The sequence below is a fragment of the Plutella xylostella genome, chromosome 17, assembly GCF_932276165.1.
Source record: "Plutella xylostella chromosome 17, ilPluXylo3.1, whole genome shotgun sequence".
Classification (NCBI taxonomy): Eukaryota; Metazoa; Arthropoda; class Insecta; order Lepidoptera; family Plutellidae; genus Plutella; species Plutella xylostella.
In genome coordinates, this window is record NC_063997.1 from 4,552,234 (window position 1) to 4,613,421 (window position 61,188).

At 39.7% G+C, this 61,188-nt stretch overlaps 7 protein-coding genes across 7 annotated transcripts in view; 6 read left to right on the forward strand and 1 right to left on the reverse strand.

The window, feature by feature from the left end:
* Window positions 1-2,412, forward strand: part of LOC119690369 — a 6,129-nt gene extending 3,717 nt beyond the window's left edge. The window contains exons 3-4 of the mRNA XM_048626876.1: window positions 1-732; window positions 2,290-2,412. The exon at window positions 1-732 is cut by the window's left edge and continues 1,953 nt beyond it. Of these exons, the coding sequence (XP_048482833.1) occupies window positions 1-732; window positions 2,290-2,412 (855 nt within the window). The remainder of the gene's footprint in view (window positions 733-2,289) is intronic.
* A 3,333-nt stretch (window positions 2,413-5,745) lies between these two features.
* Window positions 5,746-8,022, forward strand: LOC125489761. Its single transcript, XM_048626705.1, has one exon. The coding sequence runs from the start codon at window positions 6,423-6,425 to the stop codon at window positions 7,731-7,733; it is 1,311 nt and encodes a 436-aa protein (XP_048482662.1). The 5' UTR covers window positions 5,746-6,422; the 3' UTR covers window positions 7,734-8,022.
* A 15,499-nt stretch (window positions 8,023-23,521) lies between these two features.
* On the forward strand, window positions 23,522-34,609 carry LOC105394336 (ribosomal L1 domain-containing protein CG13096). The gene is made up of 5 exons (XM_011566223.3): window positions 23,522-24,130; window positions 25,637-25,775; window positions 26,049-26,475; window positions 26,655-26,811; window positions 34,480-34,609. The coding sequence occupies exons 1-5, from the start codon at window positions 23,652-23,654 to the stop codon at window positions 34,556-34,558; spliced, it is 1,281 nt and encodes a 426-aa protein (XP_011564525.3). The 5' UTR covers window positions 23,522-23,651; the 3' UTR covers window positions 34,559-34,609.
* On the forward strand, window positions 27,693-34,222 carry LOC125489760. The gene is made up of 2 exons (XM_048626700.1): window positions 27,693-29,270; window positions 33,948-34,222. The coding sequence occupies exons 1-2, from the start codon at window positions 28,922-28,924 to the stop codon at window positions 34,208-34,210; spliced, it is 612 nt and encodes a 203-aa protein (XP_048482657.1). The 5' UTR covers window positions 27,693-28,921; the 3' UTR covers window positions 34,211-34,222.
* LOC105394335 (nibrin) lies at window positions 34,556-36,882 on the reverse strand. Its single transcript, XM_011566222.3, has one exon. The coding sequence runs from the start codon at window positions 36,753-36,755 to the stop codon at window positions 34,671-34,673; it is 2,085 nt and encodes a 694-aa protein (XP_011564524.3). The 5' UTR covers window positions 36,756-36,882; the 3' UTR covers window positions 34,556-34,670.
* A 1,961-nt stretch (window positions 36,883-38,843) lies between these two features.
* Window positions 38,844-46,856, forward strand: LOC105394333 (intraflagellar transport protein 140 homolog). The gene is made up of 11 exons (XM_048626957.1): window positions 38,844-39,092; window positions 39,252-40,472; window positions 40,559-42,106; window positions 42,393-42,567; window positions 43,901-44,076; window positions 44,533-44,718; window positions 45,037-45,279; window positions 45,486-45,558; window positions 45,648-45,740; window positions 46,382-46,498; window positions 46,742-46,856. Exons 1-11 carry the CDS (start codon window positions 38,946-38,948, stop codon window positions 46,834-46,836), a joined length of 4,074 nt encoding a protein of 1,357 aa, XP_048482914.1. The 5' UTR covers window positions 38,844-38,945; the 3' UTR covers window positions 46,837-46,856.
* An 8,122-nt stretch (window positions 46,857-54,978) lies between these two features.
* LOC105394332 (translation factor GUF1 homolog, mitochondrial) lies at window positions 54,979-60,356 on the forward strand. The gene is made up of 12 exons (XM_048627045.1): window positions 54,979-55,100; window positions 55,237-55,423; window positions 55,770-55,892; window positions 56,026-56,369; window positions 56,651-56,820; window positions 57,207-57,417; window positions 57,691-57,822; window positions 58,096-58,211; window positions 58,429-58,661; window positions 58,904-59,032; window positions 59,895-59,978; window positions 60,170-60,356. The coding sequence occupies exons 1-12, from the start codon at window positions 55,024-55,026 to the stop codon at window positions 60,293-60,295; spliced, it is 1,932 nt and encodes a 643-aa protein (XP_048483002.1). The 5' UTR covers window positions 54,979-55,023; the 3' UTR covers window positions 60,296-60,356.
* The last annotated feature ends 832 nt before the right edge of the window (window positions 60,357-61,188 follow it).

A 61,188-nucleotide genomic window follows, 5' to 3' on the forward strand; every position in this document is an offset into this window, starting at 1 on the left:
TTTCCTATTACTGAAACGAACACTTCATCTGATTTACCAGAAGTGAAGCACTGCTTAGTGCTCTCCAGCGACCACGGGTCTCACACAGGCCCGCTCGAGTATGTGTTGGAGCGCTTAGTCAGCAATTGTTCTGATCTTAGAAAGATGGTTAGACTCTTAGCATACATATTGCGATTTCTAAACAATATGAATAAAAATAAAACTAAAATAAATCACGACTATTTGTCTAGTGCTGAATTAAATTCCGCTTTAATGCTTATAATAAAGTACGAACAACATAAATATTTCGAAACAGAGATAGATTCTTTGTGCAAAAATTACAATCTAAAAGGAAACTTGTCAAATTTACATCCTTTTGTAGATAACGAAGGCCTCCTGCGCGTAGGTGGTAGACTTGACCATGCTGATATAACTTACAACCAAAAACATCCAGTTATATTACCAAGAGAATCTCACATTACTACACTGCTTATTAGAAGTGAGCATGAAAGACTACTGCACGCAGGTCCTAAGCTATTATTATCTAGTTTAAATCAAAGATTTTGGATTTGTAATGGATTATCAGAAGTTAAAAAAATAACTCACAAATGTATTACATGTTTCAGACAAAAGGCTACAGTAGCCAAACAACTCATGGGTTCATTACCGGCTAGTAGAGTAACATCTACCAATAGAGCTTTCGTGCGAGTAGGTGTAGACTTCGCTGGACCTATCGATGTTAAATTGTCACGCGTAAGACGCTCAGTAATTGGAAAAGGTTACATCTGCGTTTTTGTATGTTTTACAACAAAAGCTATTCACCTCGAGCTAGCTTCAGATTTAACCACCGACACGTTTCTCGCTTGCCTGCGAAGACAAATTTCGAGGAGAGGTCTTATGACTGAAATACATTGTGACAATGCTAGCACATTCAAAGGTGCCAATAATCAATTAAACGAACTCTATAAGTTGCAAAACTCACAAAATCACCGTCAGCAAGTTTATAACTTCGCTTCTCAACAGGGTATTCAATTCCATTACATACCATGTTACTCAGCGACGTACGGAGGCATATGGGAATCGTCCGTGAAAAGTACAAAGTACCACCTGAAAAGGGTGATAGGTAAAAATGTGTTAACCTACGAACAGTTAAGTACTGTGCTGTGTGAAATCGAAGCAGTCCTCAACTCTAGACCGTTGCTACCCTTGACCGCTGACCCAACTGACTACTCTTACCTTACACCAGGTCATTTTTTAATTGGTAACGCCTTAATGATGTACCCTGAAAGCGATATCACTAATATCCCACAAAATAGATTAAAGTTTTGGCAAATTTGTACTCAAATCAAACAATCATTTTGGAAAGTCTGGCACAAAAACTATTTAAATGTATTACAAAATAGACCTAAGTGGAAATTTGATGTATGTAATGTTAAACTAGGTAGTCTAGTTATTTTAAAAGAGGACAACGCACCTCCAATGATGTGGCCCATGGCCAGGATTGTAAAACTCTTCCCCGGGCATGACAGCAAGGTTAGAGCTGTAGAAGTGAGAACTCCTAATAATAAGTCTCACATTAGGGCTATAAATAAAATTTGCATATTACCTATTGAGGATAATATTTAGTAAGTAATTAATTTTAAGTACTTGTTAATGTAGTTATAATTCAACCTAACTTTGATGTTATTGTTTAACTGTTTTGTTAATACCATTGTTATTATTGTGTTTTATTAGATAACTACATGTGTCATTTCCCTTTGTTGTTAATATAGTATAACATCAGTTGTTAATATACTTAATGTTGTACTTTGAATGTTATTTCCAAATACGTATAGGTATATTATTAGAAAACTATTATTATAAAGTAAATAGATACCTAAAAGTGTTAAGTACATAGGCACATAGTTATATTTCATACATTTATTAAGAAAAATGTTATTTGTTTTCTCATCTTGTGAGGCCGCAGCATGTTGGCTAGCAACATTAATTATCTATGATTATTATCTATGTTTTCTATATTTCATATCATTGTCTATGTTCAACTCTCTCTTCCGTTTCTGCTCTTCACACGAAAATACACGGATCAATCACAATTCCCGTTTATTATTACTCCCACGAGCTTCAAGCACCCCCAGGGCCTACAAACCAACCACATACAGTCCACTCCGCTCCAGTTACGTATTTTTCATGAATGATAAATATACCGTAATATAGTGGTACATTAGTGCTTACGCCACAGTCGCATTGCCCTTTCTAAGCTATTTTGCTTACTATCTTCGATACACACACGCTTGCAACCATCTATTCCAGCGTCGCAGTAGTCGGGCGAGTGCCAGGCTAACCAGGCTTCGTGCTGCGGGCGGCCGGCTGCGCCGCGCGCCACCGCCGACCCCGGCCTCACGAGCTCCCTGCACCCGCGTCATCGTCAGCTGACTGCGCGCACAGTGGGCCGCGTCGTCGTGCCAACAAAGCAAGGGGCGTCTGCTATATTTTCTTATCGATACTTGTTGAGTAACTAATTGTTTTTAAAAATGCCTGATACTGATGCCTCGAAATCTGAAATGTGTATCAAGGATTTAAATGCTAAGCGGAGTTCGATTAAAGGCCGTGTCACGAAGTTTAAAAAAATGGTTGAAACAACGAAATCATTAGAATCAATTTCTCCGTATGAAGTTATTAAACTTAGAAGTCAACTAATCAGATTCGAAGCATTATTTGGCGAATTTAATGAAGTACAGGGTCAAATTGAAGTCATTAATGTGTCCACGCAGGAACTTGAGTTGTCCGTTAGGGAAATTTTGGAGCAGGATTTCCATCACTGTATAGCTTTAGCTCAACAGATAATCGATGACAACACTCCTTCAAAACCGGATGAGGCTAGCCATTCCTCCCGTCGTTCCTCCTCTCATTGTCATCATCAAGATGATAATGACTATCTAGGATTCAAATTACCTACTATAAAAATCCCCAATTTTGACGGGACCTACTTCAAGTGGCTTGAGTTCCGACAGACGTTCAGTTCCTTAGTACATGAAAATACAAAAATTAAAGATATTCATAAATTTTATTATTTAAATTCATACTTGGAGGGAGAAGCGGCGAGAGTTATTTCGAACTTAGAAGTAAATGATGCAAATTATAAGGAGGCTTGGAATCTTTTACGCGAACGCTACGACAATAAGCGTCAATTGATAAATAATCATTTAAAATCTTTGCTTAGCATTGAATCAGTTCGGGAAACGGAAAAGTCGTTGCGTTTTATAATCGATCACGTGACAAAGAATTTACGCGCTCTTAGCACATTAGGGTTACCTACTGAAAAGTGGGACGTGTTGATTATTTACCTACTTGCTGAGAAACTAGATTCGAAAACCCTCTTTAAGTGGGAGGAAACTAAAGGTTCGTTAAATGAAATTCCTACGCTAGACGATTTTTTCTCATTTCTGAGAAGCCGAGCAGATGTCCTTGAGACTGTTAATCGTGCTAAACCCGCGCCAACAAAACAGTTCGAGCAAAATTCACGGCCTAAAACACATGCACAGACCCACTCGAAGGTTATGCATTCCTCCACTGATGGCGATAGTAGTCCCACTCCTAAGGTGTCTTCTCCGTCTACTTCACCTGGGTGTCTATTTTGCAAGGGCCAACATAGGATTTATGATTGTTCTGCATTCAAGGCTAAATCGGTAGAAGATAGAATGTCTGTAGTGTCTAACTTAAAGCTGTGTACTAACTGTTTGCGTGTAGGGCATGTCACTCGGCGGTGCAGGCTCCCAGGGGCGTGTAGGATATGTAAACAACGCCACAACTCCCTATTGCACGAAGTACTAGAAAAAAAGGTGGTCGATATTCCTACAACTTCTGAAGTCTCTTCTATGTCCGCCTTATCTACTCCGGAGATATTACTTTGTACGGCTCAAATAACTTTGAGCAACCCGTCTAATAATAAGTGTATGACAGTACGAGCGCTGCTAGATAGCGGGAGCCAGTCATCGTTCATCACAGAACGTGTGATGCAAACTCTTCAACTGACTCCTCAGCCTTCCAATATAAACATAGTTGGTATCGGCGCTACTTCACTAAAATTAAATCCAAAACGCTGTGTTCTTCGTATCGATTCGAAGCATAGCAATTTCAACAAAACATTGTCCTGTTTTGTGCTGCCGACTATCTCTGGCCAAATACCTAGAGCTTCCTTTCAAAAAGAGGGCTTTAACTTATCTGGTTTTTTATTGGCAGATCCTGATTTCAATCAATCCTCCACAGTCGACATGCTTCTGGGGGCAGATATTTTTTGGGATCTGATAGGATCAGAGCAGCACTCTTTAGGAGATAATAATCCGATACTTCGTAGCTCAAAACTAGGTTGGTTGGTAGGTGGTCAAATTTTTGCTGTAGCTGACAAAACGCAGGCTTACTGCAACTTTTCTCAAAGTGAAGGTCTTGCAGAGCTCAATAATGACCTAAAAAGATTTTGGGAATTAGAGAAGGTTCCGAGTAAATCTTTACTTTCAGAAGAAGAATCGCTGTGTGAGCAGCACTTTGTGGAGCACACAAACCGTGGTAAAGATGGTCGATTTTCTGTCAAACTTCCACTGCGTGATGATAGAGAATGTTTAGGAGATTCATTTCGCTTGGCCAAAAACAGATTTATGAACCTAGAGTCTCGTTTTAAACGGCAGCCCCTACTCAAGGAACTGTACTGCGATTTTATACGCGAATATGCCGATTTAGGGCATTTGTCAGAGCATGTCGAGACAGAGAGTCTTTCGACAGAGATAAAATATTATCTTCCCCATCATCCAGTGTTAAAGGAGAGCAGTGAGTCTACTAAATGCCGCGTTGTTTTTGACGCCAGCGCTCGCTCCACATCGGGCTTCTCCATGAACCACATACAAATGACGGGGCCTACTATTCAAGACTCACTATTTAATATTTTGATACGTTTTCGTACTCATAAATATGTTCTTTCAGGTGACATCGAAAATATGTACCGACAGATTATGGTCGATGAACACGATCGTAATCTTCAGTTAATACTGTGGCGAGAGAACGAGTCCTTGCCTCTTCGTACTCTACGTTTGAACACTGTCACATATGGATTTTCAAGCGCTAGCTTTCTTAGCACGCGTTGTCTGTGGCAATTAGGTGATGAATGTGAGGACGTTCTCACCAAAGAAACTATACAAAAGGATTTTTACGTGGACGATTTGCTCACGGGAGCGCAGTCCGAAGCTGAGTTGCTCCACGTTCAGCAATCCATAACCAAGGCCCTATCTAAAGGCGGCTTTCACTTAAGAAAATTTAGATCCAATATGCCGTCTTTACCTTCTCAGGGTGATGATAATAATGGCGATGCACTTGTTTTCAGCAACGCCACCAGTATATTAGGCATTGGTTGGACCCCTACCTCGGACAGTCTCCATTTTCCCATAAGTCCATTTTCAGGCACTTCCTTCACAAAGAGAACTATTTTATCCTCGACTTTTCAGATTTTCGATCCGTTGGGTTTGCTGTCTCTTTGTACTATTCGGCCGAAAATTTTCATTCAAGACTTGTGGGCTAACAAGCTGGGTTGGGACGACCCCATTCCGGAAGTAATTAGAATGGAGTGGCTAAAATTTGTGGAAGGTCTGGACAGCATTGCAGCGTTGCGATTAAATAGGTGCGTTTTAGTAGTTGATCCCACTTATATCGAAATGCATTGTTTTTGTGACTCTTCTGAAAGGGCGTTTGGAAGCTGTATTTATTTGAAATCTTCTAATGCTCTAGGACAGGTAAAAGTGAGTCTTCTTTGTGCCAAATCCCGCGTAGCACCTGTTAAGGCTACTACCATACCACGCTTAGAGTTGTGCGCTGCTCTGCTCGGCGCACAATTAGCCTCAGAAGTCACCCAAGCTTTAAAATTTGTAATCAACCGTCATATATTTTGGTCGGATTCTAAAGTAGTGTTGTGTTGGCTTCGGAATACCAAAAAATTAAAGACATTTGTTGCCAATAGAGTGGCAGCCATCACTGACCTTACTGAAAAGGCCCCCTGGCTCTATGTTCCAACATCGCAAAATCCCGCTGACCTCGTATCGCGAGGTGTTGATCCACAGCTCGTACCTGATCTAACTATTTGGTGGGAGGGCGCTCCTTTCTTACAGTTAGAAGAATCTTCTTGGCCATCCTCGGTGGAGGATTCGCATGATGTTGCAGACTTGCCGGAGGTCAAAGCTCATTCCGCTTTGGTGGGGGAAGCTCCTCTCAATCTTTCACGGATCTCAAGGTTAAAAATAGCACAGCGTGCATACGCTCGTGTTCTAAGATGGTTTCACAATGCGAAGTCAGTAAACAAAAATAATAAAATTCCACTATCAGAACCTCTAAATGCATCTGAACTTGATAATGCACTTATTGTTTTAGTGAAACAGTCACAAAATTCTTGGTTTAAAAAGGAAATGAGCATGTTGTTGCAAAACAAGCCACTTAAGTCAAACTCAAATATTGCCTCACTCAATCCTTTCATTGATTCTAAAGGTATACTACGGGTAGGTGGACGCATTGGTGACTCCAATTATGATTATGATAAACGACACCCAATACTTTTGCATGGTAGTTGTCGCTTAACTCAGCTCCTCTTTCAGCAAGAACATTTCCGTCTCATGCATGCCGGGCCACAGCTTCTTCTGACATCTATAAGAGATCGATTTTGGCCTATAGGTGGGCGAAATCTGGCCCGCAGCACTGCGCGTAAATGTTTTGTATGTAGTAGATTTAGAGGCAAGCCTATGACAAACATAATGGGAAACCTACCAGTAGAGCGTGTTATGCCAGATTTTCCATTTGCTACTGTCGGTACTGACTTTGCCGGTCCTTTCCTTATCACCGACCGAAAAGGAAGGGGATGTAAAATTACGAAGTGCTATCTTTGCATCTTCATTTGTTTCAATTATAAATGCATACACTTGGAGGCGGTTAGTGAACTCTCCAAGGATGCTTTTATTTTAGCGCTTAAGCGCTTCATTGCACGTAGAGGTCTGCCTAAATTAATTAGCTGTGATAATGGTGGAAATTTTGTAGCCGCGGCCCGCGAAATTAAAGATTTTTTGAACTCGAAAGAGAACACTAATGCCGTTCTAGATTTCTCAGCTCAGCAAGGCCTAGAATTTAAATTTACACCAGCATACGCCCCTAATTTTGGAGGATACCATGAGGCTGGGGTCAAGTCAGCCAAATTTCATTTGCGTAGGATATTAGGGAACGCACATTTGACCTTTGAAGAGTTGAGCTCACTGTTCGCACAAATCGAGGCCATCCTTAACAGCCGTCCCCTCTGCCCTCTCAGTCCTTCCCCTGACGACCTACAGCCCCTCACACCGGGACACTTTTTGATTGGCAGGCCACTCACTGCACTGCCCGCACCAACGCTGACGGACTGCAACACTAATCGCTTGGATCGCTACCAGCGCCTCGAACAAGTTCGGCAGCACTTCTGGCGTCGCTGGTCCAACGAATACGTCGGAGAACTGCAGCAACGTACCAAGTGGCGGGTCAGGTGCACGGACCTTAAGACTGACGACATGGTGCTGCTGAAAGACGACAGCGCCCCCCCTCTCTGCTGGCGCCTCGGCAGAGTGGTCAAGTTGTTCCCGGGAACCGACGGAGTTCCGCGCGTCGCTGACGTGTCTACCTCGCGTGGCGTGGTGCGCCGCGCTCTCAATCGCATCTGCCTACTGCCTATGCCGGTGGCGGACGACAACAAAACTTGAAAGGTTGCAATACCTTTCAATGGCCCGGAGGATGTCTGCGCCCGCAAAGATAGTCTGTTTTAGTTAGTATATAAGATTCAAATTTGCAATGTATAAAGTTACCATGATCTATGATAGCGGGCCGATGCCCCCACCACTTCTCTCGAACATTCACCTTTGGGCTACCGAGCCACGCGCCTGTGTACAATTAACTAATTGTTGTAATCTATATTTGGCAAATAAGTACGATTTAAAGAAATTCGCATCTTTCATTTGCATCCTTTGTTCTCATCGCGAACACTAAGTACATGTTGTATACTCTGAAATCCTTTTGTGGTTTTGTCCCTCAAAACTTGCGAAACTTAACTACCTTCATACTTTTAAGTGCTACTTAGAAAAACTAATTTACTAACTATTCCAAGAATAGTAGTCCTATACCTATATAAGCGAATATTTTACTAACTATTTTAACCAAATTTTAACAAATAGTACTCCTTCTGCTTTTGACTTTGAGTACACAGAATAAAACAACAAAAAAAACTTTGTCAAAATTGTGACGAACCAAAAATATCAACAAAAAAATAAAAAAAATGTAGCTTCTTTGCTATTAAAAAGAAAAAGAAAAGGAAAGGGAAAACCGCGCTCTTATTGCGATTTTCTGATATATTTAGGGAGACGGACTATCCCACTTCGGTGTCCCCCGTTCCTTTTTTTTCCACTCCTCTTCTTCTTTTTCTTCTTCTTCCTACCATTGGCACTCTTTATATGCATTACCCCTGCCTTTTTCTCTTGTGATGGTTTATGCCTTTGACATGCTTCGCATCTGCCCACGTATCTCGTTACGTCCTTATACATCCCAGGCCAAGTGTATCGTTGGGCGATTCTGTTCAAGGTTTTCTTCACGCCTAAATGTCCCGCACTTGGGTCGTCGTGATTTTGTTCTAAAATTTCTAAAGTTTCCTCACGTGGTACGCATAATTTCCATTCTGAATATTCTTCTAATTTCATGCCGTACAAGTGGTTCGTGATTTTTTTATATAGCTTTCCGTCTTTTATACAGTAATTTTCGTCTTTGTTTTGGTTTTCCGCGATTTCCCTAAATTTCTTGTCATACCAATTTTGTTTTTCGACTGCACTGGCGTATCCTGGGTTCCTAGACAACTCGTCGGCTATTTTGTTTTGTGTCCCGCTGCGGTATTGTATCTCGAAATCATATTTAGGATATTCTCCGATTTCCTTTTTTGCTAGGACTACCGGTGGGCTGTAAGGACCACTTGATTTTTCTATTATGCCGTCTTTTAACATCTTATGTACGTGTTCATTAATGATTTCTTGAATCTTTGGGTTCCGTGGGAAGTATCTTTGCTTGACGGGTTCCTTATGTTTAAGCTTTATTTTATGTTCCACCCATTTGTTACCGATTGGGCTGTTTTCGCATTTCTTGAACTCTTCATCTAGGACTTGTTCTAATTCCTTTTTTTGAGCTTGATCTAAACTATCTTCTGATGGTATTACTGTGCTTTTCATTTCATTTGTTTCGGCTAATTCAGGTTTAATATCTTTATTTTCCTCTATCTTGTTCCACTTTATGTCCATCCCTAGTCTTTTTAAGATATCCATCCCGATTATTATCCTTTTCGTGTTAGGTAACATGTTGACTTGGTGTTTTATTGAAATGCCATCTATTTCTATGTCTAATGTTAGCGCTTTATTTATTTCTATTATGCTTCCGTCGGCTAGGATAACTTTCTTTATTGTGTCAAACTGCATTGCTCCTGCGTCTAATAATTCCTTGTAAATTTCGTGGTTTATATATGAATTTGTTGCCCCCGTGTCTATTAATGCTTCATATTTCTTCCCGTTAAGTTGTATCTCAATAAATATTCGATTATCGCGCGTTACGTCCCTGATTGTGTACGATTCATTTTCTATTGTTCTTGATTCTGTCTTCAGGCAACAATTAAAACTGGTTCTTCCCATGATTCCGCATTTACAACAAAATATTGCCCTCCGACTCCTACATCCTCTAGCTAAGTGGTCCGGCATTCCACACTTCCAGCAGTGTGTTTCGCTGTTGTAGTTTGGATTTATTTTACGACCGTTGTTTGACCTATGTATTCTATCGTCGTCAGGTGGTCTACGCTTGCTTGACAATGTTGGTTTTGTTGCGGCGTTTGGTTTTGACCTTGATTTATATCGTTCCGCGTTCAGTTTTTCGAAGTCTTTTGTTATCGAGATGAGTTCGTTAAGTTTACTGAAATCCTTCCGTTTGACGTAGTATTTGTAATTTGTGTTTAAGTTTTCGTAAATTCTTTCAAGTTTTCCTTCTTCTGACAGTTTCCCGTATCGCCTCATTAGTGTTTGTATATCGGTTAAATAAGTATTGAAATCTTCTAAGTATCTTTGCTTTCGCGCGATTATTCGTTCTAATAAACTATTTTCCTGGTTATTCGGGTAATAATGGAGTTGAAATCCTTGTATAAAGTCGTCCCAAGTATTCCAGAGACTTTTATTGTTCCTATACCATGCTAATGCCTGTCCTTTAAATATCCTCGGTAACAGGTGTAATAATTTCTCCTTATTCACTTCTGTGCCTTCTATGAATTCATCTAATGTTTCTATGAAATCTACTGGGTCGCTGTGGTTATCAAATGTGATATTCCATCCCAAGACCGCCTGCATGATTTCCTTGTTCGCTTGTATTTCTGCTGTTATCTTGACTGCTGAGCCGTCTGTCGGGCTCCTGGCAGTCGTTGTGCTGTTCTTTTCTTTTGACATTTCCTCTTCTGACCTGCTTTCCTCCCAAATTTCTTCCCCCCTATCTGCTTGTTCCCTTAGTTTTTTAATTAATGTTTTTTTTTAAATCCTCTACTGATAAATCTTTAAACTGTAACTGTATATCCTGTTTTTCTAACTCGTTGATTAAATCCTCCTTTTTTAATTTATATATCCACGATGACATTTATTTATTTCTTTTCCTATTTCGTTCCTTCTTACTCCGTTGTTATTTCTTGAATCCCGGGTTTATTTTACTTTTTTGTACTGACCGTACCTTTCTTTGTGACTGGTGTTTGACTACTGAAACCTACCGAATCACTTACTAAACTGAGTCGATTTTGACGTATCCTACTAAGTTACTCATAATACGACAAAAACCGAACCTCCCTTGTGGTTTGACCGACCGATGAAAACGAAAGACTACCGAAGTACCTACTTGTACTCTTGGCCTGAATTCCGAACAAAATGGTCTTCCCGTTTGGATTACTAATTTTGGGCAACAAATGTAACGTAAATCTTATTATTACGAAACAAGTGGGCCTACCTTTTTAGGGTTTTTACGTTGGGCGCCAAATGTAACGTAGCGCCTTTGGGGCGGCTAGCTCAGGGGGTGCTACGCTAACATAAATGAACCTAATGACTGATCATTTGGGTTACCTATCTGAGTGGAGTTTGAATTGAAACAACTGATTTGGTTTTACGAATACAACGAGGATAAAATCTTTGACTTTTATTTATATATAATGCTTAACCAACAACACGATATAATTACAACATACGGCCCAGACTATGAATACGACCAAGAACCGATAATCTAGTTTTATTGACAATTCTGATGCGACTCTTTATGCTTTTAAATGCTTTTGGATATGACAATTATGCTTGCGGCTGAAGGCCCTTTTACAGAGAGGTTGAGGAAGCAGGGGTGGAATAAACGTGGTACAGAATCCGGCAGTTCCTTTGGGTTCTGGGAGCGACGCGATCGATCGAACCGCAACCAGACTTAGTAGAAGTGCCAGGTCTTTCGAGAACTCCGTAGTTCCACCAGGCTCTTGCAAACGTGTGCGGGGGAAGACCACAACGCAAGCTTGAGGAAGGCAGACTTACTGAGCCGGTCTATGTCTTAGCGCACTAGACCTCCGGAAGCGACGCGGTCGACCGAACCGCAACCAGAGCTAGGTGTGAGCACTAAGACGACCCCACGAGTATTGCCTTTCTGTCCGCGCGTGCGCCCTTTTATATGCGGCTTCTGTAGTGGGGAGTGGCGGCACGCGGCGGCGGCGAATCTTGTTTACTTCAGTGGCAGTGGAATCTTCCATGACGTCATCGAGTGGCGGCAGCGGCGGCGGCGGATGTTGTTTACTTGCTCGCGGCCGTGGAATTTTCCGTGACGTCGCGCTGTCTTCTTGTTTTTATGGTGCGCGGGCGTCACAAGTCTATGGCTTATATATTTAATCTAATTAGAACACTATGACATCACTATGGGCATAAACAATACGCTGTCAATGTCAGCCCGCCATATTTGTTTACATGATTGTTGGATTCTATTGCAAACGATTATAGGTACTTTGAATTATATGTTGTTCTATCACGTACCGTTGTCGTCGAGCAACATTATGTCATTTATGTTGCTACATTTTTCCCATAGAAATAATAAAAATTGAAGAAGATACATAATAATCCGCCGCTAATTTCCACCTTCTTTCCACGTTGAATTTTAATAAGTGTCTTCCAGAACGGTGACCAGGATAAACAATTTGCCATTAGTTATAAACCACATTTTTATAATCTACCTGCTGTTCAAACTGAACAACTTTTCAAAAGAAACATATTACTCCTCCAAACTCTCCAAAGTTGATTACTTATTGATAAACGATCAAACAAGTACCTATACTTAACTAATATCTTAGTATATTATATGGCTGCATTTTTGTGCATAACTTTTACATAATAGTACCTACATAGATAGATATATCGCGGTTGTCTCTACGATTTAAATATACGTTTATATTTAGTTAATTCAGCCCAATTAGCAAGTGAGTACTATTTATACAAGTACTGAGAATAGGGATGCCACCTCCAATAAGTAACTCATTATTTAACCAACTTCCAACTAAGTTTAATTTCGAACCCATTAATGCCACGACACGGCCTGTATTGACAGCTATAGTGAGAATACAGCAGGGCGATCACGGAAAATATAGAATCGAATGCGAGTGCGACTAGTGTCAACTTGACAGCACTTTCAAACACTTTTTACCTATCGAATTGACAGTTGTCGCACTCGCATTCGATTCTATACGTTAGCTCTGTTTTTCGTGATCGCCCTGCAGTACAATGACCGAAATAGTATTTTGAAGACATGTAACAGAAGACTGAACGATAAGTACCTATCATATTTTACACTTTTTAATGATGAATTAATGATTAATGATTACAGTTGCATATATTTTTCAGGTACTCACATCAACTATATGGGTAATTAAAAAAAACAGCATAAAAGACTGTACTATAATGCTGCAGCTTTGATTATAAATGGTCGAAGTGCTGCAGTTACAACCCTGTAGTATGAAATCGAGCGATGAGCATTAATTTTCAAATGACACTCAATTATCCGGACTCATCGGTGTAGTGGGAATCATGTTGGTTATCTGCCCAACGCATTTGCATGCACCAATATGAAATAATTAGCTCTTTCCACACTTTATATGCAGTACTTATCTATGAAATGATTGCACTGTGTGTAGTTAAATTGTTTTTTTATGCTTTGCACCTACACTTAGCCCGATGTCGTACGATGGTACATAAATAGGTCGGCATGAAAATTACAATTCTTTCTCATGATAAAAATACTCGTAGAATGCAGAGTACAAGACTGTATACAATTAAACATATATTATTATGCTGTGATATGTACAGTTAGTTTCCACAAAGTGTCGCGTGTCGGAAAAGTTTTTCACAAACAGATGGCAGTAACGGAGGCGTGAACGAAGTAACCAAATAACATGTCACTATGAAGCCCGGCGCTGCCCAGCTGCAAGAAACTTGTGGAATATCGCCCTAGGGCTCGTGTGTGGCGCTATTGTGGTGTGTGCCATGTTTTTCTTGTATACGTTTGAGCTTTGTAATTAACATCCCGTAGATATCCCGTAATTTTAATCATGCTTTTATATTTTCTTATAGTACAGGTAAGTAGACAAAGCTCACTTAATGAAATAGGAGGAAATAGTCTTAAGAAACGGCCATTAATTAGTTTAATTACCCACAAAACCTAAACCACAAAACGCATGCACACAAACACACACCTATACGTATAACATTACCTAAATATGAAAACTAAACAATTTACGCATACAGAGCCCAATTAAACTCGCTGGATCTAGAGCTTAAACACAGTATTGTTGTAGATACATAGTTCTGTAGCTTCACCGGTGAATTACATAATTTCTGGTTAAGTCCCGGATTACAGCGGGCCGGCTGGTGATAATATTTATGCTTCAATTTGAAAGAGTACTTATCGTGGAATACCGCTACTTATTTTATCCCATTCCGATGAATTATATCACTTATCATTACCAATCCGCAATGCAGGCGGTAGTAGCCAATCCCTTTTTTAAAATAACTGTAATTACTTATTCATTATTTAATGGAATTTTATATTTTTAATTAATGTCTTCAGTCTCAGTAACAAAAAGTGTAAAATTTTGTTACAAACGAATTTACTTAATGACTTTTAATTAATTACTAATTTAATTTTAAAATCTTTCGTTGCCGTCTAGCACCAGTCACTAGATCTTCCACAGATCAGCTCTACGTCCTAATAAAACTAGCTACATGTCATATGATTTACATATGTATGAAAATTTCAGCCACATTAGACACATGGTCTGGTAAACGAAAATAAAAAGTTTTAAAGTAGTGGGAGTAGCGGTATACAATAACTTTAACTTCTTCAGCAGAGTCCCACATTTGGAGTAGGATAACTAAAAGTTTTAAAATCGTACAATGTACCAAGAGTTACAATTTTATTGCCGTCGCGTCGATAAAACGGACAAGTTGACCGCACACGTCCGACGAACACCATGAAATAATTTACGAGGTTCATAAAGTATGGTCGTAGAGATACGAGAGAGACTACGACAGATTTTTAGAAGGGAATTTTACCAAACGAGTCTTGTGTAACTCCTTACTATGCCTCTGGTTCATGTTGCAATACTTATTTCAGTAATTCAGATCAGACATTCTGTAATGGGTGTCAATGGTCTTGTTTTGATGGGCCTATCTTTGGGCTTTCTTACACGGTAAATTATGTTCTTTTCTTTCACGCAATAAATACGTTAAGTATTTATTTTTAATACTAAAAATATATAAGTATTAAACCCAAAGGTAGGCAATAACAAATTGTAACATTGTTAATAATAATTTATATACATTAAGTAAGTACCTAACTGTTTGTAAGTACCTACCGAGTAAAAAAACCTGGCTACCCATAGTACAGGGTATCCTAGTTTGGGAGCCAGGACACAATGTGTACCTACTTTCTTACAATAAAGATATTTTCATTTTGCATTTTCATTTTTATTATATTGCGTCGCACCTAGGTACCAGGGTGGTGGTAGTTATTTTAGGGATACAAGGGTGTAAGGTAGTTCTAAATCTAAACTCCAAAAAAAACAGTGTAGTATTAACTACATTAAATCTGTAATGAGGGATTCGGATTTTCATTTCAAATTAACAAACATTAAAATAATAATAATAACGGCACCGATGCACAAAACAATGCTCAATCTTTGATTTTTTTTAAACAACATAAATTTCTCCCGTGTCCCTGTTAGGGCATGCAATACCGGAACTATTTTCAATACCGGTATTGAGTTCCGGTATTGCAACTCAATACCGGAATCCCGGTATTAATACCGGTATTAGATTTCCTTGTAATAAATGGCATATATTGTGATTAAAGGTCGTATAGGTCAAAATAAAACGAGAAAAAGCAATGAAATTCAGTTTTTTGTAATAGATTTTACGAGAATTGAGTATTAGTTTAAATTTTACAATATTTTTTTTTTTTTACATCCAGTGTCCGTTTTCGCATGGACAACAGTAGATATCAAACGGCCGAAAACTGCATCAAACGGTTGGAAACAAGTGCGCTTTCACAGTACATAGGAATACTATATCTTAATCGCTTTATTATAGCCTAAAAAAGTCCGATTCCGGTATTACTTCAATACCGGTATTAACTTTCAATACCGGTATTGAAAAAAGCGTGAATTTTGCTCCTAATACCGGTATTACGAATACCGGTATTGCGGTATTGCATGCCCTAGTCCCTGTCACAGACATTCCCTCGAATATTCCTAAATTGGACCCGTCGTCGTCGTCGCGTTGTTCGTTGTTATCGTCATTAAATTTCTATTATGCTCCCCACAAGCCCCGGGCTCGTCTCGCGATCCCTAAAGTAAACTTTCACTTTCTTTGACAAGAGTAATTATCGACCGGAACTCCCGACCATTTTGGAAACTTCTGTATTCGTCTGGGGATTAGGTATAGGTAGCGATGGCTGTAACGATGTTATACATTTTATTGGCAAACTTGTTATCACATCTAGGCACCTGCACATCTTTAGTAAGTTCTAAAAACAATATGTAGGTAGGTATGTGTTAAGTACTTATAAGTCCAACTTGTTCCATATCAAGACTTATCAATAGTGTTCAACAATCAGAATGTTTTCCAAAATCGTTAAAAAACCCAATGTGTATTTTTTACAAAAAGCATCGAATGATCCAAACTCCCTGGCAACACGTTGGAAATATTCAATAAAGCATTGTCATATCATATCCTATCTATCTGAAACTGAGAGAAAATTCCAAGATTGTGTAGTTCACTGGAGGAATGCCAATCCGTCAGACGAATAATGGCCGAAGATTTATTATTCCGCTTCTCGAGCAGAACATACAGCGACAGAATATAAAAGAAGTGTAAAATACACCCTAAGCTGTCTGATCTCTTTTCCTACCACTGTCGAATTACTATGATGATGATGTCCTCTTCGTCGTGTCCGACAACAGCGACTCTTGCTACACTCTATTATGTGCTCTTATGTGGCTGGCAAGTCCGAACTTCCTCTTGAACACCTAGTTGTAACTAATTTAAACCACCATAAGAATAATCATATATGTCATAAAGTCAATGTCATGCCTTTGGGCTGACCTGATAGGCCAACTCTGAGTGACGAGGCAATAATACGATGATGATGAATAGTAAAAAGTCTAACTGCATAGTCTTGGCCAAGGATTGGCTTCTCTTATTAGCTAATTAAGTTTCGAAGCCTCTTCACTTCTCCCTGTGTGTCCACTGCAGATGTCAGAGGTTGATCAGTTTATTTCTTTCTGTACTTTTTGAAGTCGTTAGCGCAGCGGACGGGCGCACTCTTCAAAACCAAAAAATAAATAAAATTCTATAAAACCTCTACAACTTGGTTTATTCTTCAGATGAAGAATTAATAGCGATATGTTCACTGTTCTATTCTGAAATGTGTATTAAATAGGTCCTAGCGTAGTACTTATTATTTGATAAAATGGTTTTTTGGTGAAAATAATAGGTTAGTAAGTACAATTTTGTAAAGAATATACCTAAGTAGTTATTAATTGTAAATGTCATATTATAAATCTACCTACAAATCTAGTTAATTTTCGCATAACCCCGCACAAGGTGTTGGTCTGTCGCGTGTATTCAATTATTAGTTGGGCGCCGATTCTAACTTCGTCAATTTCATCCTAAATAATACGTGGTGGGGCAGGCAACGGCGGCGGCGGCGGCGGCGGGACAACGCGATAAGGAGAAGTTTCTATAATAACAAAGCACTGTTATTAAATTAGCAACTATATTTCTAGTGTAAGTGAAAATAAAACTACAGAACCGATGTAAACAAAAACACCATAATAACTGCATAACCCCTAAATGACAAAGTTCTTTGTATCTCGGACTTTCTTGGGAAAACCTATAAAAAGCTAGTTACCTAACTATAAACGCCTAAAATTACTACCTACTACGAAATAACGCAAACTCCGCTTCACCTTAAAAAGGTTTCCCGTGGGAATACCAGGGTACAATCTAGCTGTAGCTAATCCAGGTTGTCAGTGGTTTTTGTGTGAAAGAGTAACAAACATCTGAAACAAACTTCTGTATTTATATGTATAATACACTCACGGGCAAAGAATCAGTTCCACTTACAAAATTCAGACACCAAATGGCCCTTATTTTATCAATTATTTAATAGGAAAATTGATCAAAATATTTATGTGTTTAGTGTGTAATAGGTATTCTGATGCACCGTTAAATGTACTTAAATATTGCAGAAGGTGTCATTAAGTTAGCTTTTTCCCGGTTTTTCCGTTTGGTAATAATTTGGTGATTTTCTCAATGGAACTTTTTCATTGCCCGTGAGTGTAGTAATAATAAGTACATAGGATATGTGATAGGTATTCGTAGGATTGTTTACCACATTTATTCACGTCTCGTTCAAGCTTTGTTCCCAGCCGGGCGCGGTGACGAGCAAGTTCTGTAGTTGGCTGCCGAGTCGGTTATAATCGAGACATATTGTTGGGTAGTTTCCTCGTTAATACGTCCGGCTCGTCAGCCCTCGGCCAATCGCCTTCCACGCCCTGCGGGTTCCCGACGATTGATCTTTTAACTTTACTTCACTGAACAGGATTGTAGTGGTAAGTGAACCGGAAAAACCACATGACTTGGGAACGCAGAATGGTTTTACGCAGCATAATTATGTTACATGACGGCCGAATGGCGTAGTGGTTAGTGACCCTGACTACTGAGCTGAAGGTCCCGGGTTCGATTCCCGGCTGGGGCAGATATTTGTATAAACACAGATATTTGTTCTCGGGTCTTGGATGTGCCCGTAAAATGGCAATAGGCCCGCCCCCTATTACATTGGGACTAAACATAACACTGGCGAAAAGTGGGTGCAGCAATGCACCTCTGCCTCCCCGCAAGGGAGTACAGTAGTACAAGGCGTGAGTGTGTGTGTTTTAATTATGTTACAGTAAAATTGTTTTGTTTTGAAAATGAGGATAAAATTTATGTATTTAGAAAGTTAAGTGAGTACTTATAATATTCATTTAAAAAGTGCACATAACACTCGACGGACAAACCATAAAACAGTCGTTTACATAGCAAAGTAGCGAGATAGAGCATAAATTACTGTTTTGCGTATGAGCTGCCATGAAATTAGGGAACGGGATTACATTGGAATATTAAATAAGGCCAGTTATTTACTGGGGATTTATGTATTCGTCTGTAAAGACACATAGCCGAGGCACTTATTTTACTGTAATATAGTGAGCAACTTTTTATTTTCAAGTTAACCAGTAACAAGTCTAAAAAATAAGTTTATATTAAAATCTAGGTCATATTATGTACTTAGCTTGAATCTCAAGAAGTATCTATTCTTTTCTATTTCAGAAGTGAGACTTGATTAAGATTTTTTAAATATTTACGGGTTCAATATAAATATCTTTAGCCATCACGCACGCACGGCATAGATAAGTAGTTACAAGTTTCTTTATCAAAAGTTTGTTGCTACGAATGTGCTACGAGTATCACTGCTACGCTGTACGCTACGAGAGGGATGTAGCACTTTACTTCCTCATTCCTTTTTTTCTGTGGTTTTCAGCGTCTTTTGGTTGGTCCGTTCAATTACCTGTTACAGATAAGCATCATATTCCGGAAGTACCACCACATTGTCGCCATTACAAACCACTTACATAAGCGTGGCACGTTTACTGCCGTGTTTATACCTCTCTAATTAGGATTATGGACATCGCGTCATGCTTTTGTAATTAGTATGCTTGGTAAGTGCGCGGGGAGCATTTCGCGTAGCTTAAACTGAATTATTAATTCCTAGGGAATTTACTGAGGTGTAGAAAAGACATCCAGGGCTCGGAGTCGCATCCCCTCGAGTTGTATTTTATTTTATTCATGGACCCGCTTGGCCTTGCCTTGTGACGTGCAAAAAAAGAGAATTGTCAAACTGATTAATAATTAAAAAACTCACCCGCACCTACAAAAATTGCTTTCAAGATTACTGCAATAAAAACAAAACTACTCCCGTGCAAATTTCTTTTTTTTAAAGAGTTCAACGTCGGCTATTCAGCAAAGCTGCATTTGTACAGTTTATTATAAAATTCAAATGATGTTGGTGTTGTTTATGTTCTATTTATGTACAATCTGAGGTAAAAAATCTTGACCCCCCGTCTCTTGTGACAAGTGTTCTGCTTATACAGATATGCAGTTTAGAGGTATACAGTTTTTCTTTGTACGAAGCTAAACGTGGATTGCGGTATAAACCGTAGGTACTACAGACGGACTCCACCGTTATCTTTAGAGATAGTTAGAGATATCCTAAGATTGTTTGTCCACCGCAAGACGTCAGCGTCACGTCACGAGAACGAGATAATTTCAGTCACTCTAGTACGGGTTTGGCTATTTATGAAAACGAAAAAAGTTTACATTTTCTCCTGTCATCTGCATGCATTATCTGTCAAAAGTTTCATGATAGTTTCCATTAGAGACGCCACTTAGTATGCGAGAAAACGTAAACTTTTATAGTTTTCGACAAACTATCAAACCTGTACTAGAGCCCCTGACCGAGTTTAGTATGACTTGACGGCGGCGGCGACGTAAAAAAATGTATGGGTTTAGGCCCGGGTCTCCTATTTACGCCGTAGGTCGTGTCCAGCGTCACGCCGTAGGCCGCGTCACGATGCTCTCTATAGAAATGTACTGATGCGGTCTCCCTCACACGCCGACGTTGGCGCGTAGATGTAGGCCTTGGTCTCCTATTTACGCCGTAGGTCGAGTCCAGCGTCACGCCGTAGGCCGCGTCACTATGCTCACTATAGAAATGTACTGATGCGGTCTCCCTCACACGCCGACGTTGGCGCGTAGACATAATGAACATTGTGACGCGGCCTACGGCGGTGACACTTGACGCGACCTACGGAGTAAATAGGAGACCCGGGCCGTAGTGAGCATCGTGACGCGGCCTACGGCGGTGACACTTGACGCGACCTACGGAGTAAATAGGAGACCCCGGCCTTACCGCTACCTCGGCGACGTCGTCTCGTTCTCGTGACGTGACGTTGACGGCGTGCGGCGGACAAACGACCTTATAGTGCCACAAACTTATCTGTTCCGGTGAGAGCGAACTAAATTGGTCCATACCTCATTACTTACTAATGAATTTCATATTGACATGACATAGATTATTCATGATAATTATTATAGCTATTTTGCATATTTAAAAAAAAAACGAGCAAAAAATATGCCGGTTTATAGCCATAATACCTAACTTTACCTATAGTCTAACTAAATAGTCATGAAAGCGGAAATGGATACTAATAACACACTGTTTAAGCCAGTAGGTAGGTACTTAAGTTGATTACTTAGTTACCTTCATTTAAGCTGAAATCTGATAAAAAGAGAGAGATATTATGAAATTAGTCATAAAAAGACTTACTAAAGCAAAGTCGTTAAGCCTAGTCAGAGGCCTTCGGGCGGCTTGAAAACATCTGACAGTCGGGTTGCCCACTTACCCGACAACTCTCTCAGCACAAGCTTGCATGTGTTGGGGTCCACCAACCCGCACTTGGCCAGCGTGGTGGACTAGGCCTAAACCCTTCCTTCATTGGAAGGAGACCCGTGCCCCAGCAGTGGGGACGTAATGGGTCGTGATGAAAGCAAAATCGCACTATTTTTATGGTTTTAAACCTAGTTGAACTTTAACTCATATCCTTCGACCATATACTTAATCAAAGCTCATATCATACCGCGCACCTATGTTAAAAGCCGCGTACAGACCGGCCCAACGAACGCTAACGAACGGGTTTCGTTGACCTTCGATGCTGCAATCTGATAAATATCCATCGTTGGGATAACCGTTAGCGTTCGTTGGGCGTTCGTTGGCCCGGTCTGTACGCAGCTTGAAACATTGATTGGTCTAGGTACAGGCAAGGACTTTGTATACAGGGTGTCCCAAAAGTCAACGTCATCCCTTAAAGGGCTGATAGGTCAGCTCATGAGACGCCAGAATATCACAATATGACCTTAGTAAAAACTCGATAATTTTCGAGATATTGACACTTTTATAAATTTGCTGAAAATCGACACCTTGGATCAGTTTTTTGCGTGCCGCCGGTACAAAAATCCATATTGTTAGAATTTGTTTGGTGTTGCATCACTCTGTATAGCCCTGCTATTGATCACAGTAAAAAAAATATATCGAGTAATGCTGTATGTTTAAAAAAAACACGGTTTTCAAAGTCATAAAAGGTAATCGTATTTTTTTATAAACAACTTTACTCTACTGTAAAAAAAATATACTACGCAAACCTGGCACAATAATTTAAGGTTTACACAAATTCTACTCGTATGTGACAGTACAAATATACCTAAGCAGGAACTGTTCTTTTTTGAAGTTGGTGCCATATTTCTTCAGATTACTTTGTCACCAACATCAAAAAAGAACAGTTCCTGCTTAGGTACTGTCACATACGAGTAGAATTTGTATAAACCTTTTACAGTATGTAGAGTCAAAGTTGTTTATAAAAAAATACGATTACCTTTTATGACTTTGAAAACCGTGTTTTTTTTTAAACATACAGCATTACTCGATATTTTTTTGACTGCGATCAATAGCAGGCTATACAGAGTGATGCAACACCAAACAAATTCTAACAATATGGATTTTTGTACCGGCGGCACGCAAAAAACTGCTCCAAGGTGTCGATTTTCAGCAAATTTATAATAGTGTCAATATCTAGAAAATTATCGAGTTTTTACTAAGGTCATATTGTGATATTCTGGCCTCTCATGAGCTGACCTATCAGCCCTTTAAGGGATGACGTTGACTTTTGGGACACTCTGTATATACAAAGTCCTTGGGTACAGTTGCCCGAGCACAGGATTCGAAACCTCCGTTTACGTTGCGTATTGGTTGCGTATCGTCAAATGTCACTGTCAAAATGTAAGGCAAAGGAGAATGGCAATTTCTCTATAGCACCATGACCCAGAGCGGCCATTGATGAAACATACACTGATGTGTAGTCCGTGACTACAGTATATACTGGTATTAATTTTATTATTATGAGGCATGGGAGAACGAAGATATAAGTGCCGAAAGATCAAGCCTTTCTACTGTACTAGATGTTACCCTTGAGCTAAAAATAGTTTTTAAAAGTGTTCCCGTGGGAATTCCTGGATAGAAAGTATTCTATGTTACTTCGGGATAACGGGAACTTGAATAGAATGAAATAATTTTTGAAATTGATCTCTTTATAAAAATAGGTTTCCGAGTGTGAAATGTGCAAAAATAATCTTGATATTATTTGCAGAAATAAAATCATGTAATACATTTTGTGATGCACTATGTATTGGGAATCTCATGATTTAGATTATAAAACTTGTTTGTGCGTGTACTATTCATCAAAAACTTATTTAACGAAAAAAAATACATTAATTAATTTACTTTTGAACCCTAATATCTCAAGAACCCCATGGTTTAGATTTTTTTAAATATTTTTCCCTGTTAGTAGACATTTTTATCAATAACTTAAAATAGGTTTGGTTAGTGGCTGCTAACTTACGCAAAGCGGGTCAGGTTTCGCCATTCTGGCATTTGTTTTTTCCATGTTAGGTGGAATTTCACCAAACGCTAAACGTATTTAGTAGCCTGTCATACGTCTGTCAGTTAGTACAAAATGTATTTAAAATTTGATTTAAATACGTTTAGCGTTTAGTAAAAGCGACCCTTCGTGTAGATTCGAAAATAGTATCGAATCCTATGCTCGCGCCTCAGGTTACTACTCACTCGAACAAATAAAAACAAAACAAAATCAGCGTACAGAGGGTGTTATTATTCTGAAGTGGGGAAGAACACAGATCACATTCGTCAAGGATACAACAAAATGTCATTCAATCAAAACACAGATTGTAACAAATGTCAAAGTCACAGAGTGCCCAACTGTCAAAGTGCTCAATGCTCAAGTAAGTAAAGTATTTCCCCACGCGCGTAATAACCTCAAATCGGTGAATTTAAGTATTTTTTTGATATTATTGTTGGTGCACATTGGAATTTATTGTAAAATGTTGGCAACGGGTATGATGAAAAAAAGGGGAAACAATGATAAAGTACAGAAGTCTGGAAAAATAGCAAAGAAACAGAAAGTGAAGGCTAATAAAAATGTTGTTTCGACATCACCGCAAGGACCACAAATAAAAGCAATGAAGAAAGCCGTTAAGCCACCCAAGATTCCTCCTCCTCAACCGCAAGCTGTAGTGAAAAAGACAGCTTCTAAAAAAGCTCAAGTGAAGGGGACTAAAGATAATGAAGTGAAAGAAATAAAACTTGAGAAGCCAACTGAAAATGGCCAAAGTACCACGAAGAAACGTTACACAAAACCTTCAAAATTTATAAATGATAAACTAGTTGATTTATGTTTGAGTGCAGTACTGAAATTAGCTGAGGACAGTAAAAAGAGTAACAAAATACTTGAAGATGAAACAGCGATCTTTGCAGAAATCCACTGCATGAAAATTCAAAATACTAAAGGAAACATAAGTTTGTAAGTTCTATACACATACATACTTTCATATTAAAATACATACTTACAGTTCTCCCATATTAATAATGCGCATGCAAATCTTCGCAAACTGTCGTATTCCCGGAAACACCCGAATCATTGAATCGTAAGAGCCTCTTGCATTTTGATCCTTGTTCGAAAGAAATAGTAGTCAATATCATGTGACACATAATCGAAAACAATTTGGGCGGTCGGTGGCTGTCACCGATCAGTCAAAGGTCTCAAGGTCAAGATCAGTATTACTTTTGTGGAATTATAAAGAGCTGCAATTACACATCGTTCTTGTTATTTTTTTCAAATGTGAATTTAATTTCAACTTTAATTATTTTTGACGACGCCATATTATGAGGGACTTTTAAGAATAAAATATACGTCACATTGATAGACTTCACTTTGCCAATAAAGCCACACCCAAAAGACCAAGTTTGTCATTGTGAATGATCAGCGCTGTAAATACTTTTGAACTGAGATTTTAATGTAAACATTTTTATTAATGAATTTTTATTAATGACGACCGAATGGCGTAGTAGTTAGTGACCCTGACTACTGAGCCGATGGTCCCGGGTTCGATTCCCGGCTGGGGCAGATATTTGTTTAAATACAGATATTTGTTCTCAGGTCTTGGATGTGCCCGTAAAATGGCAATAGGCCCACCCCCTATTACATTGGGACTAACTTAACACTCTGGCAAAAAGTGGGTGCAGCAATGCACCTCTGCCTACCCCGCAAGGGAGTACATTAGTACAAGGCGTGAGTGCGTGTTTTTTTTTTTTTATTAATGTGAAATAATCAGTGCTGTAAATACTTTTGAACTGAGATTTAAAATGTTTAAAATGTAAACCTGTGTTTGAAATCCATTTCTCCTTATAATATAAACCTTGTGTTATTCAAACCTTCTTTCATCCATCTTTACATCAGCTTCAGTAAGACACTTGAAAAGTACCTACTGTAACATTTTCGAAGTAAATTTTAATATTATGGAATATTATCAATTATCGAATCAAATTTCGTTACTGATAAATCAATTATCTCTTTTAGCACCAATTACATAATTCTACTAAAATTTCATGAAGAAAATGCATTTAACCACTCTAAATACATAATAGTTTTCTAACGCTCGGGAATAGGACCGTTGCCGAACAATGACGAAGATTTCTATGTGCATTATCAATTTTGGGGAACTGTATGTAGGTTTATTTTCAACAACAAAAAGAGAAATGCTGTACTTACATTTACTCTATTCAGTGAGTGTACACTTATCCCTAAACATGATACAGCTGACCATTCAATGCAGCTTGTGTGCTTGTGACCTGTAATGAAAGTCCCCTCTAACTAACAAAGGTCTAGCACAGGGTACACACCACAATGTGACAGCAGCTTTGAATCATGCTCACTCACATCAAGTCTTGTTGCCCCATACTAGGCTTTCAGGTAGGAATAGAATTATGAGTATATTCATGAATAAATATTTGTTGTGTGTTATTTCAGTGTGCTACCACACTCAACTGTTTCATTGAATGGAGAAGTGTGCTTAATAACTCCTGACCTGAAGAAGGGAAAAAAGATTGATCATGAGCCGACGGTGGACCACTGGGAGGAGCAGTTGAGGAAGGCTGGTGTCTCTAATGTGAGTATAATTCAACAACTGTTGTGATCATGTTGTAGCATACACACTGCAGGGCAGTAAAATCTTGAAGATTCATCAAATATAAATACACATACATACAAATCTATATTCATCAAATAAAATGCTTTTACATTATGTTGCCCTCCAATGTGTCTTATTTTGAATTTACCATAATAACAGCAGCTGTTTTAAGCTGATTAGAAGTAAAAAAACAAAAGAAAAATTAAGTATCAAGTGTACTTTAATGAAATATATTTTTTTATCAATTCACAGGTGAAAACTGTCCTGCCCATGAGGCAACTGCGAGTAGAATATGACCAATTTGAACTGAAACGAAGACTGCTGACCCAGCACGACTTCATCATGGTGGACTCCAGAGTGCTCAACCACGTGTCACACATCCTAGGAAAGATGTTCTTCAAAAAACACAACATGCTCATCCCTGTTAGAGTGAAAGAGAATGAGAAACTGAAGAACTCTATAGATGTTGGTCTCCGCACTGCCATGCTTAGGTTGAATGTGGGAGAGACGTCAACTATTCTTGTTGGTCACACAGGCATGTCGAAAAAAGATATCCAAGAGAATGTCCTGGCTTTAGTGAAACAGCTGAAGGAAAAGTTTCCAGGTGGAGAGGCCAACATTAGGTCTATTGCACTGAAACTACCTTTGTCTCTGTCTGTGCCCCTGTATGTCACTCTGAGTAAGTATCTGTAGTGATTCTCAATGATTATTGCCAATTAAAGAATTAACTCTAGTTACTGAACAGCCTTTTTTAAAGAGAATATCTTTTTAAATTGATTAATAACTGAATCACTCGAAAACTGAATTTAAAAATAGTTTACCAACTACCTCTAAGATCCAGTGTATTGATTATTTCAGGATCAGCCAACACCATATTCCCACCAAAACTAGTAAGAAAGGTACCTAAAAACTTCAAGGTGGTTGAAGATGAGCTATCCACCATGCCAGGAAGCAGGGTGGCTGTTGCACCTGATGGCACAGTGCACATCAAGAGGAGACCACAGAATGAAGACAGGTAAGGAAATGGTTCATTTGATTACTAGATCTAAGGGCGAGGCCCCATTGCTGCGGTGCGTCGCCGTGCTGCGTTTTTTTCATATATTTTTCAATATCTGTAAAAAAATATTACACACTACAGCAATGGGGCCTATATTATTTATCCTATTAGCCCACTAAAGTTTTATTTTCACTTACACATTCCCAGGCAATGAAGACTGGTTAGCCTGAACTGAGCATGCTGTTCATTTGTCTGACCCTGCTTAATTTTAAATTAATTTTAATTTTTAGTTGGTAGAGGTCTCGCTAGAGTAAATGTGTTCTGTGGTAGAAGAAAGTATGAGCTAAATGGGAGGATAATAGCTAATGTGCAATATTACTGTTTTCTTATAAATTGGCAATGCTCCTGTAACACTCACTCAGCACATACAGTCCAACTACATATAAAATCATGACAATAAAGAGTGTGATTTTACTTACATACGTTTTAAAAATTAAATACCAATTGATAATGGCTTTTTAATGGATTTGTCCTTAAATAAATATATAATAGTTCCAATAAATATGGTCTTTTACAATTAGTTAGAATCTACTTCCATTGTCAGGACTTTACTATAGTTTTACTGTAGTCACATCAGAATCTTTAGATTGAAGAAAATTATTTTCCTATTGGCCAGTGCATGTTCGTATTGTACAGATGTGGGCACACTTTACTCTTTAATGTCATATGCTTGAAGGCAGGCCACTGGGCTACTTTCATATAGGTAGTGAATTTGTCACATATTTATACATGTTTTTTTGTCATCCAGACTAGCATCATAGTTAGTTTAGGATGTGTTCTATCATTATGACTGTGATGGTGGTTGTTGAAGCACAACACTACGTGTGTCATATACTAGACGAGTGACGGCGCCCCCCCGCGCCCCGCACCCTCGCAGGCGCAGACGCAGACTACGCGCCGCCATTCTGAGACTGCAAGCCATTCGATCAACATAACCAATATTTCTTTGATTTGAAACTTTGATAAAGTCAATATATTTCTTGTAAAACGGATCTCCAACCTAGTTCTCATTGAGTAGATACCTGCGCCAACAAGTTTTCGAGCCGGATACGGGCTTTTTGGAAGATCTGAAGACCAGGCGAGACGAAAATCGGATTCCCGAGGCACGTATCGGCGAGGTCGTTCAAGGGCAAGGTAGAAGATCCACGCGGCACCAATCTGCTATTCGCCGCGATCTCCACGAAAATAATCAAGATACAACATTCTACGGCCAGTCTCGAATCTCAAGAATCACAAGAAAAACCAGAAACCACGACCAGAATCGAAAAACCAGGAAAAGAGGTTACAGTGTGGTATTGCTGTGAGTTCGTTCCAATTTCAATTATCCCCTGTGTGCACAATTCAATTCACTATCTTTTTTCCTAGTAAAAATCACGTAACAATAATAATTATCCCGTTTTAATCATCAATTCATTTTGTTAAAATTACAATTTTGGGTGTCATAACCTAATTATCTCCCATTTCTCCCGTCACCTGTCTATTTTTACACAATCGAAAGCGCATATTATTCATAAATAATCGAATCTATTCCCAATTTTAACCTACGTGTTTGCGTACCCACGTCATTAAATTATTGAAATCCATTTGCATCTGTCAATCCATTCAAGTTTATTCAGTTCAAAGGCCATATTTGTTTCAATGAACAGCTGTTTTCCCCAACACAGTGTATATTTTTAACAAATTGCATATTTTTTCTCGTTTTTTAACATATTGTTTTTATCTCATACATTCCAGTGAATCCGTCAGCATCGCTGTCGCGCAGGTGGTGCGTGCGCCGAACCGCCTCTAACCGGTTACGCAAGCTGAGGTGGCTTCGATGTTTGCATTGCTTGCGTGAGCTCTTCTGCTGACCCATAGTAGCTGCCTGTTAAAATTTAAGTATCGCTTCATACACTTCGAGCTTGTTTCACTATTTTCACAAATTTTATTTTATAAACAAAGTGTAAAACAGCTATAAACATTGATCGAATGGATTGCAGTCTCAGAATCATCTGAGAGACTTGGGCACCAGTTATCTTAGCTTAACTTCATTTCTTAGCCCACTCCATTAAGTCGCAACTCATTAAACATGGATATTAAATCATTAAAAAGGTCAAGAGCATCATTTAAATCAAAGCTTACAATATTTAAAACTTATTTAGACACGCTTTTGCCTTGTAAAGAGCTAAATAACTTGCAAATTCGAGAATTAACTATTAGAGCTAGCAAAATACAAGAAATGTACAATGAATATGATTCAACTCAAACTGAAATAGAAAATTTATCTGAAATTCCAGGTGACGAATATTTAGAACGGGAGAGCTTCGAAACCAGCTACTTCAGCACAGTAGCTGCCGCGCAGGAGGCGCTCGACAAGCACACGGCGGCTTCTGCGGCGCGGGACAATCAGTCGGTAACGGGTTCTAGTGCATTCTCAGGTGGGCCAAACCTTAAATTACCTACAATTAATTTACCGACATTTTCTGGTCGCTATCAGGACTGGTTAGAATACCATGACACATACAAGTCACTAATACACACAAACACTTCAATACCAAAAATCCATAAATTTCACTATTTGCGGAACACTTTAAAGGAAAGTGCTTCTATAATCATAAAATCATTAGAGTTTTCAGCAGAAAACTATGATGTTGCATGGGATTTGCTGTGTGATCGATACAATAATGATAGAATTCTAGTAAACAATCACATACAAGCTTTGTTTAACATACAACCAGTTGTTCAAGAATCCTCAAAGGCGTTACGTAGCACAATAGATAGCATTAATAAAAATCTAAGAGCCTTGAAAACACTTAATTTACCTACAGAACACTGGGACATTCTCATCATCCACATGGTGACTAGTAAGCTGGATTCACACACAATGCGTGACTGGGAAACAGAACGCAATCATATAAAGTCTATACCTACTTTAGAAGAATTCAACTCATTTCTCAAAAACCGCGCAGACTTACTAGAGACCATGGAGGAAGCACAATCACAAAAACACACACGCAGACACAGCGACATCTCTCACAATCGTCCAAAAACTTTTGTCGTAAATCATAACCAAACACAAAAACAATCACAATATAATTGCCCTGTTTGTAAAAATAATCATTCCATATACCAATGTCTAAAATTCAAATCAATGCCTATCGAGGCACGCATTGAAAAGGTAAATAAATTAAATCTTTGCACTAATTGTTTACGGAGTGGTCATGACGAACAACGTTGTAGATTGAGTTCATGTAGGTATTGCACAAAACGACACAATACAATGTTACATAAAACGGATTCTGCATCTACACAATCACAGACACAAACAAAATCAAGTAGCTCGCAGTCCCCCTGCCATGGGTCAAGTGACTGTGTTGTCTTACCGTCCATAGCAGGGCAAAATCAATCACAAATACCACAGAGTAGTCAGAACAGTATGGTAGTACAGTCAGACAACATTACATTGTCCTCTACTCATAACAGTCAAGTTCTACTTTCAACTGCAATCATAAACATAACCGATCACCACGGTAACAATCACAAAATTCGTGCACTTCTAGATAACGGCAGCACGTCTAGTTTTATTACAGAAAAAATACAAAAACAGTTGCAAATACCCAGTTATTCAACTTCAATTTCAGTACAAGGGCTAAATAAACAGTCTTCAAAAATAACACAAAGATGTGACGTGACTATATCGTCACTCACCAATAGTGGTTATACAACAAACGTCAATTGTTTCGTTGTTCCACAAATCACCCAGTTGATACCTACTACAAGAATAAATTGCGAGGCTCTCAATATTCCTTCGCATATCAAACTAGCAGATCCGACGTTCTCAGTTCCTGCGGAAGTGCATATGCTGTTAGGCGCGGATTTGTTTTGGGCGGTCCTATCTAACAACCGCATCAATCTAGGCAAAAATAAACCAACCTTAGTTGAAACAACACTAGGGTGGATAGTTTCAGGATCTATACAAGTTCCTTATTCTAAACACAACAAAATGCAATCCTATAATACAGTCCACTGTCATTTTCTAAATAACATTGAGCTTGAGGAAAAACTCGATAAATTCTTTGAATTTGAATCAGTTTCCACCACTCAACAATCCCGAACTAAAGGTGAGAGTGAGTGTGAACAAATATTTACACAAACAACCACACGCCACCCAGATGGCAATTTCATTGTTACAATACCATTAAAAGAATCACCTGAATGCTTAGGCGACTCATCACAACAAGCATTAATTCAATTTAAATCATTAGAGCGCAAATTCAATCGCAACAGTGAGTTTAAACAAAAATACACAGATTTTCTTGAAGAATATCAGACCTTAGGTCATATGTCAGAAAACACTAACCCACAAGACGACAAAACTTCATACATAATGCCACATCACGGCATTCTGCGTGAAGATAAACTCACAACAAAGTTGAGAACAGTTTTTAACGCATCGAGTATAACTAGTTCAGGCAAGTCATTTAATGACATTCAGTACATAGGCCCCACTGTACAAGATGATTTATTAAGCATACTGATTAGATTCCGTCAGCATAAGTATGTAGTGTCATCGGACATAGAAAAAATGTACCGACAAATTTATGTAAAGGAGGAACAGCGAAGCTTACAACAAATTTACTGGCGATCAGATCCCAGTGAGCCAATCAAACTATACAAGTTAAATAGGGTCGCGTACGGTACAGCATCCGCGCCATATCTAGCTACCAGATGCCTAATGCAGTTAGGGCAAGAGTGTACAGACAAAAATGTAGGTGAAACAATCTTACATGACTTCTACGTCGACGATTATATCTCAGGTAATGATGACGAGCAAACCCTCATACAAACATGTAAGGGCGTCATACAAACACTACAAGGAGCTCATTTTCAGTTACGAAAATGGCGTTCTAACTCTGCCTCAGTATTAAACTCTCTAGACAATGAAAACAACAATGACGAACTATTATGTCTAAAAAATGACGAGTATGCAAAAACATTAGGTTTACTTTGGGCCTGCACAAAAGATTTATTACTGTTTTCAATAAACAACATCAAACAAAAACACAAAATAAATAAACGCATAATTTTATCAACTATAGCACAAGTATTTGACCCATTAGGATTAATTAATCCTTGTATGTTACAGGCCAAAATTCTCCTACAGAATTTATGGGCGAAAAATGTTGACTGGAACACTCAGTTACCAGCCGAGGTTGAGTCACAGTGGAACACATTTGTAAAACATTTACCGGAAGTAACCGAAATTCAAATTCCTCGTCGAGTTTTATGTGATTTCTACGTCAAGGTAGAATTACATACATTTAGTGATGCTTCTATAAAAGCATATTCAGCTTGCGTATATGTACGCTCACTGTCTAACAATGGCAACGTAAGTGTCCACTTACTGTTGGCAAAAAGTAAAGTTTCTCCTCTAAAACAAAAAATTACTATGCCCAGACTTGAGCTGTGTGGTTCTCTTCTGGCTACTCAGTTAGCAAAAAAGGCAATAGAATCATTACGTCTACATATAGACGCACAGTACTTCTGGTGTGACTCAACTATCGTGCTGAGCTGGATAAAAACATGTAAGCTAAAACTAAAACTATTTGTACTCAACAGAATAAATGAAATCACCAAAAATTCAAACCCTCAGTCATGGAATTATGTTCCCACAGATATGAACCCTGCCGATATAGGGTCAAGGGGTTTAAATGCAGCAAAACTTAAATCATCACTTTTGTGGTGGGGAGGTCCGCACTTCCTACACCAAGCAGATATGCAGTTGCCTACTCAACCGCAAAACACAAATAGTGAGGAATTGCCAGAGATTAAGTTTCAGTGTCATTTATCTACTACTGAACCTCATGAAAATAATTTAGCACTTAACTTTTCCAATATTTGTTTATTACAATGTGTAATAGTACAAATTAAACGTTTTAAACATAACTGTTTCAATCGTAATAACAAAATGGTAGGTCTAATTACAGCATCAGAACTTGAAGACGCTATGCAGGTTTTATGTAAAATAGTGCAGAGTGATATGTTTTGTAAACAAAAATCCATTTTAATTAACAAAAAACCATTGCCGTCTAAAGATAAACTTTTAAGTCTTAATCCCTTTGTTGATGATGCAGGTATAATCAGAGTTGGAGGGAGACTGTCGAACACGAACTACGCCTACGACACAAAACACCCCATCTTACTACATGCATCACATCACATCACTAAACTTTTAGCCCAACACTATCACAAAATACTTTTACATCCAGGGCCACAACTATTATTGGCAACACTACGCCATAAGTATTGGATTATCAATGGGCGTAATTTAACTAGAAAAGTAACTCATACTTGCATAACTTGTCTTAGATTTTCAGGTAAAACTTACCAACCCATCATGGGTAACCTCCCAAAGCAGAGGCTACAAGCTGACTATCCATTCGCAAACACAGCAGTCGATTATGCGGGACCAATCCTGATAGCGAACAAAAAGGGTCGTGGCAGTCAGCTGAAAAAAGCATACATAGCCATTTTTGTATGTATGGCAGTACGAGCTGTGCACATAGAGCTCGTCACCGACTTAACTTCCCAGGGCTACATGGCCATGCTTAATCGTCTAATTTGCCGCAGGGGCAAGCCAGCCTCCATAACATCCGATAATGCTAAATGTTTTATTGGTACCTTTAATGAATTACCTAAATTTTTGAAACAAAATTCCAATAACATAATTAATGAAGCAGCTAAGATTCAAATTGAATTCAAATTCTCTCCACCATACAGTCCGCACTTCAATGGGTTAGCAGAAGCGTCAGTGAAGTCAGTCAAACATCACCTAAAACGAGTTTTATCAATGACTCACCTAGATTATGAAGAAATGTACACTGTCTTGGTTCAAATAGAGGCAATTCTTAATTCCAGACCCATAACCCCTATTTCATCTGATCCATCTGATCTAGTAGCTCTCACTCCTGCACATTTTCTGATTGGACGAACGCTCACAATGCTACCTGCACCTCAGGTCGACAACGCTCCAATCAACACACTCTCTCGATACAAACGAGTCCAAGCATTGAAAGCACACTTCTGGAATCGCTATTATAAGGAGTATATTTCAGCATTACAGATTCGCAGCAAGTGGCACACCAATCGAGGTCAACTACAGCTTGGGCAGATGGTCCTCATCAAAGATGACCGGCTCCCACCCAACAGATGGCTGCTCGGTCGCATCACAGCCGTCTACCCTGGCACCGACGGCATCAACCGCGTGGCAGACGTCCTCTCCACTTCGGGGACCTTGAGACGGGCTTACAACCGGCTCTGCCCTCTACCCATGACGTTGGACCAGGATACTCCAGCTCCAAGGGGCCCAGCTTGTTGAAGCACAACACTACGTGTGTCATATACTAGACGAGTGACGGCGCCCCCCCGCGCCCCGCACCCTCGCAGGCGCAGACGCAGACTACGCGCCGCCATTCTGAGACTGCAAGCCATTCGATCAACATAACCAATATTTCTTTGATTTGAAACTTTGATAAAGTCAATATATTTCTTGTAAAACGGATCTCCAACCTAGTTCTCATTGAGTAGATACCTGCGCCAACAGTGGTTATAGATCTATTAATAATTAAGTATATTTTAATTTTACAGTGACATGGAGCAAGACATTAACGAAAACGAAGAAACAGACAAAGAAATAGAAGATGATGATGGTGAAAAATCAGAGTAATGTAGTAACGTAAATTTATTTTATAATAATAAAGATTTACACTTACAAAAATATTTTTTATTCAAACTGAATATAAAAAATCAATTACACAATCTTCTGAAATTTTAATCATTTACTCAAATGTTTTGAAAAAGTCAACAATTGTTGAAGTTGGCTTCACAGTTTCAGCTACAGGTTCTGTATTCATAATTTGATCACCAGCAGGGTTAGTACTCACAGTTTCACTAAGAATTTCATCACTAGATGGGTTAGTATTCACAGTTGTACTAATAATGTCATCACCAGCAGGAATTTTGTTCTCAGACTCATTAACGCCAGCACATGGTATGTCATTGATTGGTTCAGGTTTCACAAAACTCATTTCAGACTTAGGTATTATTGTTATTTGCATTTTTAGAGGCCATACTTTTTTGAACTTTTTGAAGTTTTTCACTTGGCTAGATTGTTCTTCAACATTTACTGGCTTATTTTCAACAATCAACTTCGGGTTGACAGTCACCACAGTAGTGCCTAGATCAAGTTCGCTTAACTTTTCCTCAATTTGTTCAGAAACATCTTCTTTTTTAATCTTCAAAACTGGGATGTCTTCTGATGACCTCCAGTTGGCATTTGATTCCAGCAAAGCCTTGATTGACTTTTCAAATAAAGCTGAAAAGTTAGTGGAGTTAAGCTTACTTTCAAACTCTTCTTCCATTTTCTGTCTTTTAATTTGCGGAGTGATAGGATCTTCTTTTATTTTAGTTTGATCAAATAGATTCTTAGTGCTGGCATCACCAGAAGCTTGCTCTTTATCTGTTGTTATAAAATTAAATAAATTATCATCATCCATCTCAGATGAATCTTCTTGCTTCCTTTTTAATGGTTTCAAAAATGACAAACTATTCTTATTTCCATCATTATCATTTCTTGGGGTAGGGTTAGGCTTAATGAATTCAAAGAGATCATTATCATCATCATTTCCATTGTTTGTAACATTACTTTCAGTAGCAACTTTTTTCTGCATATTCTCAACAACCTCACTACTGTCAGTGCTAAGTTTCCTTTTTGCACTACCATTGCTTTCTTCATTGATCCTTTCAGTATCATTATTGGAAAGACTTTCATCAACAGTAGTTTCAGTCTTCATTTTTTTGTTAACAGAGGGCTCTTGAGATTCCGGGGCAAGTACATTTATAGGTCTTTTGGAATTTTGAGCATCATTTGTTTCCTTCAGAACTTCTGAAGAATAATCAAAGAAGGGATTACAGTATTTTTCCAGGCTACAGTACAATATAGCCAGCCCTATTTCAGCATCTGCTACAACTCTCTTGCCTTTACTCTTCAAGTAGTCAACAATCCCTTTAATCTGAGTCTGTAAAGCTTGTGATTCCTGGGTGGTGTTGTTGATGATGTATTGGATCACAATTACATCAGGAGCAGCTAGCATAGACTTGGTCATCTTCGACTCACTGAGGAGCAGAGGTGTGGCCGACCCCATCATCAATACATTTCTGTACATTTCCAGTTGCCTTTTAGACAAGAAAACAAATTTTTTATCAGCAAAGATCCTTCTTCTTTTTAAATTTGGAGAAAATGATACAACATCTTTGTTGATTGTAGACTCCACAACTTGAGGCAAAAAATCCTTTGGTTCAGGAAGCTTAGCATAGTTTTCTATTGCCTCACAACACTTTTCCCAAAATGCCAAGGTTACAATGTTTGCACCTTGAACTAAAGCAAGTACAACCTTAATAGTCAGTGTTAAAGCTGGCATAGTAAGGTAGGAGCAAGAGTTATCCCATTCATTCTTGAATGTACCACCAAGCTTATTTAGATATGACTGCAACTTCTGTAGATTCTCTCCCTTCAAAGTGGAGGCACAGGTGACAAAATCAACTTTGCTAACGGTCCATACACTAGTCAGGGCTCCAAAACGAACAGTATCATCTTCATGAAGCGTCTTTTGGACATCACGATCTATACCCTTCTTTTCAGATGCTGGCTGATTGACAAAGGTTCCATATTTAGACCCTAAATCAGTGAGTATTAGGTCCTCTCCTTGTAATGATATTGTTGCGTGCTTTCTGCTTATAGATACGTCTTCAGGAACAGAGAAGTCACAAACTTCAGGATCGACGCTCCGGCCTATTGTAACTTTGCCTTTTACAGGTGCAATACTTATGACTCTTTGATCACTTTTAGATGTCAAGAACCACATTTTGAATTTCTATTGGTACAGCAATACTGCACAATATGATTTATATGACTAAACTTTGTGCATTAAGGTTAATAATTACAAACGAAAGCCGCCGCCATTGAAGCCATTTGTAATTTTGATTTTTTTTAAAGTGACAGTGACACACAGTATAAACGTTGACACGACTCCATAGATCAAACAGAATACTTGTTTAAACTTAAGGCACCGACACACTATCGGACGCGGCTGTCAGCCGTGAATTAAAGGTACAATAGGCTATGTCTGAAAAAATTGAACAACGCTCATAACTTTTCTAATGATAGGAATAACCCTCCGTATCATCCTAAAAAAATCTCAGATTTTTCCTATGACTCAGTAATTTTATAAAAATAAAAACATTTCAAGTTTCACAAAACGGGGATATGATGGCACTTCAGGACTTTTTCCATCGTCTCTATAAAAATATATGGGCAATAAAAAAGAAAAAATTGACAGGCGTCAGCTTTTACATACTCTTTGGTCACACGTCTATCCCATTGACAAAAGAATAAAGAGAGGACATGCCATATCAACGAAAAAAATGCGCTTACCTAAACTTTGGTGTCAATTAAAATGGCGGCTTTTTTCTTGAAAAATGTAAACAAACAAATTGTTTGACAGCTGAAGTACCTTGTGTTTGGATGTCAATCTTGGTCAATCAACATGGCATCATAAAATTGTTTGTACCTATTGAATGAAATTATGAACACTTGATAGATATTATGATAAATAAATTATGTAGCATGTTCCTTATATTAATATGATTATGTGTATGCATGCTTTGGAATGAAATCTAGATCTATGTTCTTCAATGCTTATATTCTTAATTTGTAATGATTTTATTCTGTTTTGTGTACCAAATAAATAAAATAATAAAATAAAAAATAAATAAAATGGCGACCGATCGCAATGTTGTAATTTTAGGCAAAGACAAAACTACTGTTGTCCTTTTTTACGTACGATAACACCAATAAGTTAAAAAGAGACGACGATATATTTTTAAGTACCGATTTTTATGCCAAGTCCTCTTTATTCTTTTGTCAATGGTCTATCCATAGACCTACAACGTCCAAAAAACGTCACATCAAAACCTGTCATATATTTTTTTAATGCCTATAGAGGCGATGGAAAAAGTCCTGAAGTGCCATCATATCCCCGTTTTGTGAAACTTGAAATGTTTTTATTTTTATAAAATTACTGACGCATAGGAAAAATCTGAGATTTTTTTAGGATGATACGGAGGGTTATTCCTATCATCAGAAAAATTATGAGCGTTGTTCAATTTTTTCAGACATAGATTACGCTGTTCAAACTATCGGACGTCAGTCGCGGACGTAACCTTAAGCTGACCTTCAGCTTTTAGACATCCGAAAGCGATCTGGTGCGAACTGTCCCAAAAGACCGTGAACATTAATCAGTCACGGCTGACAGCCGCGTCCGTAACCCGCATCCGCTGGTATATCAGCACCTTTAGGCTGGATCATCGGATGCGGCTTACGGACACGGCTGTCAGCCGCGACTTAAAGGTATATAGGTAAGGAATGTACACGACACTGTTCAAACTATCGGACGTAAGTCGCGGACGTAACCTTGGGCTGACGGACGCGGCTTACGGACTTTGTCGTTCAGCTTTCAGACGTCCGAGAGCAATCGGGCACGAACTGTCCGAAAAGATCGTGCACACTATCAGTCGGGGCTGACAGCCGCGTCCGTAAGCCGCGTCCGCTAGTGTGTTATATAGAAACGGATACCACAGAATATAAATCATGGTAGCCATAGAGAAAATAGTCGAACATCGAACGCGGCTTAAGCCGCGTACAGGCCGGGCCAACGAACGCCCAACGGACGCCCTACGGTGGATATTTATCATACATAATACAGGACAGATTGCAGCAACGAAGGTCAACGAAATCCGTTCGCTGGCCTTCGTTGGGCCGGTCTGTACGCAGCTTAAGCCGCGTTCGATGTTCGACTATTTTCTCTATGGCTACCATGATTTATATTCTGTGGTATCCGTTTCTATGACAACGTATGACATAATATTTGTAAAAATTGTAAACAAAACAAAAAATATGTTTTTTGGCTAAAAACTAAAAAACCTTAAATAATTAAGGTCGTTATAATATAAGCAAGTAATCACTGAGTAAGACTAAAATAGGATTTTAACTCAATATGACTTTGTACATTGATACAAAACTTAACTTTTCCGATGTAAATATTGTATCAACTATTGCGGCATGGCACTCTTCATTACCCTTACTTGCCGTTGGATCTTATAATCAAGAAAAAGGAGGATTTATTACGATTTTCCAAGAATCGGTAAGTTTTGTTGAATGCCACGACTTTAATAAACTAATATTTATAGTATTGTGATAGGGTTACAATTTCTAACATTCTTAACTGTAGGAAACAGTTAATTTTAAGTTGCCAGAATTAAGTACTTATAAGACGTATTCATCAACAACATTATTATTTTAGGGTGTAGAACTGGAAGGTTGTGAGTGGCCAGTGTTGATTTCAAACCAAGTCACAGCCCTAGCATGGCACCCGTCGAGGCGGCTGCTGGTTGCCGGCTGGGACGGCGGGGAACTCTACATCTGGCTGGAGTACTCGTGGGCACGGCTGGAGGCCCCACACAACGCCGCCCTCACCTCCATACAGTTCAGCCTCGGTGGTGGGCGATTAATAGCTTCAGATGCTGCTGGGTCAATGTCAGGCTGGCAGTCAGCCTCTGGAGCACCTCTGACATCTTTTCATCATCAACTCAATGATGTCATAACCAATTTAGTCTTCTGTGCCCCAAGACCAAGTGGAGAAGCCTCTATCAGGGGTCTGGCTCGAGCGGCCGTGGCAGGTGATGAGAATGCACTGGATGCCCTCGCGGCTTGGAGACCTCGCACTACTGCAAGGATGAGGGAAGGCAGTCTGCCCGACAGCCACTCCTGTTATGCATCCCAGGACAATGGAGCAATTCTATACATTGACCATACTGGGTCCTGCTCTGAAGTGCTGAATGCGCCAGGAAATATTATCTTCATGGGAATCATCAGCAACATTTACCTCCTGGTGGCCTGGGAGTCTGGAGGAGCCCTCAGTTTGACGAGATTCATGACTGCTAATGATGGCTCTCTGACCACCGACACTCATGTGAGAATGGCAGCTCGCAATGGGCAGTCTGTAGTCCTCGCTGGCAACTTCTATGTGGCGGTGATAGCCGGTGACAACATCATCAGGATCTGGGATAGTGAGACAGGTGACAATGATGTGCTACCGAATGAAAAAGAGGAAATAGCTGAAGGAGATATATTTACAAGCATTAACTACTGCACTTTAAGTGATACTCTATGCTGCGGAACTTCTCAGGGACATCTTTACTTGTGGCGTAGGGATCATAGGAATAGTTGGAAGCTGATAAGCAGTACTTCTGTGAAAGGAACAGTGAAGGAGGTGAGCTGGGGCAGTGAAGGGTTGATGAACCCGCTCCTGCATGTCAACTGCATCACCAGTGCCTTCATTCTGAGGGAGCAGCCCATCTGCTGGGGGTATTCCCCCGAGGTCACGATGGTGCAGAAGTCTGCTACAGAGATAGCGGTTGCAAACAAAGCTGGTTTATCAACAAGTATTAATACAATCATAACTGTTAGAGCCATGGCTTACAAGGATCAGTATGTGGCCATAGGAGATGGAAAGGAAGTACAGGTATTATAAAAAATTTATACTGACAAGGTTTCTTCACATGTACCTATATCTGATGAATTTTCTTAAGTTGTAATTTATATTTCCAGGTCTGGCTAAGCAGTAAGGACAACAACGTTAAATTCTCCCTCATCCACTCCTTCTCCTGGAAGACTGACGTATTGGTCATCCACAGCGACATGTTGGTGGGTATCGTCGCGACGCACGTGGAGTCCCGCTCGGTGTCGGGGCTCGCGCTCGGCGCGCTGCCCACGTCGGAGGGCGAGGGCGAGCCCATCGGCCTCACCAGCACCGGCCGCTTCCTGCTCGTCTCCACCATGGACGGGACCCTAAAACTAGCCGAGATCACTAAGAAAGGCTTAAAGATGCCTTTCCCAGCGAAAAACTGCTACCAAATGATCGAAGACTTCGGCGAGGTTATGCGGGCGGCAGTCAACTGTACTGGGAGGTATATCTGCTTAAGTATCGCGAATTCAGCGCTGGCGCCCGACCCGCGGCTGCACCTGTGGGACGCGGCCAATGACGTCATCACGCAGACCGTGGCCGACCCCGCGGCGCAGCGCGTGCCGCTCGCCATCGTGTGGGACGCACATGACGCACGCCTGCTCGCCGTGCACACTCGCTCAGCCGACAGCGATAGAGTACATCTCTACTTCTGCCACGAAGGCCGCCTGTTCGAGTACCGGCACTGGTGCCCGCAGGCCGAACTCTACAACCTCTCTGACTTCATGATGTGCACGCTGCAAGCCCCGCACGTCGTCATCCTCACGCAACAGACCCTCAAGCAGATTACACTCAACGAGTTCCAGGATCTGAAGGACCCTGACGCGGCCACGGCGCGACAAATGCTCGACTTCCTTTACCATATGACGATAGGATCACTAGAGAAGGCGGTTGTAGTCGGCAGTAACATCGCTGGAGGGAAAAGCTCAGTGATATGGAACAGCCTGGCCAAAGAGTGCGTTTCCTGCAAGCGGCCCGACATGGGCTCCGTGTGTTTAGGCAAGATGGGCAACATCAAGGGGGCTCTAATGATGAATAAAGTCATGGAGGACCCGAATATGGATGACGATTCTAAAGTGGGAGTGCTCGCAGTCAATCTGGGCATGCTGGCGGAAGCTGAAAAACTGTTCAGTCAAGCCCAACGGCCGGACTTAGTGACTCGTTTAAAATCCGCTCAAGACGGAGGCCTGGCGGAGATAACTACCGGCCCTAGCGAGGGAGAAAACGTGTTGCTTATAAAGAGAGCTCAACACAAACTGGCCAACCTTTTGTGGGCTAATGGGGAGACGGGAGCTGCGCTGAAACTGTTCGAGCAAGCGGGCACGGTAGTCCCCCACGTGCCTCGCATGATGACGGCTCAGGGCCAGACCCAGCTACTAGCCCAATACGTAGCTACCTCAAATGACACTCAGCTGATACTCTGGTGGGGACATTACCTGGAGAGTGTGGGCGATATGGACGGCGCGCTCGACGCCTACGCAAGGGCAAAAGACTTCGGCGAACAGACCAGATTACTGTGTCATATGGACAGGATAGAAGAGGCGGAGAAGCTGTGCGATAAGGATAAAGCGGCTATGTACCAAATGGCGCGCTATCTAGAAATGCAGCCGGATAAAACTGAAAGTGCAGTAAAGGTAAAAAAATATGTTTTATTAGGTCTCTGTTACTTAATTTACCTAGCTGCAAATTCTTTAGCCAGCGTTACATGAATTCAAAGGCAGACCATAATATTATTACCTACTCTTTTCATAATTAATGTTTTGTCAGTAATCGAAGTAAGGGCTCCCACACATAAACTCGATAGTACGTCTCTCTCGTTCTCTCCCATTCAACACACACTCGCAGGAAGGAAACGTTTTCACGACACGACGTCACATCGAGTTTATGAGTCACCCTAACGACTCCAATATCCCTCCGCAGATGTACCTCCAAGCCGGCATACCCACAGCCGCAATCCGCGTAGCCTCCGAAGCTCAGTCATGGGGGCTGGTCCGGCGCGCCGGCGGGGCGGGGCCAGCGCACGCGCTGCAGGCCGCCTGCGCGCTCGACGCCGCCGGCCGAAGCCGCGACGCTATACTCATGTACCAGCGGGCCGGTGAGTTAACGAGGATTTAGGTAGCTTGGTAGGTTTGTAGGATGAGGCCCATACATCGACTATCCGCGTAGCTTCAAAAGCGCACTTCGAAACTCATTCCCCGCTGCACGGCACCGTTATCGACGTAGATAAACATTACTATATCGCGGTTTGCGATAATCAAGCGTTATGATTAGTGGAACGTGTATTAAACGTCATAGTTCGTGTGACATCCAAAACGCATTCGAGATAAACACGTAGATAGGTATAGCAACGGGTGCAATCCTTGTGTCGTGGGAAGCGCACTCGTGGGGTCTGGTGCGGCGCGCCGGCGGGGCGGGGGGGGTGCACGCGCTGCTGGCCGTCTGCGCGCTCGACGCCGCCGGGAGGAGCCGCGACGCTATACTCATGTACCGAGAGATACAGAGAGAAAGCTGGTTACCAACGCCGGTAGCTGTTTCTAAGGATAATTTTCCGGTGCTGCCGCTACAAGGGCTCGTTATCGACGTAGATAAATGACACTATATCGCAATTCGCCATAAATACGCACATTAACACATTGATGGACACTAGATTAACGGTGAAATTCATAAAAACGCACAACATTTTTGTATGGGAGTTGAGTGTTGATTTGCTGGTGCACATGCCGGCACACTGCCTAGGCGCAGTAAAGAAAACACGACGTCAATGACCGTTGTGTGCGTGTGAGTTCACACTTTTTTCTGTATGAAAACTTATTGCTGTGTGAAAAAAAGGTACTCTGGGTGCACATATAACTTTGAAATCCTTCCAAATAAAGCACAACAAGATGGTCTTCATACAAACTCTAGGTAAAACAGGACTGCATTGACCGTTGTTGAAATAATTAGAGAAAGAGCGGGGACTGCATTCGACGTTGTGATTTTTTTCTAAAAGTGTGGTGGACGTCAAATGCAGTCAGTGTCCGTCAGTGGGTTAAACAATTATATCAACGCTGGTTCTTCAAATGTATGAACCTGACATTTACTCAGAGTATCTACGTCCATAAACCGGGTACGTATAGCAACGGATACAATCCGCGCGGCGTCGGAAGCGCACTCGTGGTGGCTGGTCCGGTGCGCCGCCTGCGCGCTCGACGCCGCCGGGAGGACGCGACGCATGTACCAGCGGGCCGGTGAGTAACAAGGATTAGGTTGGATTAAATAGGGTGGAAGGTGTATTATAGGGGTTTATCGAGGCCCATACATCGGGTAGGTATAGCCACGGCAACAATTCGCGTGGCTGCAGAAGAGCACTTCAAAGCTCATTCCCGTAGCACGGCACGGCACCGTTATCGACGTAGATAAACGGCACTATATACCTATCTCTTTCACAGGCAAACCCCACATGGCGCTCAAACTAGCCCTATCCTGCGGCGACACGACCGCACTGGCGCAGTGCGTGCAGAGCGTGGGCCGCGTGGAGCCCGCGCTGGCGCAGACCGTGGCCGCGCGCCTGCGCAGTGCGGGCCAGCACGCGCACGCCGCCGCCGCGCTCGCTGCTAGCGGACAGGTGAGCCGCCTGGGGGGAGACAGTTTGTATACCTTTTTTCACGAGGAAAGACAGCTGATACAAACAAAAACTTCCCTTATTGGAATGTAATAAGGGTCCTGTCAGATGTCTTTCCCCGTGAAACAAGATATAAAGACACTAGTGACACGACGGCGCTGGCGCAGTGCGTGCCTGGAAGGATATACTTAAGTAATAGCAACAAAAACAATCCATATCCCACTAAGGATTCTGCCCACTGGAAATCCTTCAATAAATTGGAACAAAAGTAATAATAAGTGTCACTAACACTAGCGCCCTGATTGTATGTTATAAAATTGCTGTGTATAATTAAATAAGTACACTGCACCCAATCTTTTAGCCCATCCATCCAAAGGTCTGGAAGAGACCACAACTAAGACTACTCTATCTACTACGTATCTATTTACAGCCATCGTAACCACCCGTTCTCCGTTCCAGTACGAAGAAGCTTTAGACATCGTGGAAGCAGACACGTCACCGCTAACCGAGGAGCTGAGCGAGCAGCTAGCGGCGCCGGCCGGGACTCGAGGGCGGGACGCGCTGCTGCGACGCCTGGCTGATGTGCTGGGAGCCAGGTCGCTGTACCACCAGGCCGCGAAGAGGCTGGCGCAGGCTGGTGATAAGGTAGTGATGATTTGTTGTGATTGTGTTGTAATTATTACCTCTCTTAAATTAATTGGCAGCAAAGGGCCAAGGAAGTAAGTCTCAGTTTTCAATCTACTAAAAGCTGGGAACCGAACTAGGGAATACCTAAATATTATATTTATGCTAGGATCTTATGCTCCTGCCTCTATCACTGGTGTAACATAAAAGCGATTATCATCTTAATTTATACGAATGATTATGTTTTTTTTTTATTTACAATCTATACTTACATAAATTTCGTTACCTTTTACATATTTAAGTGTATTTATACACACACGAATGTCATTCCAAACCCAGGCAGGAGCGATGCGATGGCTAATGCGCTCAGGCGACGTGGACCGCGTCGCCACATTCGCCGCAGCGTCACACGACCGCACCGCGCAGCTGATGGCGGCCGACTACCTCAGGAGGCACGCTGATTGGCGGATGCGCCCCGACTTGACAAGACATATTCTCCAGTTTTATACGAAGGCGAAGGCTTATGGGAAGCTAGCGGGGTTTTATGCGGAGTGCGCTAAGACTGAAGTTGATGAGTATGAGGTTTGTATCTGTAAGATAACTAACTGTTATTGTTTAGAGTTAATTTATATTACTTCAGTTTCAAAGGTAGCTAATGATTTTAGTTTCATGGATTTGCTATAGAATACTATAGCATGAAACTAAAGTCATCGCACTTACAAATATACATATGTAAATAGGTATGCAATTGCAATCATAAATTAAATTCTTGATTTTATTTTTTACAGAACTATCCAAAAGCGTTGGATGCTTTGAAAGAAGCGACTAAATGTTTATCAAAAGCCTCCGATCCAGAAACAGGTAAAATATTAAATGAGATAACAAATACGATAACAAGTCATTTAGCATTTAATTCTCAGTGCCTAATATGTAAAACTGTGTGATTTCAGAAACTCAAATGATCGCTCTGCAAGAACAAAGCACGCTGCTGAAAAGATACATTGATGTCAAGAAAACTCTGGAAGCCGGTGAAATAAATCCAGGTAACTGCTTCTATAACTTGATGCCTTTAGTATGCACCTAATACACAGAGGGTTGCAGAAGTGGTATACTACGAAAGGGGTTACTCAGGGGTGAACTAAGACTTTTGGAAATTCTTGAGAAATTAATCTTTTTACTTTCTAGGTATGGCCCTTTTGAACAGCCTGTATAAGGGCGCTCACAATTTAGAAAGACGTTTCGTGTCGGACCGCACGCGGCATGCTAAACGTGCGGCTGCGGTCCGACACAAAACGACTAAAAAGCGTTCCAAGTAGGCAGTTGAACCAAACTGATCACTCGTTACTAGGCGCGCGTAACTACGCTTCATTTCTGTGCGCACTGTTGGCCTACTAGGAACGCAGCTTTAAATAAATGACTTATAGTAAACATAATAAAAACTAGTAACATTAGTACAGTCTGTGGCAAACAAACCCATCACAGGTAGCTTTGTCATTCTTAGAAGGGTCAGATTTCTTTGCCTCAGACGGTCAGCTGCATAAGGAGCTATACACTTCTGTACCTTGTCAAACTGACGAACCGTCAATGTTTCATTGAATGGGTAGGCGGTTTGTTAGATTGACAAAGTAGAAAGGTGTATAGCTACTTATGTAGCTGAATGTACATATTCTCGTGTGTGTTCCAGGAGTGACGAGCGGACAGCAGTTGATCCGCGCGCTGGGCGGGCGCGCCGGGCTCGTGGACGAGGAGCGGGTGCTGAGGCTGATGCTGCACCACGCGCCCAACCACCCCGATGCACCAGGTACAGCTATGTATTTATATGTGCATCTGTGTATGTATCAGCTGTGGCATAACCATATTACAGGCTCTGCCTTGCTTGGATTCATTTACAGAAATCTGTGGGGTCACTAATAGTCACTATAGTCGCTTGTTGGTTTTCGATCCAACTTTATTTACCAGAAGCATCTGTCTCTCGGCCTACCTCATGCAGCCACTACCGTCTACCTGTATCGATTCTGAATGTAGTTTTTATTTCATTTTCCAGCATTCGAACAACGCCTTAAATCATTGCAGTCGCGCCCACAAGAAGACACGCAATCCACGGACTCGCCAGATCAAAGTATCGAAGAAGTCTTTTAAACTTTACCTCTGTGATAGTACCAATACCTAGATTTAAGAATCCCGCCGCAATGTAAAAGTTTATTGAAAAATACTAGATTTAATAATTATTCTGTGTCCTATTTTGCTGATACTGTATTCCGTCTGCATTAATTCCGTCCAATAAATATGTAATAAATTAAGTAGGTACTTAACTATGTCGTTTTTTTATCTATTCTATTGTAGTGGCTTGACTTATAATTTCTCGTATAATTCGACCCGGGGGATGAAAGAGGAAAATTTTCACTATCATGGCTCGGAGACAAAATGGCCGAATGCGAGCAGCGAGTGAACAAGTGTGCAGACCTAAGGTGCAGACAGTTTATCATCATCATCACAACCCATCACGACCCCACTGCTGGGGCAAGGAGTACATAGGCTCTCGAATCTGTGGTCTCCTTCGAATGAAGGAAGGGTTTTAGGCCTAGTCCACCACGCTGGCCTAGTGCGGGTACAATGAGCGAGTTGTCGGGAAAGTGGCCAACCCGACTGTCAGATGTTTTCAAGCTGCCCGAAGTCCTCTGACTTGGCTTATCGACTGCTGTCGAAGCAGCATCTGGACCCACAGCCATGGATCTAATAAACAGTACCTACTTACGTACAACTAATACTTCCATGCCCACGGCTTAAAGTGCCGTCCGAAGGTCTACCCATCCAATGGCTGACCGTGGCATGTGTTGCTTAACCTGAGTGATCAGATAATAGGATCACCGAAGTTCGCTCGACTACGACGGTTGTGGTACGCTCGATGTAGGTACGGTCAAGTGCACAGAAACCTGACCCCCCTCTCATAGTAACAATGCTTCTGAGGGGGGTCAGGGTCAGGTTTATCTGCCTCTTACTGTACCTATTCCAAATTTTAAGAACATTCTTATTCTTATATCCGCAACGAATGCTCCAACGGGGGCTCGCCTTTTCCGGTTATACCCATTATATGGTTATACGTGGGTTATGTTATGTTGTGAAACTATTAATCCATGACATTAATGTTTGAGGAACTAAAATTTTCAGGAGTCTGGCACCATTAGAAAAGAAACATAAAAGTCATAACAATTGTTTATGTCAATAGGCGGTTGGCTGTTTTTTTTAATTTTCTTATTAATTATAAGGATAATCTAGTTAAAGCTACAATTTACGCTTGGTTGCAATTAGGAAGATGAAGAAAAATATTCGTAGTCAAGCTAGGGAAGTTATTTATCGAGTTTTTATACAATGTTTAGCGGAACATCAAGCTGGACACATTTTGACGAATTTGGAGGATGTTTACGCTCGTACAGCGTCTATGACGGGTATGTAGCATTGTACAAATTGTAATAATTCATTTTTTATTAGTACCAACGCTACATTTATCGATAAACCTAGGTTTAGAGCCCTAGTCGATCATTGTTTACATACCACTGATTGTAGGTTTCATCTGGTTTCAGTTGAGTCAAACCTTAACATTTTGATAAGTATTTGAAGATATATTTTTTGTTTACTTACTAAATTCACATTGTGTGAATTTGGGGGGCATTGTGTAACTCAAAAAGATTTTTTTATTTTATTTTTTAGTTGTATCTGACCAGCGTGCCAAAGAGGGCAAAATATGGAATATTTCTAACTCCGGAAGAAACAGAACTGGCTGTCCAAAAAGAGAAATTGATGTCTTTACTATGTGTGCCCTTCGTCAACAGATCCAGTTTTTTTATACATTTGTAATAACGTTATCTAAATAAGCCTTCATATTAACACCTTCTAGCTGTATAAGAGCTTTTGTGGATGGTAAGTTGTTTTTAAAATACATAAATAGGCAAGTATTTTACAGGCAAAATTTCAAGTATCAAAGTGAGTTATGTTTTTTTTTTTTTTTTTTAAATCATTTATTCGCCGGAAACAAGTCCATAGGCATACAAACATACAATAAAAAAGAAAATAATAAACTAAATTAAAATAATTACAGATAAAACCACAACAACATTAAATTTGTTCAACAGTAGTTGATATAAAATTAAATAAACACTTATACAGTTTTTGGTTTGCTAAAATATCTTGAACGCGGCGGGGTACAGCATTCCGAGGATGACAGGTGTCAGCTGTCATTATCTGTGCAGGCAAATCAGGCATTGACATCAAGTTTGAACAGTGTTGCGATTGATACGGCAATTGCCGTAATATACGGCATTCCAGGATGTATTTTTTAATTTTACGGCATACGGCAGGCTTTTCATTACCGTATCAAGTAATACGGCAATTCAGCTTTGCGACAAATCACAATGGATAATTATGAAAAAATACAATTTTTAATCAGTTATTTGATTATGAAATGCAGCACGTGAAAACATAAATATACTTACCTACCGAGCTATAGTGATATTCGTTTTTTTTCGCTTTCGTCAACTCTTAAATAGGTAGAATATGGACTTCTAGAGTGTGGTTGTTTATGACTAGATGAATTACCGTTTCGTCTTTCATTTTATGATACATGTTTAACGTGAATGATAGAAATACATACTTTACGCTATTTTGTATAGATATGGTGACATGGGTAGCAAATCGAACTTTGGTTTGTGTAGCATTTACTACTGTCAGTAAATTGAACTTGGATTACGGTCGTGCTTAAGTAAAATTGTACTTTCGCCATTTCTTGCCTCCTTTATGAATGATGGAGGCTTCGTAAAATGGTGGAAGAGTAATATTATGACTAAAAAAAATCATTGCATTTCATTGCTCGTAGAACTAAATACTAGTATTTACGGCAATTTGATGTTTTTTTTTCATAAATACGGCAATTTCAGTTCTTAGATACGGCAGTTTAATTTTTTACGATCGCAACACTGAGTTTGAATCAACCGATTCAACCGTTTCTTCCAAGGCATCCGAAGCCGAAGTGTTCGTGATCTCGTTCTCCTCCTCCTCTGTATTCAAAGCTTCTCGTATATCAGCCACAAGAGCTAGTCTCTGCATGTTAAATTTGGGACATCTCATAACAATATGGGTCAAGTCTGCCCCATCAGCTTCACAGTAAGTGCATTTGTTATTGTCAGTTATCTTCATGCGATGTAAATGGGCAGGCGTTTGGCAGTGTCCAAATCTCAGGCGATTTATAATGGTTATATATTTTCTCTCATTGGCATCCTTATGGTTATGATACCATGGTTTGATTGGAAGTTCTTTTTGGATCTCTGCATACCACCTTCCTTTAATTTTCGAAATATCCTTGTAGTATTGATTCCATAGTTGTCTTTTATTTTGTTTTAAATTCATATGTAGGTCAGTAAAAGGAATCTTGCATATGTCACTGTGATCTTCATTGTGATTAGAATTGACTACTTTGTCAACCACTTCATTGCCTTTGATACCTCTGTGAGACGGTACCCATTTAAAAGTCACATTAATATTGAGATTATATACAATATTTCTAATCTTATACACAATATAATTCACCTTATAATTAAAACTGAAATTATGTAATGACAATAGTACACTTTTAGAGTCAGAAACTATTATTATTTCATTGTATTGTTCAATATTTTTCAAGTTTTGTACATAAATGAGAGTTTGATAAATTGCATATGCTTCTGCTGTATAAATACTACAATTTTGATCCAAATTAAAACATTTAGTTGTCTTATTTTGAGGGTCATAATAACCAGACTTTACAGAATTCAAAGACTTTGACCCATCAGTGTACAAATATAAACTATTAGTTTTATTAGAACAATATTCTTTAAAATCTGTTTCATCAAGAATAACACTAGTATCTACATTTAGTTTACATGTTAATGCTTCATATTTACATTCATATACTGGCCATGACTGACTCTTGTGCATATTTCCAGACAAATCAGTGACAAAACCCATGATCCGGGTAATTAAAGGATATTGACTGTTAAGGATATCTGTTGCCGAAACATAAGGAGTTGTTTGTAAAGATGATTGCAGAACCTCAGGTAAACAGATCCTACTACTGACTATATCATTATTTACTGCTAAGACTTTCAAACAGAATTTCTCCGTAGCAAATAAACGCCTTATACATAAAGGTTGTATACAAGTCTCTGCTTCCATATTATTTATAGGAGTTGTACACATAGCACCGCTAATAATGCGCAACGCCATATTTTGTATAACATCTAACTTTTTTAATAAAACTGGACTTATGTTCATATATACAATTGCACTGTAATCAAAGTGGCTGCGAACTAAGCTTTTGTATAACATACTTAGGACTTTAGGGTCTGACCCCCAAAATGTACCAGCTAATGATCTCATAATATTTATACCCCTCATTGCATTTCTACAAATATAATTTACATGTTTTTCAAATTTTAATTTTGTATCAAAAATTACACCTAAAAACTTTTTTTCTTCTGTTTGTGGTAATTGGATATTATTATATTTAATATTTACAGACCTATTGCTACCAAAGACTAAAACTGAACTTTTACTTGAGTTAATACTTAGCTTTAAATCGTTTGAGTAATAAGAATTAATCTTATCTAAAGCTAAATTAATGTTTCTTTGAGCAATCTGTACATTACTATTTACACAATATATTAAAATATCATCAGCAAACTGTAATATTTTAACATCTTCGGGTAAATGATGAAGGATTTGAGAAGTATATAAATTGTACAGTATTGGGGACAAGGAGGCACCTTGCATTAGGCCTTTGTATGCATTTTTTGGGCCATGTAAAATATTATTGTACTTAACATATAATGTACGACCAAACGAAAAGTTAAACAGCCACTTTATTAATTTTCCAGGTAGATTCAACGTATGAAGAACCTTTGCCATTTGATGGAGATTCACATTGTCATAGGCTCCCTGCACATCAAGGAACACACACACTGCTGTTGACTTAGACAACAAACAGTTCTTCATATCTATCAGGTATGTAGTAAAACTTTCTACTGCACTTTTCCCTTTCCTAAACCCAAACTGGCATGAAGGAATTATATTCTTATTTTCAACATAATAATATATTCTTATTTTCAACATAATCTAGTCTTATTTTTATCATCTGCTCACATAACTTTCCTATACAAGAGGCTAAAGAGATAGGTCTGTATGAATTAGGATCATCATCCGGTTTATCTGGTTTCAGTATAGGTATAACACACTGAGTTTTCCATGACTCTGGAATCAGTTGTTGTGACCATAATGAGTTAAGAATCTGTAATATACTATTTTTAGCTAATATGTGTAACTTTTGTAACATAATATATGGAAAACTGTCTAATCCTGGAGTAGTGTTCTTTCTTAAAGCCAATGCTATATTAAATTCCTCATCTGTAAATGGTTGTAACAGAAAAATTGATGTATCATCCTTACTATCTGAATTAAAGATATACTCTAAATCTATATTAGTAGCATTATTTGCAGGTTGTGCCAATTTGTCTATGAAATCACCAATCCATTCATCATTCTTAGATATATTTCTATTTGTATTTATTCTTTTAAATCTCCGTATATAGTTCCACACTCTAGAAATTGGTGTATATCTATTAAAAGATGTACATAACTTTTTCCAACTTGAGCTTTTAGCTTCTTTAATAATATTTTTTTTCCTAGCATCTAATCTTTTGTAGTCAATATAATTTTCAATTGTCATATCATTCCTATACTTAGCTAACGCATCTTTTGATTTCTTTACAGCTTCAGCACAGTCCTCGCTCCACCACGGAGCCGGAGCCCTACATGTTTTACCAGCATGACACCTATACACAGGTACACACACATTCCTTAAAGTATTAAGTATTTTACACATTTCATCATATTTTTGTAACGGACTATCTGAATTAGAATTAAAATCTGTAAACAATGCCTCTGATAAGTTATGGTAGCTTTCCCAGTTTGTTTTATTAAATAAAAATTTCTCAATATCATCATTTACTTGATAGTTTGTAGTAGATACAATAATGTCTGTAAATGTCTGTAGGTGATAGCTACCCATAGCATCATCACCCACGCGCCACTCACATAATGGAGCAAGGTCTGGGCTGACACAGGTCACGTCTATAGCTGATGCATTACATCCAGGTCTACCGACAGTGGTCGGTGCACCAGTATTTAATAAACATAAGTTGCACTCATCAAAAAGGTCTAATAATTCCCTACCTCTAGGATTAGTAATTTCACATCCAAAAGTAATATGATGTGCATTAAAGTCACCAGATACTATACAAGGTTTCGGTAGTTGTTTTACAATGTTTCTTAGTTTATTTATCCTAATGAGACTATTGGTGTTTTTTGTTTTAGGTGGGCAGTATACACACAGGATTGAAAGTGGACCGTTTGCTGTGGACAAAGAAACTGCTATGGATTGAATATCTTGATAAAAACTAGTCTTCAGATGTTTATATTTAATGGAGTTACGGATTAAAATACCTACACCGCCATGTTCATTTTTAGCATTTTTTCCTATATAATTATAACCAGATATTGATAAATAGGGGTTTGAAACTTTTAGCCAGGTTTCATTGAGAAGACACACATCTATATTATTTTGAATTAATGATGATTTAAGTAAAGCCTTTTTATTATTGACACTCTGAATATTATGTTGCATTATTTTTAAAACAGCCATTATTTGGTAAGATTTTGAATCAATATATCTTTAATGTGTGTGGTTGTGTTTGTTTTATTTGAATTAGCTAACGTAACTAAGGTCATTATTATTTTTTGTAAAAAGATATCATCTTTTACAAGGTAGTCATAGGACAAGGTGTTGGAGTTAGTAGTCGGTGTTGGAACGGTTGAAACCGGTGTTGTAATAGGGGACTCATGACTATTTTCAACTTTTTTAACTGGGGTAGACTTGGTTTTCAATGCAAATGTCACTGATTTGTCTGTTTTCGGTTTGGGCAACGCCGGGAAATCTTTGTCTGATACTACTTTTGAATACATCCTAGTCAGGTAATTTGATTCATGCCTTTTACGTTGTTCTATTTTAATGGGACAAAACTTAGATATAGCTAGGTGGTCCCCACCACAGTTGCAACACTTCAAGGTGTCTGATGTGCACTCCTTGTAAGAATGTGCACCTGAACATCTTGAACATACTTCATCATTTCTACATATTTTGGCATTGTGTCTAAACTTCATGCACTTGAAGCATTGCATCAGTGGTGGCACATAAGTATATACCCTGTACCTCCACTTGTCGAGAAAAACATATTGTGGGAGGGAAGTGCCTACAAATGTCACACTCACCGTAGTGAGAGGGACAATTTCCTGACCTACTTTCTTGGTGAACCGTCTCACAGCTATTATTTCAGCATCAGCCATCAGTTTTTCATACAGTTCTGCATTGCTCGACTCCTTGTCGACGAATCTAATGGTGCCGGTTCTCTCCACCGACGCCGCTGGTATGTACGCCTTCAAATTGTTCTCCTTAAGACAACTATGGCTTAGGAAGTCATTTGCTGCTACCGCCTGTTTGAAGACTACCATAATTTTGTTCGCATTCAATCTACGCTTTTCAACTATGCCCTTTACATTTTTGAAAAATTTTGAGAGATATAAGGGGTTTTTGTTCCCAATTTTCTCATTAATTCCTTCAACATAGATCGGGGATTCCTCCTTAGAGCTGTTGTCCGGGTATGACCTCTTATATTCAGGTTTAAAGTAGGGTTTGTACTTATCGTCCGGTGACGAAGCCGCCGCTGGAAGCTGCTCCTTCATTTTCCGCTTCTTTGTTGTCCGCGGTGTCGCCATACACCCATCGTCATCTCCGCCGCTCTCCGGCTCCATTACGATGAGCCCCAGATAGGTATTTCGTAAGTTTACCAAGTTATTTGAATTTATTTAAAAATTTGTTCAAAAAAGGCGCCCTTCCAGTTCCCGCCAAAAAAGGAAGTCCTGAGTTATGTTTCGCTATATAGGGTTGCTACATGAAAGATAGCAGTGCCCTCATTTAATTTCAGGACTTTATAGTTTCACTGTAAATACCTACCAACCAAAGTTTTCGGTAGCTCGCCCTAAGCTAGGCTACGTTGCAAAATTAACTTATCGTCGGAAAATAACACACACAGCTGATTTTGACATTAGGGTTTGAGAGTTTGAGGTTATGTATGGAATCTTGTTTGGTTGCTGTGAATATTTTTTGCATTTTACTGCGATTTTTAAATTAACTATAAGATGATTAAATCCAAGTGTTAAGAAAAAATAAAAAGTAAGGCGAAAATGTCTCGCTTTTTGAAGAGTGTGAACTGTGTTCAGATACTTTTATTTCCTCACAGCAAGTCTCGTTTATATCGCAGGTAAATTTTCTATAAATCTTCTGTTAGTATTTAACTGTTTAGTCATATTATATGCATAAAACAAGTCTACTATTCGCAACAACGATAATCTTATATAAAAATATACAATATCACTAGTCCACAATAATGTTTTCAGTGTAACCAGTAGACGAACAAACAGTACGGCGGCGGAGAGCAAAGAGGTTGATGTGAGACTCATTCGCAACTTCAGTATCGTGGCTCACGTGGATCACGGCAAGAGCACGCTCGCGGACCGCCTGCTCGAGATCACCGGCGTCATCAAGCCCGGCGCAGAGCGAGCACAGGTTTTGGACCAGTTGCAGGTAAATTGATCAAGTTATCTACAATCAGTTATAGATTAAATGGAGAAGCATAAAAATACTGCAAAGCACCAATGAGGAGCTAGCTCCTCATTGGTGCTCCTTAAAACACACTGTCATGTATGTTATGAGATCAACAGGGTAGAAACCTAAATCTATCTCAAATAAAATACCCTGGAATGCCCATTTAAATGTTTTACTTCATGGCTCTGTCATTATATTACTCATGTTTCACAACTTCCCTCTCACATACTTCTTATTAAATCCACACTCCATCATATTTCGCACAATCAGCCACAACTTTCTTGGCCTATGAACCTAACTTTATAATAAAATCCCTTATTTTTAGGTGGAGAGAGAAAGAGGGATCACAGTGAAGGCGGTGACAGCATCACTGAACTATGTGTACAATAATGAGAAATACCTTCTGAACCTCATAGATACTCCAGGACATGTGGATTTCTCAAATGAAGTGAGTTACGTAAGCTAATTATAAGCTCCCAAATATTGCTGCAAAGTAGCATAGTATGCTACAACTACAATAAACAAACCTAATGCTGAAATAACTTCGTAATGAATCACAAAATCAAATAATTGTATTCTAGGTTGTCCGCAGTGTATCAGCATGTCAAGGTGTGATACTCCTTGTAGACGCAAACGAAGGTGTGCAAGCACAGACCGTAGCAGTACACTCACTGGCCAAACGAAACAACCTTGTCATAATACCAGTCCTGAACAAAGTAGACCTTCCCAGAGCCAACCCCGAAAACTGCAAAGGACAAATGAAATCCCTCTTCAACATAGACCCTGAAACTGTGCTGTCAATATCTGCGAAGAAAGGCTGGGGAGTGAAGGAACTGTTAGAGGCTGTGATTACGAGAATACCCGCTCCTACCGTTGACTTGAAGAGTCCCTTTATGGCGCACATAATAGACACATGGCACGACAGGTATACCAATGCACACTAGAGACACGCAAACACACGTAATGCTGTATTTTTTATGGATATGTTACCTAAATCAAGTAGAACATTTAACACAACACTCAGGGACATGGCAGAGCTATTCTGCCACAAAACATGCTTCTGTTTTCGGTAGCACATGCTGAGCATGGCACCTTTTGCCGAAAGTTTATTTTCTATATACTTACTTAAATATTTGTGTTCAGTATTAGTATTTTTTTGTATCTTTTGCAACTGTTCCAGCAATCAATTCTCTTTCTTTCTTTCAGGTATCGTGGCGTGTTATGCCTTGCCTACATTCACTCGGGGCGCGTGGAGGTGGGGTCAGCGGTGCGATGGAGCGGGGAGAGCAAGCAGCATGTGGTGAAGCACCTGGCGCTGCTGCGTCCGAGCGAGGAGCCTGTTGATACGGCTGTGGCTGGACAGGTTGTTATGGTAGGTGAGTTTATTATTTATGGTTTTATGTAGACCTAAATTGATATATTAAAATTAAAATTGCCCAAGGAACAGTGTCTCCAAGTGTTATGTACAAATTCATCAATATATTTTGAAGTTTTTAAAATAAAAGTAGCAAATGGTAATGCATGTAGATTTAGAATCTGCTCTGGGTACTTATGACAACTCATTACTACCGGTTTAGAAAAATACGGCAAACCCTAAGTCCCTGTTAATTACTCTGTTGATTAAACATTTATCAAAATACAATACGTAATATACACATACCTTACCCTGCCCTAAGCTCTGAGTATTATCTTCTTATGCTGTGGTTTTATGAAAATAAATAATCGTTTTCTGTTCTACCTTATCTATCCATTCTCCACCCAGGATGCGGTCCCAAAGGCGGCGGCGCGGTCGGCTCCCAACTAGTCTCATCGGACCACCCGGCCGCCACCGCCGGCGCCGGCGCGCCCGCCGTCAAGCACATGGTATATGCGGGAGTGTTCCCGGCCGACCAATCACAGCACCCCATGCTGAGTGACGCTATCAAGAAGCTGGGGTTGAATGACTCGGCTGTTAGCATACATCCCGATTCTAGGTGAGGGGTTTGTCGGTACTTTTCGGGCTATGAATAAATACGATACGATGTCACATCTCGCTTATGTGTGAGAGCCCTCATGTTGTCTCAAGAGAAGAGTTCATTATATTATTAATTGTGCCGGAAAAAACTTCAGTATCTGATATTGAAACAATAAGAAAAAAAAATCAATTATGAGGAACAAACTATATATGTTAGTGTCTGCATTTGTGTTGATAAATAATTAAATGATTAAAAATGTCTTAAGTTTTTGTACTTATGTTATTTTCTCAGTCCGGCGTTAGGCCAAGGATGGCGGGTGGGGTTCCTAGGACTACTGCATCTTGACGTCTTCAGCCAGCGTCTGTTCCAAGAATACAAGGCTGAAGCCATCCTCACCGCTCCTTCAGTGCCGTATAAAATACGGTAAGAACTCCTTTTCTCTACACTATTAGGTACATTAAACAGTGTTCCATATAATAATGTGAATGAATAACGCACCAATGCCGCCCCGAAAATCTAAAAAGTATCTAGATACATTATTTCTTATATGTACCTACAGGTCGAATGAAACAACAAGCAAATCAACCTATCTAAATATTTTTTTAGGTTTCCTTACAAGTAACCTATGACCCCTTGATATGCAGTAGGCTATATTCCCGTTTTATATAACTCTCGAAATAATTCATACGGTTTCAGGGTGAAAGGAGCAAAGATTATCAAGCAATACAAGGGCGAAGAAGTAATCATCACGAATCCACTACAACTGCCCCATCCACATCATATTGAAGAATACTACGAGCCATTTGTTATAGGTAAGAAAATAAAACTGATCGACTGTCAGAGGTTTTCAAGCTGCCCGAAGTCCTCTGACTAGGCTTTATAAGACTGCTGCCGAAACAGACACCGGGACCAACGGCTTAACGCTACCTAGCTACCTACCTAACGGCTTACCTGCTAGTTTACTAATATTTAAATGCCACCTCTCATGTATACCTTATAATCTAAAACATCCACCCCCCATCTCCGCAGGAACAATAATAACCCCCGTAGAATACCTGGGTGCAGTCAACACGCTCTGCATCGACCGCCGCGGTGCGCCCCTTCCATCTAGCGCCGTGGATGACCGAACCACGCTACTTCAGTACATCCTGCCACTGTCTGAGGTCCTGGTAGATTTCCATGACACGCTCAAGAGTATCACGTCGGGGTTCGCGAGCTTCGATTATCAGGATTATGGGTTTCATCCGAGCCCTTTAGTGAGGGTGAGTTGTTTTATTTATTTCATTAAGTAATAGGTTTTAAGTGCGCGCGCGTGGGAATTCTGGGATAAAAAGTAGGTTGTGCATCTTACCTCGCGTTGTCGACACAAAAAGTAGCCCATAAAGCAAAACTATAAATTTTGCCAACAAAAATTAGATTTACGAAAAGACTCATAAAATCGATTTTTAAACAAATAATTATTGGCATATTGTTGACATCATTATTAACCCAAGCAATTCATCAGATGGACATCCTCCTGAACGGCGTGCTAGTGGAAGAACTGACGTCGATCGTGCACGCGAGCCGCGCGGAGCCCACGGCCCGGAGACTCACCGACAAGCTCAAGGAAATGATACCGCGACAGATGGTTCAGGTCAGTGCTTGTAACTACCCTAGCATTATGTAGGTATAAGAACGTGATAATAATAATTGTAACCCCGGCATCGACGACTTCGGTCAGACAAGTTGCATGAGGATGGTCGAGGACAGATGGTACATATTAGGGTGCGGTCCCCTTATTGCGTTGCGTCGCGACGCCCCAAAGGAATGGCCATAAACACAATAAATAATATATGGCAGCGACGACGCCACGTACTAATGGGGCCTCGCCTTTAGGAGGATGATCATTGATGTTGATGGAATTCGCCTACTGATTTATATTTTTTTTTATTTGTGTGTAAGTATTTTATATGAACCTATGTGGAAAGATTAGTCCATGTGAAAGGTTCTTAACAAATCGGTGTCAAATGTGTGGCCGTCCATTAATCACGTGAGGTCGTTTTTCCCATTTTTTGACCCCCCCTCCCCCCTGGTGATATTTGGTGAGGTTTGGGAACACCCCCCCCCCCCTCCCCCCCCTTGGATCACGTGTATTTTTTTGGAAGTATAATGTAAAGGCTATTTTTGTCTAGAAAAAATATAACGCAAATTGCGGCGGGCGAGTCAATCAAGGTCAAAAACAAATCAATACAATACAAATCGTTCAAAATTTTGGGTCAGAAATATACCTAGAGCTTTTTGACAAAAAATAATACACGTGATGTCTAACCAGACCCCCCCCCCTCCCCCCTCGTGATGTTTCATGAGGTTTTCCGTACCCCCTCCCCCCCCCCCTTTGAGCCTCACGTGATTATGATTAATGGACGGCCCCATATAACTTTACTCGAAACAAAATATATAATATATTCAATACTGAGTAGTTCGGGATCAATAATGAATTGGTCTACATTCCGCAGGTCGCCATACAAGCTATGGTCGGGGGCAAGGTGCTGTCGCGAGAAACTTTGAAGGCGTACAGAAAAGATGTCACCGCTAAATTGGTGAGCTTTGATATCTTCTTTCGTTTCGATACCACCTGTATGTGTGTAGTTTTCTCCGACCAGAATTACCATTATTATTATTATTTCCTGTTCCTACTCTTCAGTAGAATTTGGTCATTGTGGCATGTATGGCGAACTATCTGTTTTCAACTTTATCTCTATATCTAAGCAATTAATCATTTAATTTGCAGTATGGAGGAGACGTAACAAGAAGAAAGAAGTTGCTGAAACAACAGTCTGAGGGCAAAAAGAAAATGCGCAGTGTTGCCAACATCAAAATACCAAGAAATACCTTTATAGATGTACTGAAGAGATAAGAGAATCTTTATTTAGTATAGTTAGTTGTTTATGTTTTAATTAAAATATTACTTAAACTTATCTCGTTTTTGTTTAAAGTATTCTCTTATTAAAAAAAAACAAGTATTGCGTATTTAGAAAAAATAAAGCTTTATTCACAAAAAAAAAGTTTCATAGAGGAGTACGGTAAACAATTATCGCATAGGTAACATCACAGTAGGTATACAAAAAAATATCATAAAATTCAATCGATATAAACTTAAAAAAGATTTTCAATAATTCTATATTTAAATTTCATTAAGATATTAAAGATTCACGACAAATACAATTTATTCAATTTAACATACGGTGTTTCTACATTCAACATAAATAAAGCCAAATGTAATTTTAATTTCAATTGGTTTTTTACGTATGATGTTAGTTTAGCTGTGAGTGTGTATGCAAATTGGGCCATCAATCGGTACAAAAGATTGAATTAGATGTTGGTTTCAAAGCTACATCTGCAGTCGATTCTACATTTATCTTCCTGATAACGATAACAAATTACTGAGTCAATGACGAAATATTACATTTATAATTTAAATATCCTATTTTTTACATAGATAGTTAGGGAATGTTAACATGGTTTGATCACATAGCAAAAACAGGCCACAGGAATCCTACGATCAGTGTATGTAGTGAAATGGTTGTTCGGTAGCGGTGATAGATACAAAAAGATACAGTAAGAATTCCCGAAACCACCATGCGGGCCTTATGGTTAGGACTTTATGAGAGAGAAAGTAACATGATGATCAATATTATGGCATCTCGTGGATGTTCATAGCCTCTGGGACATGGTAAGGTTTTTGTTAATCTGTGTGTTACGAAGGACAGCGTCATAAACCGCTGGCTGTTACCTCATCAGTTTCCGCTG

What these genes read in the sequence shown, in the direction of transcription:
- LOC125489761 (XM_048626705.1), top strand. Translation starts at nt 6,423, where the DNA reads ATGAGCATGTTGTTGCAAAACAAGCCACTTAAGTCAAACTCAAATATT.
- LOC105394336 (XM_011566223.3), top strand. Translation starts at nt 23,652, where the DNA reads ATGTTGGCAACGGGTATGATGAAAAAAAGGGGAAACAATGATAAAGTA. An exon ending in GGAAGGCTGGTGTCTCTAAT is followed by an intron (nt 25,776 to 26,048) that starts GTGAGTATAATT and finishes ATCAATTCACAG; the next exon opens with GTGAAAACTGTCCTGCCCAT. An exon ending in AGACCACAGAATGAAGACAG is followed by an intron (nt 26,812 to 34,479) that starts GTAAGGAAATGG and finishes TTAATTTTACAG; the next exon opens with TGACATGGAGCAAGACATTA.
- LOC125489760 (XM_048626700.1), top strand. Translation starts at nt 28,922, where the DNA reads ATGGATATTAAATCATTAAAAAGGTCAAGAGCATCATTTAAATCAAAG. An exon ending in GGGTTCTAGTGCATTCTCAG is followed by an intron (nt 29,271 to 33,947) that starts GTGGGCCAAACC and finishes AGTATATTTCAG; the next exon opens with CATTACAGATTCGCAGCAAG.
- LOC105394335 (XM_011566222.3), bottom strand. Translation starts at nt 36,755, where the DNA reads ATGTGGTTCTTGACATCTAAAAGTGATCAAAGAGTCATAAGTATTGCA.
- LOC105394333 (XM_048626957.1), top strand. Translation starts at nt 38,946, where the DNA reads ATGACTTTGTACATTGATACAAAACTTAACTTTTCCGATGTAAATATT. An exon ending in ACTCATGTACCAGCGGGCCG is followed by an intron (nt 42,568 to 43,900) that starts GTGAGTTAACGA and finishes TCTCTTTCACAG; the next exon opens with GCAAACCCCACATGGCGCTC. An exon ending in AGCCTCCGATCCAGAAACAG is followed by an intron (nt 45,559 to 45,647) that starts GTAAAATATTAA and finishes GTGTGATTTCAG; the next exon opens with AAACTCAAATGATCGCTCTG.
- LOC105394332 (XM_048627045.1), top strand. Translation starts at nt 55,024, where the DNA reads ATGTCTCGCTTTTTGAAGAGTGTGAACTGTGTTCAGATACTTTTATTT. An exon ending in TGGACAGGTTGTTATGGTAG is followed by an intron (nt 56,821 to 57,206) that starts GTGAGTTTATTA and finishes TTCTCCACCCAG; the next exon opens with GATGCGGTCCCAAAGGCGGC. An exon ending in AGCATACATCCCGATTCTAG is followed by an intron (nt 57,418 to 57,690) that starts GTGAGGGGTTTG and finishes TTATTTTCTCAG; the next exon opens with TCCGGCGTTAGGCCAAGGAT.